The sequence below is a fragment of the Meriones unguiculatus genome, chromosome 3 (assembly GCF_030254825.1).
Source record: "Meriones unguiculatus strain TT.TT164.6M chromosome 3, Bangor_MerUng_6.1, whole genome shotgun sequence".
Taxonomy (NCBI): domain Eukaryota; kingdom Metazoa; phylum Chordata; class Mammalia; order Rodentia; family Muridae; genus Meriones; species Meriones unguiculatus.
Genome location: NC_083351.1, coordinates 18665010 through 18733985, shown reverse-complemented (window position 1 = coordinate 18733985; position 68976 = coordinate 18665010). Strand labels below are relative to the sequence as shown.

Sequence of the window (68976 nt, the reverse complement as noted above, 5' to 3'; positions counted from 1 at the left end):
CCCATCCATCTGAGTCCCTAGTGTCAGTTAAGCCCCTCCTTTTGGTACCCACTGGGTTGGAAACTCCCTGGCAACAGCTGATGGATGGGTTGGGGCCTTGACATTGGCCTGGGGCCACAGCACATCCCTGGAGGGACCAGGCTGGGACTGGGGGACTTGGAGGGGAATTTGAGGGAGAAGAATGAGGCTCATAAATCTTGGAGCCTTTGGTTCTCTTAGACCATATTCTCTTACCAGACCTGCTCTCCAGCTGCTCATCCCATGGTGCTGGGAACTGAGAGAGCCCACCTGCCCATTCTCTTCTCCCTCTGATGGAGGCGCACCCTCTGACCCTGCACCCGTGGGAAAGGCAGAGGTGCAGCACCGTCGATGGGCAGAATTAAGAGGCTAAGAGGCCTCTGGATGCCTCGTGACGGGTAAGCGTAGTAGAGGGCTTCATTTTCCTCAGTTTCCCCAGCTGCTACCTCTCAACTCAGACCAGAAGGAGAGCTGCTACCAAGAGGATTTCACAGATGCAAGACTCTTAAATAGGCTTGGCCTGAGGACTCTCCCCTCCGCCCCTCCCCCCCAGGCTGGAGAAGGAAGGGAAGCACACAACCCTCTCCTGTACGCCCTAAGACCTGGAGGTGAGCCTTAGGACCCAAGCAGGGTGTGTGCTGAGGTCAGGCTAAGGCGGTGCTTGGTTGCTGGCCTGGGAAAGCAGGCTTCAAGGAGGCCAGAGGAAGGGTGGTGGTTTGCCTGGGGTGGGGGGGGCGGGGTAGGGACTGGGGAGCCATCTTTGGTTGGAAGGCAGGGGTCTGGCTTTCTTTCCCACAGGCCCAGGCAACTGTAGGCTGGAGTGCTGGGGCCCTCCCAGCTCCCCAGGGAACCCACTGCTGCTGGGCCTTAGGGACCCAGGCGTCCTGGCGGGTGAGGGCGGGTCTCCAGCAGGCGCCCTGCCAAACCCCGAAGCCTGCTCACCAGGAATCTTGTTGCTGAGAGATGGAAAATCCCGGCTGGGCCTGCAGCTCATCCCTCCCCTCCGGGAGGAGGAGGGGCCCAAAGATTCCTTCCTGCACCCCCCTCTCCCATCTGGGGCAGAGCCCTCCTTGGCAGTGGGTGGGGCTGGGGGGCCCAGGACAGGCCTCTAAGGCCCAGTCACATGTCCTGGAGCCTTGCCCAGTCCACAGTGGGCACCAGGGCACTCTGGAGGCCGAATGAGCCTGTTGCAGCAGAGGAGGGGTGGGGGTAGGGTGCCAAGGGCCAGAAGGGGCCTGAGTGGGGGCTGGGGGCTAGCCCTGGCCCTACTGGCTCCCCCAGGGTGGAGGGTGAAGAGTTGGTTCTCTCCTTGGACAGGAAGACGAATGATCCCATTATGGGAGCGAGATTTTATTCCACGTGTCACGGAGTCTGAGATTAACTTGCTCACCAGTCTGTGACAAACCCCTCACACCCAACACACACACAGACACACACATGCAGAGGTACAGAGACACACACATCCACAGCGTCACAAACGCAGATAGCATTGCTGTGCTACATACGGTACACAGCATGGCTCACACAGAGACATACTGGCAAACACTCAGATTCACCAGAGCCCCAGACCCACAGCTTTAAAATAGTGTGTCCTCAGAGTAAGGCCACCCGGATCTGCAGGCGCAGACAAGCAGGCCAAGAGGTCTCTTGCATCCACCCTTTAAACACACACAGTCAAGGGCACACAGTATCCCATAGACACAGATAAACTTACATGCACAAAACCAGACACTGCCACCCAGACAGGCATAGACCAACAGCCATACTCTTAGACAAAGGCCCTAGATATGTGCAGACAAAGACAGGCGCAGACACACGGCTGGCAGGGCTCACACAAGCACAGGCGTGCACACCCGGACATAGACAAAGACAAATAAATGCCCAGAGGTTTTGCTGTGGACAGATGTGGAGGCACATGCACATCTGGGCCTCTTTCCCGGCCTCCCTGCCTAGGAACAGAGAGATCTGGCACCTGAGAGGCTCTGAGGAATCTCTGCTCCATGAGAGCCCCCAGCCCTGGGCCCCCCACCTCTGGCACCAAGCCTATGGCACAGGCCACACTAGCTATACCCTCAACACAGCCCTGACACCTCTTAACTTGGTGACGCTTATAGGGACACCATCTCCCCCTGTGTAGTTTCTCCCCCTCAGTCTTGAGCCCCCTCCCCTTGTCTTTCTCAGTCATTCCTTCTTTCTGCAGATATGTGCAACTTTAGCCAGGTACATAACATCATCCTCTGTGTGTGTGTGTGTGTGTGTGTGTGTGTGTGTGTGTGTGTGTGTTATATGCACACATGCATAGTTTTCCTCACTTAGACACCTATGCATTCCCACAGCCGTCATGGCTCTCTTGCACAGAGCAGCCCCCCCACCCCCAAATCCCCTTGCCGTGTAAGACACGGGTTAATTCACAAATGCAACACACATGTATCCTCACCTCTCATCCATGCATGCACGCACGCACACACACGCTTCCTGAGCCTCCCATCACTTTCCTTCCTCTGTCTCTCACAAACACTCCCGCTGCCAGGAGTGGACCTGAGCTGCAGATTAGGCCCTCGTGGCATTTGTCACTGCTCTTCACTATGTCCTTGGCCTTCCTAGCCTCAGCCTCTCCTCCACCTCCGGCCCTGCATATTGTGGCCTTGTATTCTTTTGTCTTTTTTTTTTTTTCTGTCTAGTCAACAAGTGCATACGGAACACTCATTCGCTTAAACACGTATTGCTTGAGCATTGTTTGTGGGTGAAGAAGTCCCAGGGAGGCTGATAACAAAGGCAGGCATAGGCTCTCTCCTCAATCCAAGTTTTGTGACCAACCTGGCTATCTGTTGCTTCTCTCTTTCTACTAGATTGGAAGGTAAGCCTTGATCTTGGGCTGTTGCGGGATATATGTATGAAGTCCTGACTGGAGAACTGTGGGAAGGGTGTTCTAGCCAGAGGGAACAACATGTACAAAGCCTGAAGGGAATCAAAACTCGGTGTGCTGAGAGAATGAGGTGCAGCTCAGAGGGCAGAGGAGACTTCCGCAGTGGGCAGAAGCCAGGCGCCACAGAATGGTGGCCCTGCTTGGAGGGTGGAATTTGGTCCAGTGAGCCACAAGACGACACGGGGAGTCTTTAGCCTCAGAATTTGGGTTAGGACAGAATGGAGACCAGTAGTTGGAGAAGTTTGGGTTGGTTTGATTTGTAGACAGGGTCTCGCTGTACAGTCCTGGCTGGTCTGGAACTCACAGAGCTCCTCCAACCTCTGCCTCTGGAGTGCTAGGATTAAAGGCCCTCCTGTTTTGACCAGGGTCTCCACCTGTCGTTCGGGCTAGCCTGGAATTCACAGTGTAGCTCAGGAGCTTGCTGTCCTGCTGCAGCCCCCTGGGTGCACAGGTGGCTTATTTGGGAGGTTTGAGTAGCACAGGCGGGAGGTGCTTTGGTCTCACCTGGAAGAAGCATGCAGCACGAAGGGGAGATACATGTACAGACGGGGAGCAGTGTGGTTCCAGGCCCAGCGCTGTGAGGTCTCTGTGAGCAAGTGCAGTCACGTGAGAATGGAACGGTGCAGGCGGTGCTGGGCTTGTAGATAGCCAGTAAACAGTGGCCGCCGTGGTCAGGTATCAGTTGGACATGGGGGAGGACATTCGAGGGGATCCACTCAGCAGCTACTGAGTGTTGGGTACCATGCCAGGCGGTTCGACTCATAGTACCATTTGATGACATTATCAGGCAGACAGGAGAAAGTGCCCTGGCAGGTGGAGCATCCTGAGTGCTTAAAGGAGGCAAGTGTCAGGACCCTGGGTGGCCTGTGGAGCTTGGGGTAAACTGGTAGAATCTGGGCAGGCCAAGGTTGGGGCAGGAGCTTTAGGGAGGGCCATTCATTATCTGTCATCAACAGGCGGAGGGCAGGAACTAAGGAGGGTGCCCTTCATCCACTGTTGAGTAGGCCACAAGACGATGGAGTTGTAGGTTGGGGTTGAGGACAGGGGTCGGTGTGTAGCTGGGTTTCACTCAAAACTCTAAGTGTTTGATGGTGACCTGAAATGTGACTCTTGAGATTCAGTTTCAGGCCCACCACATGCTTGCCTCAGTTTCCCCATCTGTGAAATAAGCTGTTGTCTTGTGTGGGAGGAAACTCTGGCATCATGTGAGGGTTGGGATAGCCAACTGGAGTGAACATCTTTGGCTTGGATCATGGGCCTCGGTAGAGCTTTCTTCACGGGTGGACTGTGAGAATGAGAGTGAGGGGTCTCCAGAGAGGGATTTAAGGCACCCTGAAGAGAGGACAGAGCCCAGCACAGAAGACAAAGGTCTTCTAGAAAGGACCCGAGAGAGGGGGCCTCTCTCCATCCTCCGTCCTGTCCTAACTTGTGTAGCAGTGGTTATGGGCCATGTGCCCAGGAGGACACGGTGTCTAATCTCTGACCTGGGCTGGGTGAGTGCCCTTCCTCCCATTGATGGAGGAGCAAGGTTCAGGAATATAGTTCATGAAGGGCCATGAGGCCAGTTGGGGTATCAGAGCCAGGTGAATGTCTTTGGGGAGGTGTGCTCTGCCATGATCTTCAGGATTGCTGGAGGTTATAGCGTCAGGCAAGTGACCTGCCACACCCCCTTCTCAGCTGCCCCAGATCTGGGCTGTGAGGGGCCCATTAAAGCATCCCACCTGTGAGGTGGGGCCGGGAGAATTAATTTCCTGGGCTATTTTAATTTTGCTGTATTTAATTTGCTGTTTATTTTAATTAATTAACAGAGTTAATCTCTCATTCTAACTTGCTGCCACTGGTTCCTCTTGCCTTTCAGAGGGGTAAAGGCCTGGGCAGGTGAAAAAAGGGAGAAAAAAAGGCCCCTGGGGAGAAGGACTTTACCTTTCCTATCACAGAGTTTTCTCCATGGCCCCTGATTCTTCCCTAAGTGTGCCCCTGTCTTCCCCCACCCCCACTTTCTCTCCCAGATTGGCTTCGGGGCTTCAGCTAGAGTGGTGTGCTCTTGAGAAGCCTAACTTGAACCCTGCCTGTTCTTCAATAAATGGTTTCAGTGTCATGAGGTTGTAAGAGGGAGCTTGCTCTGGGTGATACTTCGAGGCCATTGGAGAAGTTTTGAGGCAGGAGGATGCCAATTTTTGTACTCGTGCTTAGATAAGATGATCATTGTGTGGTCAGGCTTCTCGGTTACCAGCCCGACCAAGCACATATGACACATTCATGGACATGGCCTCAATTGTTACTGATATGGGACAGGATGGAGAAAGTGAGGCCTCTGAGAGGACAAGGGACTTGCCCGAGGTCACCCAACAGCTAAGAGACGAAAGGCCTGGACTCAGGAGGCCAGGACCACTGGCTTGGGAGGACCTGGGGCTGCGGAGTCACAGTGGCTTCCCTGAGGATAAGGTTTCTGCCTGCCTCCTCTCCACTTCCCTGAGCATCTTCACTAGATTGAAGCACTCTGTGGCCTAGCTTAGGAGGCTTTTCGTCTTCCACAGCAGGGTGGAGCCCTACTTTCATTAAGTCCTTTTTTTTCCCCCTCTGGTGCTGAGAATCGAACCCAGAGCCTCAAGCACACTAAGCACATTCTGTCCCGCTGAGCACCTCCCACACCCCGACTTTAAGCAGTTCCTAAGTTACAGGTACTTTTGCTACAGTTACTACATTGTAAGCATTCTGCTATACTCTTGTTAGTCTCTTAGGATGCAGTGATTTGTAAACTAACCCTGAAAACACAGTGTCTGTAGGGTTGGCATTGCTCACAGTCTCAGGCATTCACCTGGGCAAGTCTTGCTAACTTATCTCCCAGATCTGAGTTGGGGGAGGCACTGGACACAGGACAAGACAGGGACAATACCTCCTATATCAGAAGCAAGGCTTGTAAGAGCTTCAGGACATGCTCAAAGTCCTCCAAAGCCAAAACTTATAAACCTGGGATGCTGCGATCAAGGTCCTTATTTTGAACCACCACGTTATCCACTCCCTATCCCCCCAACACACGGTGCTTCAACCTAGGGGATGGAACGCACGGAGAGAAAAAAGATGTCTTTGGGAAACCTCCCATCTAGGCTAAAAGGCAGACTTCACCAACTCAAATATTTGAAAAGGCAGAGATAGCCCACAGATCAAGGCCCGGCAGGAGGACACAGGTACAGATAACACCAGGTGTCCCTGGCTGGCAATCTCCTTTGTGCAGCATGGTTGCGCCAATGTAGCGTTGACTGCCGGAAGTGGGCACCAGAGCGTGGGCTGCCCTCACAGAGTTCGTTGTCCCACTGGAAGAATCAAGTCACATGTGTGAATGGTTCTCAAGGGTGTGTCAGACGGAGAGAAAAAAATACCTCAAGTGTCATGATGAGGTTGAGAGTTTTGATCTGGAGCCTGTGTTACCTACGGTTGCTTCTGTTTGAGCCTCGGTTTCCTGGTCTGCCAAGAGGAAGATTACTGGAGGGATGCTTTAGGGTTTTATTATGCTCAATGAGGTAAAATATGAAGTGTTTGGGCTCCAAAGCAGAGGCCAGCGAGTATCCAATGTTCAGATCAAACACCTTGAAGAAGGAGAATCCCAGAGCACAGTAGGTGTGAACAGTGAGGGCAGATGGAGGGCTGTGGCGGGCCCAGTGCTGGGGTCAGAGAGCCTGGTTTAAATCAGATTCCTGTGGCTAGAGAGATGTCTTAGGGGTTAAGAGCACTTATTGCTCTTCCGGAGGACCCAAGTTCGGTTACCACTCCCCATACTGGACACAAGTTCGGTTACCACTCCCCATACTGGACACAGCTCACAGTCCTCCAGAGGATCCAATCTTCTGGCCTCTGAAGGTACACACACACACACACACACACACACACAAACACACACACAATCTTTAAGTCCTACTCATAGTGCATGGCCTTGACTATCAGTAAGATGAACATGGTAGTAGCTCTCTCCACCTTTTCGGGGTATGCTGAGGATTTAGTTAATAAATTAATTTAACAAGTAATATAGAGAGCCTGGTACCAGATAAGTTTCTAACCACTACAGATAGTAAGGGGCTGAACATTTTAGCTGTCTTCTTTCCATCACAATCTGGAAAGAAGTGTGTGTAGGGGGCTGTTGAGAAAGGAAGAATTGAGCAGGCTGCGGCTTGGATGGAGATGAGCAACACCAGAAATGTCACGATGTGGGCTGATGCTCACTGCGCGCTCAGTGCCAGGCACCGCGCTCAGGAGGCAGAGCTTGGAGCAGCCTCGTTCTGCAGGTAGGAAGTGGGTTCCGAGAGGCACAGTGACATCCCCAAGAAACACAGCTAATCAGGAAATCACACACGTGTACACACACATGACAAAAGTAAAGGAGAGAGAGAAAGCTACCTATGAGGTTACTGTCCCTTTCTTCTATCTATCTATCTGTCTGTCTGTCTGTCTGTCTATTCATCTATCTGTGGGTCAGGGGAGTCTCTCTACATAGCCCTGGCCATCCTAGAACTCTCTCTGTAGACCAGGCTGGCCTCAGATCAGCCTGCCTGGCTGGAACTACATTTCTTAATCACAAATATTCAGACTAGTTGGGGGCTGGGTGGGGACTGATCCAGCAGAGGAAGAAGGAAGCACTGGTCAGGAGAGACACAGGAACAGCAAAGAAGGGACAGAGGAATGTGTGTGTGAGTGTGTGTATATGTGTGTGCATGCATGCATGCGTACTCATGCTCAAACATCTGAGAGAAAAAGAGAGGGGAGAAGGGAAAGAGACAGACTAACCTGCATAGTCCAGGCTGGCTTCAATTTTGAACTTGCTGTGCAGTCTTTAGTTTGAGCCCCCCCAAAGGCCTTAAAGCCTTCAAATCTGGGAAGCTGGATGGGACAGAGTCTGAGTAGGCTCCCCTGCCATGTGAGCTCAAGTAAAGGGAAGTAGAGTCTGGCAGGGATGTGCCCAATGGGACAGGTAGGTCTTGAGATACAGGTGAGTTGAAAGAGAAGGGGCCCCAGAACTTTCTAGGCAGGGCCCAAGCACTAGCCTCAAGGAGAGGACGAGTAGTGTAGGCTGAGCTATGGGAGGAAATGTCCTACTGAAGTGCTGGTGGCCTCAGGGGCATGTGACGGGTGACAATAAGAGGCTTAGCTCATCTTCAGGAAAGGAAATACAGCACAGTGATTAACAGGGTAGGCTCTGGAGGTAGCCTAAACCAAGCTGCTTCCTGCCCACTGTGTTTAAGCTAAACCTGAACCTAGGAGACGACCTGAGCGGTAGAGTGCTGGGAACACAGGCCAGATGTGACTCAGTCCTCAGCTAATGAATGCGTATTTGGGGTTAGGCTCTTCTAGGGCACAAAGCAGTGAACAGAATTGATGTTTTTGTTTGTTTTTAAATCTCTACCTTTGGTGAATTCACAGAGGGTAAAATATTTCGCACAAAGGCAAGGTGGAATGTGTGATTTGTTAGATGGCTACGCATGATGGCATATATCTAAAATCCTAGCCCTTGGAAGGCTAAGGCAAGGACAGCCTGAGCTACATAGTGAGACCTTGTCTCCAAAACAAACAAGAAGGTGTGTGTGTAGTTTATTAGATGATTATTAGAAGTTCCAAGAAAGAAAAGGAAGCAGTGTGGAGCCTGGAGAGTACGAGATTACAAGCATGCCCTGGATGTAGGAGTTTTGGGGGGAGGTTGTTGGAGATAGGGTTTCTCTCTGTATAGCCTTGGCTGACCTGGAACAGTGTAGGACCAGGCTAACCTCCAACTCACAGAGATCCGCCTGCCTCTGCCTCCCCGAGTGCTGGGATTAAAGGCGTGAGGCACCACAGCCCAGTTGGATTTTGTTTTCTGAAATGAGGACCTTGCCGTGTTGGCCAGGCTGCTGTGGAACTCCTGGCCGCTCTGCTGCCTCAGCCTTCTGAGTCTCAGGAAGCCCAGGTGCACAACACCACTCTTGGTAAGGATAATTCAGAATAAACTTACAGAGGCAAATTTTAGTAGAGCACCCCCCCACCCACACACACACAGTTTTCAGGTGATTTATCCTTCATGAAGATAATGTGAGGTGTGGGTATTGCTGTCCCCATCTATAAGATGGGGACACTGAAGCTCAAAGGGAAACAGACTTAGTCAGGACTTTGAGGTAGTACTATGCCCTTGACTCCCTGAGAGTCCCTGTGGCAAGGGGACAGAATGAGAGTGGAGTTCAGAGGACAGGTGGAATAGTAAACCACTGTCCAGACATGGAGCCAAGCTGGATAGTTAGGGCACTGGCCTACTTCCTGGAGCCAGAAGTATGGTCAGTACACCTGCTCTGTTCAGGGTAAGCTGAGAGCAGCTGGACCAAGGCATAACCCCAAGGGCAGAGCAGGGGCAACCAGCTAGGCTTGAGGTACAGGGTGATGGACCTCATCTGTCCAGAACTGAGTAGCTCTGTAGGTGGTATTCAGATGGGTGGAGAGGAAGAAATCAGCCCACTGACCACATGAGGGGGAAGGGGGAGGTGACCAACAGGGCCCAGGCTGGCTGTGAGGGCCACCGAATGTCAAGCCAGAGACCTTAGCCTTGATGTCATCAGCTGTAAGGCCAAGATACAGAGTCACGAGGAGATTCCTTGGAGGTGATGGGGGTGAGAAGTCCACAGAGGAACCTTCACAGCTAAGCAGGTGAGGAGTGATGAGGTCAGGCAAGAGAGACTTTGAGATTGGCGGAAGGAGTGAGACCTGAGATTTCGTACTCTTGGACACTGGCCTAGGGTCCTCTAAGTGCTCACCCCTTCTTCTGTGTACCTTTGTTTTCTCATTTAGATTTTTTTTTTACTTTGGGGGCTTAGAACCCATTTTGAGAAGATGACAGAGCTAGGGCCTTTTCTCCAGATAAATATGAGAATAATTTGGTTAGGGGCTGGAGAGATGGCTCAGCAGTGAAGAGCAATGACTGCTCTTCCAGAGGACCTAGGTTTAATTCCAGCACCCACATAGATGCTCACTGCTGTCTGTAACTCCAGGATCCAACACCCTCACACAGACACACATGCAGGCAAAACATCAACGGCACATAAAATAAAAATAAATTATATATATATATATATATAAATATATATGCTTAGCATTTTGTGAGCCTATAAACCTGACAAAATTCATTCACAAATTAGGCTGGAGGGTCAGTGGAAGAAACAGCAGCCCCTAGCGCTGAGCGCTTGTTCTGGGCCAGGTGCTGTGGGCCGGTGAGGCGTTCTGCCCCACAGTCCTGCGAATGCTGCACACATCCACATGATTTGTAGATGAGGAAGCTGGGGAGGCCTAGAAAGGCTGAGTGACTGGCTCAGAGTCACAGCTGGAAATTTGTTGCCCGGACACTTAAGGTTAGCATTCTAGGATCAAGGCGGGGAAGAATGGTAGAAGCAGAAAGCCTTGGAGAAGTCAAAGCCAGAGGTAGGGAAAAGGGCAGTATTGATGGCAGCCTTGGCCCTGAGGTGTGAGAGGCATCAGGTGATCCAAGGTGAGGGTTGAGAATGATGATTTCACCTAGAGCTCCCTGGCCTGGCTTCCAGTCTGCCTTACAGGATCCCACAGCTAATGGAGTCTGCCGGGCAAGGGTGGTGTGCAGGCTACTCTAACTCCATGACCTGATTAAGCTCAGTTGGCTGGCAGAGAAGTCCTTATCCCTGACCCTTTGACTCAGCCTTCAGTTCAGTCTCTGGAATCTACCCTCCCTAACTGTCCCCAAGGCCACTGAGAAGATCCAGTGGGCCTTGAATTCTCCTGGGGAAGTAGAGAGACTCTTTCCATTCCAGAGAAGAGGCCTGGGGTCCATCTGATAAGAGACAGGAGACGCTGGAACCCAAGCTGCTTGGGATCCATGTTGGGTTCCCTTTAAGCTTCATCTAGAAGTATGCAAGAAGTGACGGATTCCGCTAGGCCACTGGCTCAGGCTGGAATCTAAATGTATGGTAGTTGGACTTGGTTGTCTAGAATAGGTCTTTTTGTAAAGAGTCAGACAGGAAAAGTTGTAAGGCCATGTAGGTCATCCATTCTCTGTCGTGATACCTTGAAAGTAGCCTTAGACGATACATAGACGATCTGGCTGTGTTCCAGTCAAACTTCGATTATGAAATAGACAGCAGGCTGGATATGACCCATGGGCTGTAATTTGCCAAACTCTTGGTGAAGAGCCTTAGTCTTTCTGAAGACTATGCAGACTTTGAGCTAATATTCGTGATCTCTAAGCAAATCTAACCATTTGGGATCGGTGAGTGTAAAATGGATGACAGCCAAGTGGGAGCACCTGATTGTAATCCCAGCACCAGGGAAGTTGAAGCAGGAAGACATTGAGTTTGAGGTCAGCCTGGGCTACATATTGAGTTCCATACCAGCCTGGGCTACAGAATATAGTCATGTCTCAAAAAGCAGCAGCAATAAAAACAAACAAACGAAAACTAGCGAGTGGCTGAAAATAGTTTAAAAATCTCTGGCTTTGCCCAAATTCACAGAAAGCTAGGGTGGGGAATATGGGACTTTGAGATTTAGACCCATGGGGTAAGGCTGTGGTCTGGATATGGGGAAGTGGGTGAGCGACAGCCACAGATATTGATCTGGACAGGCAGCATTTTGGTCGTAAGCCAGCAGGGCATCTGATCTACAACAGCATGGTGTAATAAAGCTCAACGGAAGGAATATATGTAATTAAAGATTTTCCTAATACCTACTATTTTTCTTCTTTGAGACAGGGTCTTCCTGCACAGCTCTGGCTGGCCTGGAACTCACAGAGATCCACCTGCCTCTGCCTCCCTGGTGCTGGGATTAAAGGCCTGGCATGCATGCCTAGCCCAATACTCACTGTAGCAAAGAGGGCTTGGAACACATTATGTAGCCCAAGCTTGCCTAATCTCAAACTCAAGACCCTTTCTTAGACTCCCACATGGTGGAATTAACAGGCGTGTGTCACCAGGCTGGGGCTTCTAGCAAAGAAGAAGCAAAAGTCCACTGAAAGACGTATCTTATCTAATTCAGCCTATCAAAGATAGGATCATCTCAGCATATAATCACTATAAGATTACTGAGATAACCCCCCTTTTTTTTTAATAGTAAGACTTCAGCATCTGCTGTGTATTTTACTCTTAATAGCCATTCTGCACTTCAGACTAACAGCATTGTCAGTACTCAGAAGCCACGTGTGGCAAGTGGCAGCCTTTTCTTCAAGAGTAGATGCAGGAGCCATGAGCCAGAATAGTCTGGAATAAATAGGGTTGAAGCGCTGGCTTACACCCTTAACCAACTTGCACTGGTGTGGACTGGCCCAGTGGGAGACAGCACCTGGGCTGTGGGTTGAGGAGAAAGGCTCCTCTTCTTCCGCAGTTTTGACCAGCTGGCCCCAGGTGGACCGTCCAGGTCTGGCTGTGGCTCCAGGTCTCCCAGGGTATCGGGCATCAGCTCTGAGCACCCTGTGCTTACTCCTTCCTCTCATCCCAATGTCACCTCTGCGGAGTCTGGTCTGGCCTGGCAGGTGGGGGAGGGCAGGGTGGCAGCTGGACCCTTGGAGCAGAAACTCTGCCTCTCTAAGCCAGCTGCTGCCAGCCTTCCTGGACCGACTCTATGGAAACAGGGGACCCGGAGACAGAAATAAACTGCCAGGTTTCCGGGGCGGAGGGGGGGTGGGGGGGTATGTGACTGCCAACCTTTGTGTTTCCTTGCTTGGGGGTGTGTGGAGGGAGCAGGAAGCGGCTCTGGGCTCTGTCACAGGATGCTTCCCCCCCACGTGTCATCCCCCTTCACATCTCTATACCCCTTACCTCTGAGGCAGGGTTGAGACTAGAGATTGCTAAATAGTGAACTGCAAGGGCCTAGGAGTCTGAGACGGGCATTTGACAGCAGGGTGCAATCTTTGGGCTCTTCCACATCCAGTTTGTCTACTCATTTTTAGACACTATCCTGGGGAACCCCTAGCTGGCCCACAGCAGGTGTTGAATGGACTCAAAGGGCCGCGTCTAGACTAAAGAGTTGGAAGCTTTGTATTGGGTGCCCACTCTGCTACCGGACAAAAACATCTCCGAGTGACACACTGGACCTTTAGTCTCCACCGATGTTTAAGGGTTTGTCTTGTGTCTGTAATTAATTCATATTCTGAAGCCAGTTTGTCGACTTTGGGCTGTGCCATTGTCTAAACGTACGCTGGGCTGGCAGGTCACTTCACTTTACTGAACCTCAGTTTCCTCCGGAGCAAAAGCACTGTCTTTTTTGGGACCTTGATGGAGTTAATGCTTTCTGATAATGCAGAGCCGTTGGCCACTAACGTTGAGTAGGCGCTAGATGCAAATGTACTGTATGGAAATGCACTGTTTTGGTGTACGGAACTTTTCCCCTGAAAAGAGGGGCTCTTTAATTCCTCTCGCTTTATAAATGGAAAAACTACCCTACCCCTGCCCCCCCCAAATAAAAAAAAAGTGAAGGTGTTTTGCTCAGGGAAAGGCGCACAGCAAAGTGAATTAAGCACCCTCCAAATAACGCCGGGTAGCTCATCCCAACTTACAGGTAAGGAAATCGAGGCCGGTGATTGGCCACTGGTGTTCGGTGGCGCTATCCAGTGAGGCCTGAGTCCGCCGCTGGGGAGGGAGTGCCCGGGCCGCGGGCGCTCCCCGGAGGAGGGGCGTGCAGGTAGCGGGCGCCCTGGAGCCACCGCCCGTGCAAGGCGGCTGCTAGCCGTCCCGCCGTTCGGCACGCAGAGCAAGCCAGTCGGGCCGGGTGTCTCCCGGGCCCTCCCCAGCCCGGAGCCGGATCGAGGCGGCCCTCCCCTCCCCTTCCACGTGTCCCTCCTCCGCGGGTAGCCGAGGGCCTGAGCTAGCGGGCCGGGGGCCAGGAAAAAAAAAAAAAAGCCGAAAACCCCGCGGCCGGGCAGCTTCCCGCCCCGCTCAAAATAGCCCCCGACCGGGGCTGCCACGCATTCCGCCGGCCCCGGGGCGCGGGAAGGGGCGGCCGGCCGGGCTACGTGGCCGCCCGGCCGAGGGGGACTGGGTGGGGGCGAGGGCGGGCCGCGCGCTCGGCCGGCCGGCATGTGGCCCTCCTCCGGGGAGCCTTGGCAGCCCGGGCCGCGCGCTGCGCCGGGATGATGGAGAGCTTCTGGAATTTCCTGCAGCTGGAGAGCGCGGCCGGCCGGGGGAGCCGGCCCAGCGCAGCTCGGGAAGGGGGCGCCGAGCCGCCGCGCGACCCCCGGCCACGCCGCTCCGGTGGTGGCGGAGACCTCCCCGCCCGGTCCCGGACCTCCCCCGGGGCGAGGCGGGAGGCTCCCCTCCCCCGCCGCTCCTCCGGGGCTGGCGGGGGTCCAGGCCCGCCCTTCCCGGCCTGGGCGGCGGACAGGGGCCAGGTGCAGGCGGCGCCCCTCCCCCAGCCGCCTGGTTTCCCTCTCGGCCCGTCACCTCGGCGAGAGTCAGGAGCCCTGCGGCCTCCTGGGGAGGGGGCGGGGGCGCAGGCGCAGGCACCGGGGCGGCCAGGTAGCTCGAGGGGCGGCGGCGGCGGCGGGAAAACTCGCGAGCGGATTCCTCCGGCCGCCAGACCCGCGCCTCCCGCTGGAGTGGAGGCGTCGGAGGGAGGCGAGGCGGTCCTCTGCCGGGCCCCCTCCTCTTGCAAGCTCCGAGCCAGTGGGCGACGGACCGCTGGAGAAACCCTGGATAATTTCCCCGACTCCGGCAGCAGCGTGCTTTTGGGGGACGACTCTGCACCTTGCAGGTCAGGGCGTCCAGGAAAGGGACCCGGGAGGGAGGGTCTCCCTTTTCCCGGAGCCCTGAGACCCAGGGGCAGTTGGTAAGTGACCTCACATGGCTCACTTTTTCTTTTCTTTTCTTTTCTTTTTTTGCACTGTTGGGTGGAGGTGTGTGTGTGTGTGTGTGTTCAGAGATTTGTTTCCCCACAACTTTGCCTAATTCCAGCACCGTTTGGTAGAGCGCTGCCGATGGAAACGGATGAACCGTTTGGCCACTCCCAGCCAAAAGTCTCGGTTCAGTTACAATTCCCGCCCCCACCGAGCTCACCGCCTTAAACCAAAGCTGTGGTAGTAGGTTCGCTTGGAACCCTTCTCGGTCCTGTACTGTTCAGTGACCTTGGGCAAGTCTCTTCGCTCCTGAGTTTTCCTCTCCCTTTTCTCTCTGAGAAACTAGATGATGGTAGGCAGGCAGGCCTGGGCCTTGAAGTTGCACTTGTAAAGCAATTAGTGTAGTGCCTAGCCATAGTAAGGACACCTGAGTAGCAAGCAGTCCGTTCAGGGGAATAGAGGCCACCTTTAAAGCATTAATCCCATCTACCTTGGCTTTCCAGGGTAATCAGTGCCTCTCGGGAAGGATGGAAAGGGAGAGCCATTGGCTTTATTGAGTGTTCATTTATTCATTAAGCCCACGCTTTACTGTTGATAGTTTCAGCTCTCTTACACTGGGGCAAGAGAGCTTTAAAGTGCTGGGAGCTGGGAACCGGTTCTGGTCACGATGCATTAAATTAAAGTCCTTCCTCCCGGGGCCTGCTCTTACGTGCGGACTGGAAACTGATGCCCAAGAGGGGGCTGGTCTCCTCCGGATGCTCCCACTGTTCCGCTGGGGGTGGGGCTGGCGGAGCACAAAGCTTGGCTCCTCCAGGTGTACGGCCCGGGCAGGCTTAAGGTCAGTAGGAGTCTTCCTTTGGGGCTCCTTGCTCACTTAGCACACTGCCACGGCCAGATGCGCAGATTCAAATTCAAATTCCCCTAGGCTCCGCTTCAGCCCAGGAAGCACACCTGGACCTGGGTTGTTCCCACCCTCTCCCCGCCCCCACCTTCCGAGGTTCTGTTTTCCGTTTCATTGGCCTTCCTTCTCCACTGAGAAAGACTAGTGTACCGGAAGGAGCTCAGGATTCGCTTCAGGAGGGCCAGACTTGCCTCCACTTTAATCCGAGCCCCGGAGAGGCGGAGGCGTGTGGACCTCTGGAAGGTTGAATCCACCCGGGGTGCCACAGTGAGAATGGAACTAGGGTTCCATTTGACTGTAAATTTGAGGTCTACTTCTCTGAGCCTCAGATTGCCTTTCGGCAGAATAGAAGTAACCTACGTAGGAAGGTCTAGAGATGGAAGGGCCTGTCGGGCCCAAGGCCTTGCTTGCATTTAATCCCAACACCACCAACTATTACATAAGGATATATAAAACTACCTTGAACACCTACCTCTTCCCAGAGGCATCCTGGCAGACATCTACTTAAATAATACAAGACAGGGATGGATGCCCAGGAACGAAAGGGATTTTTGCTTTGAAGGCTAGGTCTAGGGAATAGAAAAGAAGCTTTTTCTTTGGGTTCTGCTAGTGCTCTGGGGTCCTGGTTCCAGAGTTCAGGAGCTTGCCCCACGGCTGGACCAGGAAGTCCAGTGCAGCCCACTCTGAACCACCACACAGGAGCAGCCTGTTTTGCGGAAGCAGAAAGTGTCTCCCTGGTTATGAACTAGGCAGCAAGGTTGTAAAACAGGTCCTATCAGAAGTCAGCATGCCAGCCAGGTGGTGGTGGTGCGTGACTTTAGTTCCCAGCACTTGAGAGGCAGGCGGATCTCTGCGAGTTTGAGGCCAGCTTGCCCTGCACAGCAAGTTCCAGGACAGCCAGGACTACACGGAGAAACCCTGTCTCGGAAACCAAACCAAAGTCAACATTTAGCCATCTGGCTGGTTTCTCTGAGACCCATGGAGGGCCCACACTAATGGACTGAAAACCAGCCGCTAGGCTGTGTGGCTTTGAGGAGGCAGTCTCTCCTCTGTTCCCTTCTGCCTGATGCAAGATGGATTGGTGACTCCCTCAGGCACCTTCCAGCTCTGACAGGCTCCAAGCCCCTGTTGACTGATGTATCCTAGGAGATAGCACACGGAAAACCAAGTCGGCTGGGAGATCCCTGTCAAGGTGCCCCCTCCCCACCCCAGAAAGCTGGAGCGCCTTCCTTACTGAAACACACCCTTCAGGGATTCTGACGGAAATCATAGTGGGTGGAGGGGGCATGTCACCCAAGTGAGCAGCAGTGCTGACTCCCAGGGTTCCTAGGTTCCTGTTATCTGGAACAAGAGAGGGGCCTGTGCTCAAGAATAAGCGCTTGTGTCAGGCAGGGCTGTGAGGCTGTGTGCTTGTAGAGGAAAGGAATGTGGTGTGTGTGTGTGTGTCAGGGACCAGTCAGCCTCTAGGGATGGGGTGCTGGGCACGGGGCGTCTAACTTGTGGGGTGTGTTTCCAAAAGCGTCATCGTGGTGGCGGTAGATCAGGGCGTGCTCTAGACAGGGAGGCTGGCCTTGGGGAGGAAGAACATACATAAGCTAGAGGAGTTTGCTTTGGGTCTGGGCTGGACAGGCTGCAGCCTCGTGAGTAGGCAGTCTGGCCTCTGCCTAGGTTTGTCCACTTGGTGATGGGAGTTGAGCCGAAGGGCACTCTCTTCTGAATTCGAGGGTTTCCTGGATGGAAGGTGTGTCCCTGGAGGTGTGTGTTGTAAGATGGTGGGCGGCCCCTGGTCATTTGGGATCCTCTCTGATTGTATGGGCTATGGATTGATACTTTCTGGCCGCCAATCAATCCTGACCATGTTTTGGGTACCTCATCTCCTCTAGCCCCTATCCGGAGGGAGGCCTCAAAACTGGGTGAAGAGAGAGGAAAGTCTGTCCTTCTTAGTGACTGTAGTTAAGAGGCAGCCTCTAGGCTGCTCTTTCACGGTAATTTTACCACGGTGCCTAAGTCAGAAACAGGCGTGAATTGACCTTTTAACCCCTTCCCCACCACGGGATTAGATTCTGTTTCCTGTTCAATCTTCTCCAGAACCAGTTCCATCCCAACTCACCTCCTGCCCGAACAGTGGATAAGCAACCCCAACCATCGCTTTTTCTCTTCTCCACCCTTCTCAGGCCTTGAGGGGGACCTTAGGGCCAGGCTGGTGCAGGGTCTGGCAGGAGCTGAGGGCCCAGGCGGGAGTGATAAATATTGAAGAGGAGGGATTTCGGTGTGGGCTGGAGCAGCTGCAGTGGTTCGAGTGTCACACTATCTCTCCCCAGGTTTACTGACCCATTTCCATTCACGCGGCTGCCGGTTACCTAGCAACGGCAACAGTCCCCCCAGAACAGGCGGAGTGTGTGTCTGCCATTAGCGACTGCTGCAACTGTGTCAAGGTTACCCCGCTCCCTGCAAACCCACCCCGGCGGGTTTGTTTTCTGCCAGCGCCTGGCACACACCATGCCAGCCCAGGCAGGGGGAGAGAAGAGGGCTGGGGGCCAGCCATAGGGGCTTGGGTGGGGGCAGGGACGGGGACGAGGCTCTGTGGTTCCCAATCCAGTGGGAGCCAACTTGGATGGAGTCCGAGGCCCCCCCTCCCCCCATTTGCTGGTGGAATTCCTGAGCCTGAGGGGAGCAGGGGGTGGAGCTGTCCCTCAGCCCTGACCCCCGAGATTCCAGAGCCTGGGGGGAGGGGTGTAGGGCCAGGGGCCTCCGGGAAGCCTGCCTGTCTGACCCCACCTGGCTCGTTCTCCTGCCCTGGCTTCCTCCCACTTGTGTATCAGCTCAGAGCTCTCTGTTGCTCTCCGCTCTTTGTCCCAGCCTCTATGCCTGGTCTCTCCCATCAGGCTAGGGACTCCTGAGGTTGGGGTTCACAAAGCCTCCTCTCTGCCCTCAGTACCCAGTTCCTGGCTGTTTTCCCATATTATGATAGAGAAGATAAAACATTTAGGGTGGCAAGGGATTTCTTAATGAGGACTGGCCAGGCAGGCAGATGCCCCCATCCTATTGCTTGAACATGTCCTACCCTCCATGAAGCCATTATATGTGGGATTGGTTGAAGGAAGTAGAATGCCCATCACAGCTTCTTGTAAACCAGGCTGCAAAGGGTTAAGCTGCCCCCCACCTTGGTATGTGAGCTCCTGGGCTGGGGGGATGGGAGCGCGTGTGTGGAGGGGTCTATCACCTTATAACCACTCGTGGTCAGCTCAGACCTGACCAGTCACATTCCTTCCCAGGAGGGCTGGAGCTTAAGGCAGAGAGGGCAAGAGGTCTGGTTGATAGGAATGGAGGGGGGTTGGGAATGGGACACTCTACCAAGAAGCTGGGGCATGGAGCAGCTGGGCTGATGTCTGAATCCAACTCTCACTTTCCAGGCTTCAGTCTTTCTATCTTTTCTCCCACTTCATATACCCTCAAACCTTCCAGGTAGGGCCATGAGACTGTGGCATAGGTGTACAGGCCTGATACCGATTCTGAACAAAGAAGAGCACAGCAGAGGCAGTTTCTGACATGCAGAGTGGCCCGGGGACTTATGGGTAGCCTCCAATGTGACTTTCTGGTGCTTGCGGGAGGATGGCTGGGTCAGAGCCTCTGGCATCTAGGGTACAGAGCAGGCTGTGCTGAATAGTTTGAAAGAGACCTGGGCGGGAACCCAGGGAGCCTGGTCCTCTGCCCAGCCCCATGACTAGCTCCTCATGGCCTCAGTCATGAAGAGCTTAGGCCAGTTAAGAGTCCTTCTCTCCTGTTAGTCAGTGATTATGGGTGAGAGATGAGGGTGGGCAGTGATGGTCTGGAGAGGTGTGGGAAGCAGCCAGCTCAAGGGGGAGTTGCAACATGATCCTGTAGCGAAAATAGCCCAGGTCATTTTCAGCTGCTTGGGCTGAGGTATCTGATCCCAGCAGGGCAGCATGGGCAGGGGGCAGGGATGCGCCTTCTGTAAAGCTCCTCAGAAAACCTGATGCCTAAGGGCTAGAGGCTAGAGAGAGGTTGACATGTCTGGCTAGGCTTCTTCAGACCCACTAAGCCCTGGCAGGGGCCCAGGAATTGGATAAGGAATGCAGAGGGTTAACAGGAGGTGAGGCCTGGGCTCCCCCTTTGGGTCCAGGACTGGATGAGGTGAAAGGTCAGCTCCAAGGAGTCCAGGGCACAGCTAGGGAAAGAGAAACCCGATCCTTCTCCCTAGCTAGGCTCTAGGATCACAGCACGCCTCCCCCGGGAAAGGTGCTTTGACACCCCCAGGGAAGAGTTTGTTTGGACTTGTTCTCATCAGGGGCTGTGGGCTGGGGGAGGGTCCAGGCCAGTGGGGTCAGGCACCCCAACCTGTGTGGAGTGCTTTGTCATCTGGGGTGAGGGGAGTTAGAGGTGATCCTGCTGGAAACATGAAAGGTAACCTCTTCTGGTCCCACTTGTGCCCTGGTTCCAAGGGCCAGCCAGCGTGGGGTGGGGGGACAGCATAGGCACAGATGAGTTAGAATTGCCAGCTTGGTGCTAGACGGGCATTGAGATGTGTGTAGGATGGAAAATTACACCTCCATTCAGACATGTGTGCTGTCTGGTCATATGTGTGGTATAAGATGGTGTGATAGGAGGCAGAGGTAACACATTCAAGAACTCAGGCTCTTAAATCAAGCTTGGCTTTAGTTCAGATCTTTGCCTTTGTCTTAGTATTGAGATCAAGACTCATGACACGAAAACAGGCTTTTAAATTTTTATTTATTTATTTATTTATGGGTTTTTTGAGGCAAGGTTTCTCTATAGCCTTGGCTGTCCTAGAACTCGCTTTGTAGACGAGGCTGGCCTTGAACCCACAGGGATCCGCCTGCCACTGCCTCCCAAGCACTGGGATTGGTTACAGGCCACCACGCAAGGCTAAAAGAAAAAGCTTTTAACCTCAACATGTTTGCCTGTCTGCAGACTAATACAGAACAGGTATTCAGTGTGAAGAGTAATGTGAGCGGGCCTGGGGTAGAGCTCAGGGCTAGGGCGCTTAACATGCTTGAAGCTCTGGGTTCAATCCCAAGCACTACCAAAACTGAAAACAATACAGAGGAATGGTGTAACAAATCTCAGTAGCTGCCAAGCCAACTCTGGAGAGAAGTTGGTCAGCTATAGACATCAGAGGAGAGGGTAGCTTGGAGACTGGGACTGTCTATAACTAACTGACTTGGGTGGAGTGTGAGGTGAACGGGGTTGTCTGTGAGGCAACAGATGGTTCAGTTTAGGGTGGTTCCTATTGTTGACCTCTGGGGCTAGTGGCAGCAGCGCCTCCCCCCCCCCCAGCTCCACCCTGGCAGGCTTTGTACGACTCTGTGGGTGTAACTGTCCCCAGAGGGCTGCTGTAGGTATGTTTGAGAAGGCGCAGGCATCCTGAGAACAAGTAGCCTTTTGTCCGCTCTCAGCCCCCAGCTGGGCCAGGCTCTCTCTGGGGGATCCCCTGTTTCTGAGCCCAGATCCCAGCCCACAGACTGAGTCTCTGCCCGCAGGTATCCATCTGAGGGGTGTGGATGTTCTGAGTGCTCCATCCCCACCCCACCCCCCATCCTGGGCAGAGGATGCAAGGGGGAGACTTGCATTGAAGTCCCAGGAAAGGGGGTCCGAGGCTGGAGGCATGCCCAAAGCTCCACCTCCCCTACTTGAGAGTCCTCCAGGTGCTTCCATCCTCCTGGAAGTCTGCTCTCCTGAGTGGGTGGAGTCAGCAGATACTGGAGCAGGCCGGACTGACTGTGGGGTGGGGAGACCTCAAAGGGCTCCCCCTTCCTGAAGTGGGAGAGGCCCACCGTGGACCCTGAGACCACGCGCCCAGCTCCCCCTTTGATTTTTAACAAGACTTCTGGGGTCCTTTATTTATTTATTTTTTTCAGTTCCTGTCCACATTTTGCTAGATACTACTCTCTGCAGAAAACCCGAGAATCGATCCTCCCCTCCAGTAAACGCACTCCTCCCGTTACCTTCACTCTTGGCTTGCAGAGGGGGAGACGCTGAGGCACTAACCCCAGCTACCCACGAAGCGGTTTACTGTGTGCTCGACACGTCCCTTCCGCGTGTGATTTATCCCTTCACAACTGGGTTGGGAACTCCCGAACAGGGGTTACAGAGATGGTGTGAATCAGAAAGGCACCACTAAATGTTTAGGTTGGAAACATGGTTATGGAAGAAAAACTGGCCAGAGCCACACACAGCAAGCAAAACAGTCAGAGCTAGAAGCCAGGCCCCCACCCCACGCCCTTGACTATGGAGGTGTGACTAGGAGGGCAGAGCTACAGGGGGAATTGCTAGAGGGAGAGACAGTTCAGCACTATCTCTTCACACAAAGATCAGAAAGGCACTAGGTGTATCTCTCTTTGCCTTCCACACATCTGTACCAGACCCTCTGACTTAGAGGAAAAGGATTCCATATTGGCCGTGCTAAGAGAGCATTTGCAAGCCAAGGGAAGCAATTCTGGACTTGATGAAGTATTGTAAGCCCAGTGATTGGGGGTTACTGGTTCTGGGGACATAAAGATTTAGCTTGCAGGTGGGAGGTTCCAAGTTGGGCAAAGAGGAGTGTTGGGAGCCAAAGTATGTGGGGGTTCAGTGCAAGGGAGGCAGAGATTATGCTGGCCCAGCACTCTTCCCCCCCTACACACACCCACAGGCTGGCCTAGTGGAATGCTGGGAAGCCCCAGGGATGAGACCAAGCAGCCAAGGTGTCTCCGGTGGCACGGAAGCAGTTAAGAGCTGCCTCAGCCCGTTCCTTCAGACAATTAGTGACATCTCGCTTGACAACACCACACTGAGCTGATGCAGACCTCACCCCCCCACACGCAGCCCCCCCACGGCCGCTTCAGCTGTTTATTCTTGGGCTTTAACAATTGGGATTCTGACTTGGAGGAGCGGGCGCCCTGCACTGCCCTCTGACCCACCGTCGCCTTGGCAACTGGAGCCCGGTAGGCCTGGGCTCTGCGTTAGGATTACAGATCCTGAATTCACAATCTTGCTTCCCTGCAAGCAAAAGCAGCAGCAGCATGTGGCATCTTCAGCCAGACCGGGGGGGGGGGGGGCACGACAGAGGAGGAAGATTCCCCAGGAGACATTCTGAGACACAGGTGGAACCCTGGGATGGCACATGTGACCTGGGGAAGGGTGCCTCCCCTGGGGTTGGGCAAGGCCCAAGAGCCCTGTTCCACTCCAGCATCTTTCAGTTGCTCTCTGGAAACTTCCTTCCTGGTAGAGCCCTAAGGGCAGGGGTGAGGCTTCTTCATCACACACACACACCCCTTCCCCCTTAGTCAGCCCCCTACCATGCCCAGAGCTCCAAGTGCCAGCAGACTGTGCCCCTGCCGTGCCCGCCACCATGGCAACAGGCCCCCTTCCTCGACAGCCCTGCTCCCCCCCCAAAGCAGCCAACTGCCCCAGCTGAAACCAGAGCCGATGCATCTGTGAGCCTCATGCCCAGACCCACATTCCATTTCTGTCCTCTGTCCCATTCTCCCCCCCCCACCCCCCAGTTCTGGCGACATCTCCCCTCCTGCTCACGCCCCTCCTTCCACCCCTGCCTGCCCCTGCTGTTCCCCCACACGCACACTCTATCCATCACTTAGCGTCTCCCCCTTTCCACCCCATTCTGTGAGTGTATCTCTTGAGTGTCTCTGCTAGGCTCTGGGTGTGTCAGTCCCTCTGTCTCCTGCTCCCTGCGATGCTGTGCCTAGGCCTGTCTGTGGCAAGCCCCTCCATCTCACTCTGTGTGTGTCTTTGTCTCTTCAGCATCATCCTGCCTGTCTCTGTCTCTCTCTTCCTCCCTCTTTGTCTTTTTCTTTCTGTCTCTGCTGGCATGTTCTCCCTACTTCTTTCTCCCCAGCTCTGTTTCCCATCCTCTCCTTCCTTCCTTCCTTCCTTCCTTCCTTCCTCCCTCCCTCCCTCCCTCCCTCCCTCCCTCCTTCCCTCCCTCTTTCCTTCCTTCCCTCCTTCCCTCCCTCCCTTCCTAAGCTGTTTTTCTTGGCCCCATGCTCTCCTCTGACTCTCTGCCTTGATCTCTCCCTCCTCTTTCTGCCCTTAACTGGTTCTCTCTGTAAATTCAGATTTCTTTCAAGACTCTTCTGTTTCCTACTTGGCCATCTCCCTTGTAGCCAATGGCCAGGGAGCTGAGGGTAGCTTAAAAATGGCCCCTTTCTAGTAGGGATGGTATGCCCTGAGCACCCCACTGGGCCTATGTAATTGAGCTTGAAATGGGCAGAGTCTAAGATTAAAGAGCCTGCAGAAGACGGGTACCACACAAAGACTGTGAGCCTCCCTTGCAGGTACAGAGACTGGGCATTCCCTACTTGGCCACCCTTCTAGCAGCTCTAGTGGCACAAAGGAGCAGAGCTAGACAAGAGCCCTTCTTTCTACCTTGTAGGGTACCTAGACCACAGCAGTTCCTTTCCTCCTGATAGGATAGCTATCACAGGCTATGCCTCAGTTTCCCAACCTGATACTCCCCAACTCTGGCTCCCTTAAAATACTTGGCGTTCCTGAAACAAAGTTGGCCTTATGGGAACGAGAAAAGGCCCAAACAACTCAGTCACTGCTCACCAGCACCAGGAAGGCCACTGCCAGAACCAGAGTCTCGGAGAAGTCGGGGTCCTGTCTCCTTCGGTGCTGAGTGACCAAAGCCCACCTCTTCTCAAGGCTGGCAGCCCCTGTTGTCCTGCCTTTGCAGAGTCTACAGTGGCCTCTGGCCTGTTTCCTTCGATGAATGAGCTTAGAGTCCTGGGCAAATAGGCCCTAGGGTAGGGAGCTAGGTCTCCAGGATTCAGCCCTGGCCTCCGGGTGTGGTGAGGCCTAGTCTGGCAGACAGTTTTAGGACCCTGGGATCTGGACACTATTCACCAAGGGGGTCAGGTAGGGGGTAGGGGTGCCAGGGGAGGCGGGTTGCACGCAAGGCATGCTGGGCGCCCTTGGCGGGTGGGTGGGGGGAACAAAGCTGGCATCGAGGCCTCAGCTAAAATTAGCTGCTTCCCTGCGCGGGAGCAAGCATGCCTGCCAGCCGCCCAGATCGCCGCTGCCTCGGCAGGCCATCTGTCGCCACGTTTTTTGCTAAGTCCCCCAGGGCCCCCTAGCTCTAGCCACCCCCAGGGGCTAGAAGGACTCTGCTCTGAGAATGTCGCCGGGAAGAGTTCTGGCTTTTGCTGCAGTCTGGCTGTGTGACCTCGGGCCAGGTCTGGCCTTCTCTGGACTTCCTCTCTGGACAGTAGGGGGCCCTTGAACACTGCAGTCTCAGGTCCTTTAGTCCTGTGCAGCAGGTGCTCTTGTGGGTCGCAGCAGGGGGCTAGGGTGTGTTCTGCCCCCTCCCTTTGAGCTATTGCTCTAAACCGAGGTTCTAAGGTGGTCCAAGTGAGGTTGAGGGTAAATGTGAGGGGGGGAGGACAGACTTGTATCTAATTCCTTGATCTTAACTTAAGGCATTCTTGCTCTGTATCCAACAATACCTCAACCCTCACCCCCTACCCCGCATCTCCAGGCCCCCTTGAAGCCGGCGATGGAAGCAGGGTTCAGTTGACCCTGGTCTGGCCTGTGTCTTTAAAGGCGTCAGCTCCTTAGTTATTGCTCCCTCTCTTCCCATTCTGCTTACACCCCATGGTCTTACAAAGCCAGCTTTACAGGTGAGGAGATTGGGATGCAAGAAGCTGAGTGTCCTTAAGGGAGAAATGGAGCGGGGAGTGGAGCCCGCCACCCCCACTTCTCTACAGCTGCTTTCTGACCCCAGTACTTCCTTGGCCCCTTTCCTCTCCTCTAAGCCAAGGAGTCTGAGCTGCTGCTCCAAGGTCACACAGCTTGGCCTGGGAGGAGCATAGACTTGAACCCAGGCCTCTTGGCTCCTAGCCTCCCTCACCACTCTGGCCAGCAGGCTGGGCCTGTTCCCCAAGTGAGTCATGCTCCTGGACTTTGGCCTCCTTGTCCCTATCCCCAGCTCTGTGGCCTTAAGTGTGGAGAGGGGGCCTTTATAAGGAAGAGGGACAACCTGCCCAGTGAAGGGGGGCTTGGGCTGCTATCCTGCCCGCTCCTTGAGCTCATTAGAAACGCAATGGGACCTTGGGAAGGTGAACTGTCCAGGTTGTCTGTGTGCCGGGCCAGCTTCCCTCCCAATGCTCCTCTCTCTGTGCCTCGCTGCCTAGCTGCTGGGTTACCCAGGCAGGAGGCCACAGTGCCTTCCCTCCTGGTGTCCAGGGAGCAAGGTCACACCCAGAGCCTTGTGTGCCTCCTCCTGGGGCCAGCAGCGTTTGTCACCGGGGCAGCGTGTGGCTGGCTGTGCCGGGTTCTAGCATTGCTGGGGTGACATTCATGCCCTGTGAGCTGTGACGCTTCTGCAGGCAGAGGACAGACAGTACCACCCGGGCTGGCGACAATGCTGGAGGAGGGATGTGGGTGGGATGTCACCTGTCCAAAGCAGGAAGAGGTGGCCTGGCATGTCTAGATAGGGGGCCACGGAGAAGGACAAGGTTGGGTTCCCTCCCTGCCTCATACTCTGGTGGGTGGAGGAGACTGGTCCCGTGGCAGGGGCTATTTTGGTACACTGTGTGTGGCAGGTCTTTCTGTACATCCCACATCCTGTCAATGGGTAAGAGGTGCCTGGTTAGTTGTCACACGGTTGTGAGGGGTGACAACTGGAGAACCACCTTGTGCCATCTGGGTGTTTTGGATATGACCATCTCACATTTTCAGGGAAGCAACAGGTTGTGTGTTTAGCTGCTCCTGCTGGGTTGTCAGTGGCTGTATGCCTGTCTCTCTCTCTCTCTCTCTCTCTCTCTCTCTCTCTCTCTCTCTCTCTCTCTCTCTCTCTCTCTCTCTCTCTCTCGCCGCTGTGGGGCGTGGCACGCGCGATCAGCTCATGCTGTTGGGATGTTGTCAGTGAGTGAGGGGCTGGTCTCTCACCCTAAAGAGACAACCTACTACCCTGTGGTACGGGGCTGGCAGTTGGTAGGGCTGCCCCAGGCAGACTGAAGGGCCCCAAAAGGCTGGCCAGAGGAAACACTTGTGGCCCTAAGCACAGACAAGTAGGAGAGGGAGAGCCTTAGTGCCTCGTGACCTACCTTCTGACCCAAGTGCCAGCCCTCGGGGCTGTACCCTGGGAGAAAGGACCCAGTGTTTTTCAGATGGTGTGGGAAGGGGCCTCTGGGGCCTAGGCAGGTGTGACTGAGGATGTGGTGTGCCACACAGGGTTTGCGTGAGGACTGTGTCCCCACGGGCCTAGGGACCCTGTTGCCTGCCTCTTCTGCCCCTGAAACTGTTAAACTAATTAAGGCTGTGGAGCCGCAGGATTAATCGGGGCAGCTCACGCGGGCTGGGGCTCAGGTAGTCGATTAGTGCGCCGCGGAGGATATTGGATTTCTGAACCGCAAGTCAGCACTATTCGGGTGTGTTATCTCCAAGGCTTGAGGGTCAGCAGGCAGGAGGCTCAGGCACTGGCTGCCCCCTCCCGCCACCCGCCTGGGCATCCTCTTCCCTGCCCGTGAGGCCCTCACCTAACCTTCCCACCCACTATGTCCCTGCCATCCTCTCCAGGCTTGGGTGGATCAGCCTGATCTCTGGTCTTCCCTCTCTGCTACCGTCGGTGTCAGGCTGCCTTCCCCATGCTGCTGTCTTCGAAGCCTCCTGTCTCTCTCTGGGTCCTCCCTGACCTGAACTGATTCTCTATCTGGGGCCTTGCCCAGCCTGCCTCCTTGTCCCTGTCCCCCACTGTCTCTGTTCACCTTTCTCTTTACTGGCCTCTGTCCCTGGTCCTTGTCTCTCTCTCTCTCTCTCTCTCTCTCTCTCTCTCTCTCTCTCTCTCTCTCTCTCTTCCTCTGTGCCTCTGGTGCTTGCTAGAGAACCCCCCCTCTTCTCTCCTTCTCTCTCTTGTGTGGTCTCTGCTGGTGTCTGCAACCAGAACAAATCTCCCCCAGCCAACACCCCCGAACAAGGAGGCCAAAGCAGTTAATGGGAAACATGTGATTCTGCCTTGCGCCTGGAGCACGGTGAAGGGAGCCTTAGTCCCAGCCCAGCCCTGCTCCCCCTTGCCACATTCCCCCACCACACAGCCTGCCGCCCCAGCCTGAATGGGCACGGTTGCATGTTCCCTTGTTATTTATTGGGAGGATGGCACTTACAAACTGGGAACTATCAGGATATAGGGCTCTGAGGGCAGCTGCTCCTCAGTTCTCTTGAGCCCCCAGAGACTGGCAGACCCCATGCAGGTTGGTCCCTCACCCACCCACTGTATGTAGAGGAGGGCCAAGATTAGCTGAGCCATGGGGGTCAGTTAGTCACTGGGGTGGGGGGGTTCCAGGCCACCCAGATTCTCACCTTTTCCACCTCTCTGGGCCTCTGGGGAACTGTGGAGGTGGGGGTCTCCCTGAGGGCTTGGGAGCTGCCAGGCTGTGTTTCCATGCCCACTCAGCCACAGGGAAGGGGGGAACGGATCAGAGGGAGGCTCTGGCAGGTTGGAATTCTCCTTCTCTGCCTGTGGATAAATTGTCCCTAATCCAGGCTTGGGGAGTTGTCTGGCTCCTAGAGAGGGAGGGAGGGGGAAGAGGGAGAGAGAGACAGAGAGAGAGAGCACACGCAGGCACTCTGGAGATAAGGAGGGATGGAGGAGAGAAGGGCACATACGACCGCCAACACAGTGAGTGACACACACACAGCCTCACAAAGGCTGTCTCCATGTACTTGTGTACATGAGTTACACAAAGCTACCACACAAACACAGGCTCCATTGTGCTGACAGGCACATAGGCCCTCTCATACGTGTTGACACTGACACTCAGCTATACTGGCACAGACCTATAATGGGACAACACAAGGACCCTCCAACGCACATGCTATGCACAGACTCACAATGATAAGGTCATACAAATCCACACATGCAAAGACATACCCGCAAGCACATGCTGACCATGGCGAAACAAACCCACAGGGACACTGTGACCAGTCACGCCATCCACACCATGACCCTGAAAGCCACAGAAAGGAAAGGCAGAGGTAGGAGGTAGGCAATGCTGATCCACAGTGACACCAGCGCCTACAGTCACAGGCCTGGAGAATGGAAACCTGCAGGGACAGCAGGGCATCCACCCCCCCGCCCCCACCCTGCTGCCAAACTCGCATCCAGAGAGCTCTGAGGCAGGCAGGAGCTGGTCTGGCTCCTGACAGAGTGAGGTTCAGGGAGCCTCTACACACGCACACACGCACACGTGCACACTCCTAGCTGGGCACACCTGTCAGAGGCTCAGCAAATAGATACAGAGAGCTGAGCAGAGTAGAAATTTAGAAGGTGCACATATCCACAAGCATAACTGAAGACCCGTGATTCTGGCAAGACACAGAACATGGCCGGCCACTACTGATCAGACTCATGATCCCACACGTGCAGATTTTATTTATTTTTATGGTGCTGGGAGTGGAACCCAGGGTCTTATACTCCAGAAGTCCACTTCCTCTGAGCTCCACCTGAGCCCTCTCACAGGTACAGTCTTAATCGAACAGGTACCCTACCCTGACATACAGAGACACGTACTGGTAGGCAGGGTAGACCCAGCAACTCACCAATAGATGGGGCAGAGGCGCACACACATGCAACATTCCAGGCAAGCAGAATCTATGAGGTTTGGTTCTCAACCACCCCTCCTCCCACCTTCCACACCCTGACCCTACCCGGGCCTCAGTGCAGACAGCAGAAGGCCAGCCACTGAGTAGGAAATGGGGGAAGTAGTGGGGAAGGCCATGGTTAGTAAAGAAAACAAGCCAGGTGGTGGTAGCAGCACAGGCCTCTAATCCCAGCTCTCGGGAAGCAGAGGCAGGAAGATCTTGAGGCCAGCCCAGTCTACTGAGTGAGTTCCAGGACAGCCAGGGCTACACAGAGAAACCCTGTCTGGAGAAACCAAAAAGAAGACGAAAACAAGAGCTATATAACCAGTCACTGCTGGAGATGGGCATCCCTGGCACTCAGAGCAGCTACTTGCACCTACAGTCACTACCCTCCCACCCCCCAAACCCACCCCCCCTACACAGAGCTTTCCCGCTTTTCACTGGATGTGACTCCCTGATTTTAGGGATGAGACAATGGAGACTCAAAGGATACAGGATAAGGGAGTTGAGCCAAGTCCAAGTTGCCCCCATTCTCTCCTGTGTGCAGTTCGTGCACACACCTGAGTATCTAGACGTGCAAAAAACACCGCTTCCCAGCAGGAACCTTTTGGTTGCAAGAGACAGGGACTCAGGGCTAGAGATGGCTCAGAGGTTGGGAGCACTTGTTGCTCTTGCCAAGGACCTGGGTTCCATTTACAGCACCTATAGAATGGCTTACCGTCTGTAACTCCAATTCCATGGGGAGCTGACGCCCTCTCTCCGACCTGTGGGCACCAGGCATGCAAAACAGGTGCAATACAATAATCAAATCTTTTTAAAGTAACTTGTTGTTGTTACTATTGTTATTATTTTTTATTTCATGTACATTGGCAGTTTGCCTGCATGTATGTCTGTGTGAAAGTGTCAGACCCCCAGGACAGGAGTTACAGATAGTTGTGAGCTGCCATGTGGGTGCTAGGAATTGAACTCAGGTCGCGGGGAGGAGCAGCCAGTGTTCTTAACCACTCCGGCCCCAACAATTAAATATTTAAAGAATTAGTTGATAGGGGAAGGTGGGTGGGACCGAGTTTTGCAGGGGGGAAAGTCAGGGCTGGACTGGCATCTGTGTAGTGTGTCCTGGCCCGCCCTGCGTCCACGCTTACCTTCGGTGTGCTGTGTTTTCGTCCACAGATGGGAGCTTGCCTGCTTGTGTACTCACCGGCCTGGACCCCAGAGCCAGCCCAGCTGAGTGCGTGCAGAAGCTCCCAGGTGAGGGGCGCAGCTCCGGCCCCTGCAGAGACCACCCTGGAGAAGCTGATGCTGGTGAAGACAGACCGTTCCTGCTGAGCCAGGCCTCTGCAGAGCCTGCTCAGGTAACTGAGAAAGTTGGGCCAGTGTAACAGAGATCTCCTCTCAGCTTAGGCACAAAAAAAGAGAGACCCTTTAAGTTAAGAAACCTTAGTCTAGCTTCCTCGAACTCCCCACTACCCAGAAAGGGGAATGGAGGCTGGTGGATACACTGAGTCCCTTAGACTCTTGCCTCCTAGCCTGAGGACTCTTCCCTCTGCCTTGATGACCTGAGAGAACTGGGAGGAGAGATGGGTTGTGCCGGAGACCAGGATTCAGGGCAGAGGTGGTAGGCAGAGAGCCTGCTGTGTGCTGCCGGCCCCTCAGGACACCTCTCCACTGGCTTCAATGGAAGCACAGAGCTGGGAGGCCGAGGTGAGGTCCTGGGAGGTCTGGTAGTCCAGCAGCCGGCTAGGCGGCGGGGCCGCGGTAGAACCCATCTTTCTCATAGCCCAGGTTAGCCCACCCAGGCTCCCAGCAGAGGCCAGGTGGGGCTGCCCTGCCCTGTAGAGGCAACTCCCTGAACTGACACATGAAGCCTCAGGCTCCAGGAAGCTCCTTAGAGTTTAGCCTGCTGGGAACCCCACCCAACTTCCAAAGGAGCATTCCTGAGGTCTGTGTGGGGGTTGGGCCTCCAGGGATGGAAGGGTGGGGAGGCAGGGCTGTGGGAGGCTGTGGATGTATGTGCTGGGACTGGGTCTCTGTGCAGGCAGGTGTGTAAGGCTCTCTGTCCTTAGCGCGCGGCACTGGGTATGGGAGAGTTACGTAAGTGGCCGAGGCTGGGGTGAGAGCTAAGCACTTCACAAGTGTCTGCTGGGCCGCACATGTGGGTAGACTGTGCCCGGCCAGGGTCCTGTCAGGTGTGGATCGACTGGGCTGTTTCTACCACACAGGGTGCCGCTGGACCAAGACTCCATTACCCTTGAGTGGGTTTGGTGTGCGCTCAGGGTTCTTGGTGCAAGGTGCGGTGCCATGTGCACATGGCTCCCTCTGTGCTTTGGAGGTGGGCTGGGCAAGACTTGGGCTGAGCTGGGCTCAGCCGTGCCCAGCCTTGTGGCCAAATTGCTGAAGTCACTTCCTTTCCAACAGTGACTCTCCAGGGGGAGGAGTTCTTCCGACCTGGTCGGCAGCGAGGGGCGGGGCAGAGCTGGCTCTCTCTGGGGAGGGACATGGGCGGGGGCGGGAGAGAGGTGGGAGGAGGTGCTAGTGGTGCTGGAGGAGGGTGTCCTCTGGGAGACAGAAGGAAAGACAAGGACAGGAGTCTGGAAGGGCCAAGGGCAGGAGGGGATGGGGGTGGAGTGGGGCGGGAAGCAGTCCCTGGGTGACCTCGGAGGGAGGAAGGGAGGGCTGCCAATGGGGTGACCCTCGGGTCCAGTGAGAGCTGGCAGTGGCGCCTACACACCTGGCACCCAGGGCAAGGGGCTGGCAGGGGCGGTTCAGGAACAGACCTGCTTGCCAGGTGCCCCACTCTGGACAGGAAGAGGGTGGGCGGGGGCTGCACAAAGGAGCTCTGTGTGGCAGGGGATAGGGTGGGGTGGGGGATGCAGTGCTGCACTGTTCTGGGGTGGGGGGAGCTGGTGGCCCCGGGGGCGGGGCAGGACCAGCTCCCCTTGGGGCATCAGTGGCTCCAAGGGGACACCTAGTGGTCAGGGAAGGTAGTGCATCTCGATGACAGATGGAAGCTGGGGGCAAGATAGGTTAGAACTGATAAGATAGGGGAGGCAGGCTAGGCTGAATCTATGGATGGTGAAGCAGTTTGGTTTAGAGGACCCCAACAAAGCTGAATGTGCAGCAAAACTGAATGGCATAGCTGTGTGTCCTTAAGGGCATGGCTAAGCCTCTCTGTGCTCACATTAGTACAAAATAAGTGACTGGTTCCTTGTTTCGTTAGGATCTGGGTCTGGAATCAAATCTGCTTCCTAGAAGATCTACAGGTTGGGTGGGCACTAGGGGCTAAAAGGAAGGGAAGACCAAGAGAACGATACCAAGTTCCTCAGAGAGACGGGGCTGGCTGATCCTGGGAGGTAATGGCCTTAGTGGAGGTCCTGAATAGGCCTTCAGAACAGAAGCACTTCCCTCTGCTAGGAGGCCTGGGACATCCCTGGGCCTTCAGGCTGGCTGAGGGAAATGGGAGGAGGAGTGCATGCATGCTGGAGAGAGGGTCATGAGGCCGGAAGTGAGAGCTGGGGCTGGCAGCTTGGCTCCCCTGGGGAGGTTAAGGGTGGGTGAGGGGGGAGGAGGGCTGGGGAAGGGGTGGGGTGGTCACAGCCACAGCGGGAGAGGGTGGGGCTGGGGATCAAGGATGTGGGCTGGCGCTTCCCGGCACTGTGCGCGCTGCAGGTTGGGGCCCCCTCCTAGCCAGCTGGTGTCCCTGTGGGCAAGCTCAGACACTGACCCAGGAACAGACAGGCAGACAGAGGACCCTTTTGACTTTTCATTCACAGACTTGGGCTAGATGGTACCTTTGAGAAGAGGCCAAGAGAATGGCTGCCTGTTGGGGTGTGGTGGGGAAGGGAGCCAACCGCTTCCCTCAGATCCTGAAGGCTGCAAAAGAGCAGTGGACAGTCAGGAGGATGTGGCCAAAGGTCTTCATGGGTGGGTGGAGCAGAAGCAACCACTGGAGAGGAGGTTTGTCTCTTCTGCCAAGATCACACCCTCAGGCCCCAAGTGGGAGGTCTCTAGAGCAGGAAGGCCTGGCCAGCCCCACCCACAGCAAGGGAGGAGTGGAGCTTCTGGTAGGTGCCTCCAAAAGCCAGGTCAAGCCGACTACTGGAGTGTGAGCTATGAGGCGGGGTCCTACTATGTAGCCCTGACTGTAGACCAGGCTGGGCTGGACCTCGGAGATCGGCCTGTTTCCCGGTTGCCTCCACACTCCGAAGGTGTTCTCACTAGGCAGGGTGGTACTTGCTCTTGCTGTCGGCGCTGGCAGAGGCAGGAGGATAGCTGCAGGTTTGAGGTCCGCTTGGTCTACGTGGTCATTTCTAGGCCAGCCACAGCTACGAGTAAAACCTTGTCTCCCAAAAAGAAGGGGTGGGGCTGGAAAAGCAGCCAGGCCGGTAGAGTATTTGCCTACCATGCACAAAGCCCTGGGTTCAGTCTCTGGCACTGCAAAACCTGGGTGTGGTGGTGTACCCTGAGAGCTCACTGGGGAGGTGTAGTCGGGAGGATGAGAATGCAGGGTTATCCTTGGCTGCACAGCTGCCCCTCAGGCCAGCACGGTGCACACGAGGGTTCCAGATTACATGGAGAGATCTCGTGGGGGGTGCATGTGTGCATACGAATGAGTGTGTGGGGAGAGACAGAAGAGAGAAAGAGGCAGTGCTGGCTGGAAGGGGTACAGGTCCACAAGAGGCACAGGAGAGAGCAGAGCCTTGAGTTAGCAGGTGCGAGGGAGCCACGGGGACGAGGTCTGGCAGAGTGGACGGAAATGAAGACCGACCTGGAGGAACAGCAGAAGGTTCCTTCATGTGCTGTTTGTGGCCTCAAGTGAGGTCTAACCTCTTCCCATTTCAGTCTCCTGTTCTATAGAGTGGAACTAGAGCACAGGGTACCTACTGGGGGCAGGGCAGATTAGAACGACAGCTTCCCAGATGTCCCTCAGATATGTGAGTCAGGTCCTCCTGGACTAGGGCCTGGGTATCTGGAGTGTTACACAGCTCCTTCGCTCCCCCGAGCTCAGGGTTGGGAAGCCAGCAGCTTAGATAATTTCGGTGTTCCTCCCAGCCTTAAATTAGACCATAGCTCTAGAAGGAGCCTCTCCAGAAGAGGCTAAAGGACTGTGGCAGGAGCTGAGAGTGGAAAGAGGCTTTGGCCTTCAGAGAATTAGGAACTCTGCCTCTGAACAGCTGCGTGGCTGCGGGCGTGTTTCACCAGGAAGGGTTCTGGGCCCCTTTGCTCTGTAGCTCCAGGATAAGAAGCCATGCATGCCTCCTGGGTTGCTGTGAAGACTCAGTGGGTCATGTGTGTAGACTGCAAAGTTCTGCACATGCCCTGTGGGCTGCATTCCTTCCCGGATGCCGAGAGGTGGGCCCTGGCAGTGCTCAGGACTGACTGTGGGTTGCATGTTGCTGCTTTCTGTAGGGGCCGCAGAGTGTCCTTTCCCACAGTGTGTGGGCCAGCTAGGCAAGATGGCAGCCTGTCCACAGGGCAAAAGCCCTCATGATACAGCTCTAGGTCAGGACCGAACACTGGGCAGTCATCAGCGGCTGCTCTCTGAGATCCTTCGGCAGCAGGAGCTCATGCAGCTCGCTAAGGTCCTACTTCCTGCTCAGCTCTGAGTCTTTAGGTTCCTTTGGGAGTCAGACATGCCCAGATCTGAGTTCCAGCTCTGTCCTGACCATCTCAGAGTCACTCCGTAAATATTTACGCAGCGTCCACAGCCCAGGCTCTGGGGTCGCAGGACACAGCAGTAAACAAGACAGATGTGATCCCTGCCCCTGAAGAGCCCACAGTCTCAAGGGAGACACACTAAATGGCCAGTCACACTGTAATTGATTACAGTTGTGATAAATACTATGAAGGTGACATAGATAGGGCTCCGAGAGGACAGGCTGTGCTGCAGACTCGGAAGTCAGGTGGCCCTTCAGAGACGCTGATGAAGGTTGAAGGGGCAAGAGAACGTCCCTTTCTACATTCCTGTCACTGGTAGAGCCAGACATGTGCCACACGCCTGTACCATCCCCCCCCCATGCCCTGTCTTGAAAAACGGGGCTGATAAGATGGCTCAGTGGGTAAAAAGTGTCAAACCTGACCCAAAGTTAAACAACTTGAATTTAGTCCTTGGGACCCACATGGTGGAAAGAGAGAATTGATATATGCAGGTTGTGTTCTGACCTGCACACATACACACGCAATTAAAATGTAATAAAATAATAGCCGAAGAGATAGCTTAGCAGTAAAGAGTACTGGCTGCTCTTGCAGAGGATCAGGTTCTATTCCCAGCACCCACATGGTGGCTCACAACCACGCATAACTCCAGTTCCTGGGGGTCCAATGCCACCTCTGACCTCTGTGGGCTCCCAGGGATGCACGTGGTGTATATACGTGTGTGCAGGCAAAACACTCCTCACGTACGATAAAAATAAGCGTAGAAAAACTATAATAAACAAACTCCCGAGGCAAACAACACGTGCCTTTTTGGACACTTGTGTGGAGTGTGAGCTGTCGCAGGTGTGGGGAGCTTCATTCAGCGGGGGACGGGGCAGATAGGCCTTCATGGTACTTGGAACCTTTCCTGGATGGTTTCTTTAAAAGCGGGCAGGATAATTGATTTGATTATGGCAGGGAGGTTAGATGAGATAATCCATTAACGTCCTTAGCCCAGTGTTGCCAGTAAAGTGTCCCCACAGTTCAGGCTTTTGTTGTCAGTTTGGTTGTGGCTCCTGGACCCCGGATCCCAGGTACTCTCTTCGCTTTTCTTTGCAGCTCTTAGCCCACTGATCATTAGGTCACTCGGGGTTATCTGTTCAGTGTTGGACTTCCCAGGCCTCCTGCAAAGTAGACGTTCCATAAGTAATGAACGTACGAATGAATGCATGTCTGAGCCTCCATTTTTTTTCATCTGCAAAATGGGGTCATTAATAGCCCCTACCTCGCAGGATCGGTATGAAGAATTAAATGAAGCAATGCCTGGACAGCTTCCAGCCCAGTGCCTGGCGTGCAGTAGGTGCTCACTAAACCTGAGCTGCGGTGGTCCTTTCCAGGCGCTGTCCACACCCCAAGGCCTGGGCTCAGGCCGAAGTTGCTCCACAACACCCCCAGCTGACAGCCAGCGACTGGCAGAGCCCCCAAGCACGGGGCCCCTCTGTTTACCAGGTCAGATGGGAGGGAGCCTTGATGGAGCTGGGGTGGTGTCTGGAAAGGGGCGGGGCTGTGTGCGGGTAGCAGGGGTGGAGTGTGGACCCTGCATCGTGTGGAGAACTCAGCTCTGCTCTTGTCTTGCTGCCCACAGAGATACCCAGTGTGACAGCCCAGGCGGCAGAGCCGAGGGTGAGTGCAGCTTGGGGACAGGGCTGAGAAGGGAAGGGTAGCAGGTCTTCCTGGTCTTCTGCTTCACTTTAATGTGGAGTGGTCATCTTGCCCTGATCCTAGGCCTCCCAAGATGGGGATCCTCGCCTCTCTGTAGCCTGTAAAAGGGGGTCATTTGCCCCTGTGCTGCTGGGGCCCCATGTGGAGTTCGCTGTGTGTACACGTGACGGAAGACCTGCAGGCAATTTGGGTTGGGCCCTGGGCTAGAACATAGAGGGAAATAAGACTGTAGAGAAAGGGCCAAGGGGCTAATTCAGATCCAGGAAACTGAAGATACAGATGCTCAGTGAAGAACCTCCTTCCCCTGCAGGTTCTGGTCCCGGCTTCTCGCACCCTCATGTCAGCCCCGGCCCCGCCCGGTGGCCCGAGGAGGACAAGGTCAGGATGCGTGTGAAGCCTCAGGGCCTGGTGGTGACGTCCAGTGCCGTGTGCAGCTCTCCTGACTACCTCCGAGAGCCCAAGTACTACCCCGGTGGCCCCCCCACCCCCCGGCCCTTGCTTCCCACCCGGCCCCCTGCCAGCCCACCTGACAAGGCCTTTTCCACTCATACCTTCTCTGAGAACCCACGCCCGCCCCCACGTCGGGACCCCAGCACCCGGCGTCCACCGGTCCTTGCCAAGGGAGACGACCTGCTGCCCCCTCGGGCAGCCCGGCCTGTCTCTCAGGCCCGCTGTCCCACACCGGCCCCAGACAACAGCTCCCTCCGCCACTGGGACAACGGGCGTGTGAACCTGCATCCGGTGGTGCGGCTGATTGACATCATGAAGGACCTGACACGCCTCTCCCAGGACCTGCAGCACAGTGGTGTGCATCTGGACTGCGGTGGGCTGCGGCTGAGCCGCCCACCTGCCCCACCACCCGGAGACCTGCAGTACAGCTTCTTCTCCTCGCCCAGCCTGGCCAACAGCATCCGGAGCCCCGAGGAGCGTGCCACCCCTCACGCCAAGTCAGAGCGGCCCAGCCACCCCCTCTATGAACCTGAGCCGGAGCCCAGGGATAGTCCTCAGCCTGGCCAAGGCCATGGTCCTGGAGCCACAGCCACGGCCACTGGTCTGCCCCCAGAGCCCGAGCCAGATGGGCCCGATTACTCTGAGCTGGCGGATGCTGATATCCTCAGTGAGCTGGCTTCCCTTACTTGTCCTGAGGCCCAGCTCCTGGAGGCTCAAGCCCTTGAGCCTCCATCACCACACCCTGAACCGCAGCTCCTGGACCCCCAACCCCGCTTCCTAGACCCGCAGGCCCTGGAGCCTCTAGGGGAAGGTTTGGAGCTCCCGCCCTTGCAGCCCCTTGCTGACCCTCTGGGGCTGCCGAGCCTGACTCTGCAGGCCCTCGATACCTTACCTGACTCCTTGGAATCCCAGCTCCTTGACCCCCAGGCCCTCGACCCCCTGCCCAAGTTGCTGGATGTCCCCAGTCGACGTCTAGAGCCCCAGCCGTCCTTGGGGCACTGCCAACTTGCTGAGCCCTTACGCTTGGACTTGTGCTCATCCCACGGTCCCCCGGGGCCTGAGGGCCACCCCAAGTACGCCCTGAGGCGCACTGATAGGCCAAAGATCCTGTGTCGCAGGCGGAAAGCCGGAAGGGGGCGGAAGGCAGATTCGGGACCTGAGGGTCGCCTGCTTCCCCTGCCCATGCCTGCGGGGCTGGCAGCTGCCCTGGCTGAGCCCCCACCGCTGCCACCACCACCACCACCTCCTCCTGCTCTGTCAGGCCCAGGCCCACTTCCTGAGCTGGAGCCAGAATCTTCTCAGACCCCAATGGTCCCCACCCGCAAAGGCAAGTGCAGGGGCGTGCGGCGCATGGTGGTGAAAATGGCCAAGATCCCAGTGTCACTGGGGCGGAGGAACAAGACCACGTACAAAGTCTCCTCCTTGAGTAGCAGTCTGAGTGTGGAGGGCAAGGAGCTGGGCCTGCGGGTGTCGTCAGAGCCCACCCCGCTGCTGAAGATGAAGAACAATGGCCGCAACGTGGTGGTGGTCTTCCCTCCAGGTGAGCTGCCTATTATTCTCAAGCGTAAGCGTGGCCGACCTCCCAAGAACCTGCTGCTGGGTCCCGGCAAGCCCAAAGAGCCGGCGGTGGTAGCTGCTGAGGCTGCGACCGTGACAGCGGCCGCCATTGCCATGCCGGAGGTGAAGAAGCGGCGGCGGCGGAAACAGAAGCTGGCCTCTCCGCAGCCATCGTATGCGGCAGATGCCAATGACAGTAAGGCTGAGTACTCTGATGTCCTCGCCAAGCTGGCCTTTCTGAACCGCCAGAGCCAGTGTGCTGGGAGGTGCTCCCCACCCCGCTGCTGGACACCCAGTGAGCCTGAGTCCGTGCACCAGGCCCCAGACACCCAGAGCATCTCCCAATTCCTGCACCGCGTGCAGGGCTTCCGGAGGCGTGGAGGCAAAACCGGAGGCTTCGGAGGCAGGGGCGGAGGCCACGCAGCCAAAGCAGCCCGCTGTTCCTTTAGTGACTTCTTTGAGGGCATTGGCAAGAAAAAGAAGGTGGTGGCGGTGGCGGCTACTGGGGTTGTGGGTCCGGGTCTCACCGAGTTGGGTCACCCACGAAAAAGGGGCCGAGGAGAGATAGATGCTGTGACTGGGAAACCCAAGCGCAAGAGGCGGTCCCGAAAGAACGGGACTCTGTTCCCGGAGCAGGTGCCCAGTGGCCCAGGCTTTGGGGAGGCAGGTGCTGAGTGGGCTGGGGACAAGGGTGGTGGCTGGGCCCCTCACCATGGACACCCAGGGGCCCAGGCTGGCCGAAACTGTGGGTTCCAGGGGGCCGAGGGCAGGGCTTTCGCCTCCACTGGGCTGGAGAGTGGGGCTTCAGGCCGCGGCAGCTACTATGCGGGGGCACCCTCGGGCCAGACGGAACTCAGCCAGGAGCGCCAAAACCTCTTCACTGGCTATTTTCGCTCCCTGCTTGACTCGGATGACTCCTCTGACCTTTTGGACTTTGCCCTCTCAGCCTCTCGCCCAGAATCCAGGAAGGCATCGGGCACCTATGCAGGGCCTCCCTCCAATGCGCTGCCTGCTCAGCGGGGGCTTGCCACCTTCCCGAGCCGGGGAGCCAAGGCTAGCCCAGTGGCAGTGGGCAGCGGTGGAGCTGGAGCAGACCCCTCCTTCCAGCCTGTCCTGCCTTCCCGTCAGAGCTTTCCCCCAGGACGGGCAACAAGCTACGGGATAACCCCAGCCACGTCCGACTGCCGGGCCACTGAGACCTTCCCAAAGCTGGCCCCCCCTCCTTCCGCTGTGGCCCGCTCGCCGACAACCCACCCGCCTGCCAGCACCTACCCACCTCAGTACGGTGGCTACGGGGCAGGACAGAGTGTGTTTGCCCCAGCGAAGCCCTTTTCAGGCCAGGACTGTGCCAATAGCAAGGACTGCAGCTTTGCCTATGGAAGTGGCAACAGCCTTCCCGCCTCGCCCAGCAGCGCCCACAGTGCTGGCTACGCCCCACCACCTACTGGGGGTCCCTGCCTACCGCCCAGCAAGGCTTCCTTCTTCAACAGCTCCGAGGGGGGCCCCTTCTCTGGGTCAGCTCCCACACCCTTGCGCTGTGACAGTCGAGCTAGTACTGTCTCACCCGGTGGCTACATGGTACCCAAGGGCACCACAGCTTCTGCGGCCTCTGCGGCCTCCTCCTCTTCCTCCTCTTTTCAGCCCTCACCTGAGAACTGTCGGCAGTTTGTGGGGGCTTCTCAGTGGCCTTTCCGGCAGGGGTATGGAGGCCTGGACTGGGCCTCAGAGGCCTTCAGTCAGCTCTACAATCCCAACTTTGACTGCCACGTGAGCGAGCCCAACGTGATCTTGGACATCTCGAACTACACGCCGCAGAAAGTGAAGCAGCAGACCGCCGTGGCCGAGACCTTCTCCGAGTCGTCCTCCGACAGCACCCAGTTCAGTCAGCCTGTCGGGGGTGGCGGCGGTTTCAGGCGTGCCAATAGCGAGGCCTCGAGCAGCGAGGGCCAGTCGAGCCTGTCCAGCCTGGAGAAGCTCATGATGGACTGGAACGAAGCGTCGTCTGCTCCCGGCTACAACTGGAACCAGAGTGTCCTCTTTCAGAGTAGCTCCAAGCCCGGCCGCGGACGACGGAAGAAGGTGGACCTATTTGAGGCCTCCCATCTGGGCTTTTCCACCTCGGCCTCGGCCACTGCCTCTGGCTACCCATCCAAACGGAGCACCGGGCCCCGGCAGCCTCGGGGTGGCCGGGGTAGCGGAGCCTGCTCGGCCAAGAAAGAGCGAGGTGGTACAGCGGCCAAAGCCAAGTTCATCCCCAAGCCACAGCCAGTTAATCCGCTGTTCCAGGACAGCCCAGACCTTGGCCTGGACTACTATAGTGGGGACAGTAGCATGTCACCACTGCCTTCCCAGTCAAGAGCGTTTGGTGTGGGAGAACGAGATCCCTGTGACTTCATGGGACCCTACTCCATGAATCCGTCTACACCTTCTGACGGCACTTTTGGCCAAGGCTTCCACTGTGACTCTCCCAGCCTGGGTGCCCCTGAGCTCGACAGCAAGCATTTCCCACCACTGGCCCACCCACCCACAGTGTTTGATGCTGGCCTGCAGAAGGCATACTCGCCCACCTGTTCGCCCACACTTGGCTTCAAGGAAGAGCTGCGGCCACCACCTACAAAGCTGACTGCCTGTGAGCCCCTCAAGCATAGTCTTCAGGGGGCTAGCCTGAGCCATGCAGCTGCAGCCCAGGCCCACCTGAGCTGCCGGGACCTGCCCCTGGGCCAGCCTCACTACGATTCCCCTAGTTGCAAGGGTTCGTCCTATTGGTACCCGCCAGGCTCAGCCGCCCGTAGCCCACCCTATGAAGGCAAGGTGGGTTCAGGGCTGCTGGCTGACTTCCTGGGCAGGACGGAGGCTGTCTGCCTCAGCGCCCCTCACCTGGCTAGCCCCCCAGCCACGCCCAAGGCCGACAAGGAGCCACTAGAGATGGCCCGGCCGCCGGGTCCACCGCGTGGCCCTGCTGCAGCCACTGCTGGCTATGGCTGCCCTCTCCTTAGTGACTTAACCCTGTCCCCTGTGCCGAGGGACTCGCTGCTGCCCCTGCAGGACACTGCCTACAGGTATCCAGGCTTTATGCCACAGGCACATCCTGGCCTGGGCGGGGGCCCTAAGAGTGGCTTCCTGGGGCCCATGGCGGAACCTCACCCTGAGGACACATTCACCGTCACCTCCCTGTAGTACCAACTGAAGTGCCGACTGGACCACGAGGTTTTGTTCCTGGGTAAGTGTGGGGGGGGGTGTGTGTGTGCAGAGGACAGGAGCCTGAAGGGTGGTAGGGAGGTGAGGATGCTTAGCCATTGGTTAGAGGGAGAGCTGTAAGTGTGAGAAAGGGGGTCTGGTGTGGGGTGGTAGTCCCCCTCGCTCTTGTAAGATTTAAGGATGCGTTTAGGGGTTCACCATCAGGAAGGAAGGAGATTGTGACTAGTCCTAAAAGGATGACGTGCTTGTGCAAGGGCCCAATAGAACCATCAGAAGTCCCGGTCATTGGGAGTGGTAGAACCTTTCACCTTGTTCTTGCTAGGCCTGGACAAGAAATACCACTCATCGCCTATGAGGGAAGACGTTTGCTTCACCCTCGGGTGAACAGAAGAGTGGGTTCGTCACCCACTCAGGGTTCTACAGGCTCCCTTGCCTTGGTCATGTGCTTGGCAAGAACTTTACAAAATGGTCCATAGGATTCTCTCTTGGGCTTTTGCCCTCAAAGGCTTTCTGAAATTTTTTTAATTGTAACAGGGTCTTACTGTGTAGCCCTGGCTGTCCTCACTTGCCTGCCTTTGCCCCCTGAGTGCGGGATTAATCAAAGGTGTGTGCCACCGACCTATCCGGAGCCCCCTCAGTGCTTTCTAAAAACACCTGGCCTGATGGTGGTTCCGTGTGGTCAGGCCTATGTGGAGCAAAGATCCAGATGTGAAAACCATTGCCGTCTCAGCCCCAGGAAACTGCAGCCAATGGATCTGTCTAGTTAGAGAAACCAGTCCTTTTCCTGAAGCCAAGTGCTTCTCCGGAGTTCAGTCAAATATTCTGAGACGTTTTGCCATTATTTCTTTCAGATATAATACCTTCATGGCTGAAGCCTGCTTTAGTATTTTTCAGGAAAATAGAAGGCCAAAACTGAGCCAGGAGGTGGAGGCAGAGGCGGGCAGATCTCTTGAGTTCAGAGTCAGCCTGGTCAACGGAGTGAGTTCCAGCATGGCCAAAGCTACACAGAGAAACCAAATTCTGCCTTGAAAAACCTAAAAAGAAAAGTTAAAAAAAAAAAAAAAGTTCCCAAATAACTGAGGAGAATAGTTGGGCTGAAGAACAGTCTGTTTCAGAACTCAGCCACCGCTAGACTCACTCTGGGCAAGGGATCGCTCAGAGAATGGGCCCAATGTGACCGTTGGCAGTGGAATAACTGAGAGCTTGACTAAAAGCTTCAGTCATCAGTCCCGTGGCCCCAAAGCCTCCTGCGTGTTTAGCTTCCTGATGGGCTAGCCTGTCGTCCCTGCTCTGGAGAGGCCATTTAAGGCCAGGGTGACTCAGGGTCCTGAAGTAAAATCAGTGGAAACTTATGACCCCTACTTTGCCAGACCCCAGCTGCCCTGGTGCCTGAGGGTGGCAAAGAGCCATTCATGCGAGCCAGGAGGCCCTGGGGGACACCAGTCCCTATTTGGCCACTAGTTTGCTACATGCCTTTACGCTTTTGCCTTTCCTGGCCTCTGTTTCCCCATCTGTTTGAGAAAATTGACTTTGATCATATCTTAGGTTCTAACATATCTGCATGGCAGAGACAATGGCTCTTTTTTTTTTTTTTTTTTTTTTTTTTTGCTGAGGGGGAATGTTTTTTCTCCCTAATAAAGCCAGGCCAAGATCAAAATGGCCTTGCATTCCCCATGCATCTGTCTTCCTGCAAGCAGCAGATCTGAAGCAGGCCAGGGGGAGAAGCTGCTTAGGGTTTAAATGTCAAACTCTTGATCCTTCTCACCGGAGGGGAGATGTCTCATGGATAATCCAGAAATGTGAAATAATCCCAAAACCGTTCCTCCCAGACTCTGGGATGGAAAATGAATGGGCGTGGGGGCTGGGTGTTTGGGCAGGTCACAGCTCAGCACAGTGCATTAATGGAACCGCCCAGCTAGGCCTGAATGCAGGAGGAGCTGGGATGCCATCCAGCCCCACATTCTAGCCTGTTCCCCACCCAGCACTGGCAGTTAGCAGCCCTGTCCTCACAGGGACACATGTGGTCCCCGGGACATCTGTGCAGCCTCCCCACAGATCAGGCATGGAAGCACCACAGAGAAGGCGCTTGATCCTCAGAGGGCCTCCAGTTCAGAGGAAAGACAGTCAATGCGGAGTGGCGCAGAGCACCTGGTGGCTAGAGATGTGGGAAAGGAGGGGACAAGGCCAGCCAGGTGGTTGTGAGAGCCTGCAACAGGATGCCCAAACCTTACAACTGCTGCCAGCAAGATACAGGGGCTAGACGGTAGATGGCAAGGAGCATTCTGGGCCGAGGGAACAGCAAGCAGTGTGTACCGTCTCGAGGCAGGGAGGGATTTGGCTCTGAAGAAGTCTTGGATGAGAAGGCAGGGAAGCTAAGCAAGGGCTGGGCAGGCAGAGCCAGGTCCTGAAAGACACTGCAAGGAATTTGAACCATTCCAAGATGTGCAGGGAGCCATTGAAGACGATTTTGGTGGAACCGGGCAAGTGTTGGAAAGAAGGAAAGCAGACCAGCCAGCAGCGCTGGGGGCTTGCGCTAAGGTGCTCTGGGGTAGTCCCTCTTCCTTAGTTAGAATAACGCACAAGCGCCTCCGTGTCGGGCAATCATCTGGGGCCAAGGACTAGTTAAAATCATGGCGAGAGTGAGAGGTTGGAGGATACAGAGACGAGAGAGGCAGGGAATAAAATTAATAGAGTCTCGTTGTGAACAGAAGGCTTAGGCAGTGAAGACGACATGCTCGCTCACCAACAGGTAGTGAGAGGCTTTGATGGGTATTGGAGAGGCAGCAGTTCAGCTCAGCTGCTCGTCTTGAGCCCCCTCGGAGCTCATTCCATGGCAGGTTCTGGGGAGACAAAGCAGACATGGCTCCTTTGGGGAGCTCAGCATTTACTCCAGGAAGTTAGATGCTCCAGGCACAGAGAGCACCTGAAAAACACCTGGTAGGAGATGGCAGGAGCCCAGAGGCAGGGAGAAGCCAAGATTACACACCGGGCGCTGGGCGTTGTGCTCCGAAGTCATCCCGATGCACACGTATGTTGTCTTTCTGTGTGACGCGACCCCAGGAATCTGTAGTCTGCAAAACACGGAGCCATCCCTGCCCTTCACGGCTTGCCTCACGGCTGCTCTTCACCCACATCCCTGGCTGCCCATCTACAAGATGCTGGGTCTCCTTAGGTGAATCCTGTGCCTCTCTGGTGGCAGTGAGGGCCTGAGCTGTGTTTTGTTTTAGGGGATCAGGGATTGTTTTGTGACACAAGGCCTTGCTATGTTGTAGCCCTGGCTAACCTGGAACTCCCTCACTGTGTAGATCATGTCGACTTGAAACTTGCGTCCTCCTGCCTCAGCCTGCCGGGTGCTGGGGTTATGGGCATGTACCATTGTGTCCAGAAGGTTGAAATTCGTTTTAAATGAATTTTGTGGGTTTGTGGTAAAAATTTGCCCTTGAGCTTGAAGAAGAGGCAAGATTGTGGGGCTGGAAGGACACTGCAGGCCTTGGGAACTAAGGGCGAAGGCAAGTTCTATCCCAGAGAGAGCTGGGAGATGAAAGGTCAGAGGAGACAGTAGGGAATGTGTGTCCTGGCTTTGCTGAGTGCTGTAGCTGATAGGACAGTTAGGGGTGGGCCAAAGGAAGGCTCCATCTTCTCAGTCCCCTAAATGAAAAGCAGAGCCAGACAGACCAGCTCCCTATTGTGACCCTTGAACCAAAGATCAGCCACAGCAGCCCCCAGGAATAGAGGTGAGAAGGTGGAGAGGGCCAGATCTATTCAGGAATCTCTAATCCTTTTCCCCTCCCTACTAGCTCTTGGCTCTAGAACTGAGGCCAAGAGAAATGTCACAGGTCCTCCCAGGTTACACCAGCTGGGGCCTGACCGGAACAGGAGGCAGTTTCCAAGGCCACCATCCAGCCGGGGTCAGCAGGCATGCCCAGGCCTGGGCCAGGCCCGGCTGCTCTGGGCTTTGTCTCTCTGAGTCTTGAGTCCTTAAGAGGTCACTTGATCTTGCTTCTGGCTCTGAGCGAGAGGCCTCATGTCAGGGCTCAGCCAGCCCTGCCCTGCTTCCTCCAGGTCTTCTCCCTCTTCTGAGGTCATCCTCCAGTTCTACTGCTTGCCTTCCCTGTAGCCATATTTAGGCCAGGCCTTCTTGTTCAGGGCCCCCGCTTCTTGGAAATACCATCTCTCTATGAACATGCCTTCTGCTGCTGCTCCTCTCCCTGCACCCCACGTCCCTGGTAAAAGCAGACCTCTAAAACTGGCAGGCAGTGGCTCAGAGTGCACGCCTGTGGTTACACACGGGCCCCTGTGCGCAGCTTGGTCCCACCCCTTACCGGCTAGGTGATCTGGTGACTCACAGGACTCTGACTCACATTCTCTCTATCTCTTGTAAGAATTAAGGGGATTGACATGTAAAGCCCTTAGCCCCATCCTGGCCCACAGGAAATCACCTAGTCAGTAGCTGGTGGATGGGTGGATGAATACGTTCCCACAGTCTGAATTCTGGGTCCCCAGTTCAAGTAGTGTGAGTCACACATTTCCAACCCCTGTCCCTGACCATGGCTTGACCAAAGATAGCCCTCCTGCATCTGTCATCTGCTGCCCTTCTACAAGGGCCTTGTATTTCCTGGTGTGGGCCCGGAGCGTTGGGAAGCCTTGCTATTTCTCCTGGGGCTGGAGATGTAGCTGAGTGTTAGGGTGCTTGCCTATTATACACACATCAGACCCTGGATTCTGCCCCCCAGTCCTGGGGAAGTGGAGGATAGGCCAATCAGTGTTCTCTCTTTCTCCCTCTCCTTCTCTTTCCTTCCCCGCGTCTCTCTCAGTTTTTGGTTTTTTGAGGCAGGGTTTCTCAGTGTAGCCTTGGCTGTCCTGGACTCACTTCATAGACCAGGCTAGCCTTAAACTCACAGCAGTCCACCTGCCTCTGCCTCCCTGAGTGCTGGGATTAAAGGCGTGTGCCACCAGGCCCGGCTGATCATAGTGTTCTTATGTTAGACACTGGACCAAGTCCTCCTTGGGAGAGGAAGGGACATAAGGATCAGGTAAAGCCCGACTCCAAAGAACCTTCAAAAATCACCTGGGTCAGCTAGAACCCTGTCCACACAATTCCCACAGTCTTCTCCCCAACCGCACAGCATCTGAAAGCCTCCCTTATAACTTTATAGTGTGTTACAGTTTTCCCTGGGTAGCTCTGTCTGCTTCGTCACTGTCATGGCTGCCATGTGCCATGGTTGCCTGTGCTGGGGGCTGGGGAAGTAGACGAAGTCTGCGTCCAGTCCGCATGAACTAGCAGCCCACTCTGCACTGGCCAGTACCCATACCCTAGACACCGCCGACCACAAGCCTAATGGGTCTGTTTCAAACCCCTCTATGGATTCCCTCTCTAGGGAGGGGCCGCAGCTCCTGCAGCGGGAGGGAAGATCCTCCATGCCAGCCCTTCTGAGCTACAGGAGGAGGGCAGACAGCAGGGACTTCCTTGAGGCTGGAAATGGATCCTAACAAATTAGAGATTTCAGCAGCTAGAGCCCTACTCAGCCACCTGGGTCTCTGGCCCACCCCCACCCCAGCCCGCTCTGCCCGTGGTGGCCGCCAAAGTGCTTGTTGTTCAGCATTTTTAGATGCGCAGTGTCTGGAGCCCCTAAAATATTTATTGGATGAATTGATTAAAGCACATCTGCTCTTGCAACTCCATGCTTCACACCTTTTGATTGCATCCTTCCTCTCCAGCCTTCTTGTCTACAGAACACAAGCCTGACTGCCTAGCATGGTGCAGGGGATATTTGGGCTTCTGTCCTGGCATCCACCTCTTTTCCAGCCCCACCTCACATACGTTACAACCTTTCCCTACCAGGCAGAGTCAGGAAACTAATAGAGAGGCCTTTGCAGAATGTGCCCTTGTTTTTGCTATGCCCTGGCCTATTGCCCTCTTCTGCCCACTGTGCTCTCCCACCTGTCACTGCCAGTCTTTCACTCAGGCATCACCTCCTCCAAGAAGTGTTCCATGATCCTTCCCAGGCACAACTAATCTCCAGCTCTTTATGCATCCTTGATAGCCCTTTCCGGGAATGTCCCCAGCATGCCATGAGCTTATTTAGACTAGTCACTCATCTCTGCATTGTCACCCCCACTCCAGTGTCTCATCATTTTGGGGTTATTTCAAGGGTGTGTGTGTGTACATCAAGGTGTCAGAGGATAACTTTTGGGAGTCCTTTCTCTCCTTTGACTATGTGGGTTCTGGGGATCAAACTCAGGTCACCCAGCTTAGCAGTAAACCCTTTTCCTCACGTAAGTCGTCTTTCTAGTGTGTGTTTGTGAGTCTATCTGTCTGTCTGTGTTTGTCTGAGTCAAGAACAAGTAATCGACTGGAAGAGCTAAGAGAGGAAAAGCCAGCCGAGCATGGTCTCCTGAGTGCTGGTCTCTAACACCAGCACTCTGGAGGCAGAGAGCATGTGGAGTTCCAGACCAGCCAAGGCTACAATAGAGAGACCCTGTCTCGAAAAAAGAAAGGGAGGGGTAAAAGTTCAGTGCCCAGATCTCCCCGAAGTAATCCTAAACGCGGTACTTTAGAGGGGTATGTCAGGGAACCTGTTAACTCTCCAGACAAGGTGGCTTTCCGAGGGCAGCCTCCAAGTAGAACTCCTCCCAGGAGTCCCAGAAACGCTGAAAAATCAGAGTGACTATTGGGAGATCGCTCAACTCCATTGTCCTTGCCTTCAGCATCCGCTTCAGTTGCATGTTCACGTGTCCGTGATGCCTGTCCTTACATAGGACATTCCCAACATGGAGGGACACGTGCACACAGGTGTATAAACGTGTACAGGTGTGGGTGTGGGGATGAGGACTTGCTTGCTCAGGACAAGATGGAAGGGGAGGTGGGAGGCCTGGTCGCAGCACAGTGGTGGGTGTCTGCGGGTAAGGAGCCTGTCCAGTTCCACCGGCAAGTGTTGTAGGTCCCTCGTCCAGCAGCAAAAGGGAGGCTCGCCAAGCCATAGGTCAGGGCACAGATTCTGAAAAGTTGAGGGGCACCACGCCCCTGACCTCTTTGGTCCCAGCTGGGAACCTCTTGTGACCCTTCGCTGAACCCCTAGTGGTATTTCTCCTTGTCAGGTATAGTTAAACCCCACAGAAATTCCTTGCATGTTGAATTACCTCATTGGCCCGATAACCTGAAAATGCCAGAGAAGTAGCTCTGTCTTCAGGCAACTGGTCTGCCCTGGTGTCTGGAACACATAAAGATCTCTTTCCTTACCTGTTCACACCCTTTGCTTTGAAGGAAGAGAAGTGAAGCCCAGAGAGGGAAGGACCTCTCTCTTCCGGGCCTGCCATTGAAGTCCTCTTCTGGAGGCATAGACCAGGGGAGTGGAGGTCAAGGCAAACAGGCTGTAGGAGGAAGTGGGTGTGGTGCATGGCTGCTTAAAGGGAGAGTATGCGCTCCACTTACAGGGAGAATGGCTCTCTGGGCAGCCTGAGCATTGCCCAGACAAAGACCACTGAAGCTGCTAGAGCGTGAGGGCGCAGTAAATGGGACGCAGAGGTTCCTCGTGGAGGCACTAAGAGGTTAAGTCTTAGAAGCGGTTGGCGCCCCGGGGCCAGGTGCATACTGGAATTGGGGGTTCAGAGGTCTGGGAGAGCAGAGTGGAGAATGGCAAGAGCACCGGTCGCTATGGCAACAAGGCATCCTAGAGGTGTGTGAGAGCTGAGCTGGACACCCTGACATGCTGACCAGCCGTAGATCAGTCAGGGTGAGCTGTCATTAAGTCCGCACGCATGCGCCATCCCAGCATGCTGAGCTCTGAACTCAGCAGTGAGTTTTCCTCAGCAGCCTTCCTTCCCAGACTGCACCGAGTGTTCCTCCTCTCCCTGAGCCCCACAGGACTTTTGCTTGGCATGGCCATCTACCTACAGATCACATGATTAGGACCTGTCTGCTTTGCTCTCCTCCACTCCGGCAGGCTTTTAGGGTGGATCCAGGCCTATTCTGTTCTCTGCCTTGTTCCTATTCCCTCAGCTGGGCTGACTGGCACCTTAGTATTTGGTTCAGTTTTCTAGAGTTGAGCCTAGCTAGGTCTGTGTTCTACTCACCATAGCATTCTCCTTTCACCAAGAACAAACTCCCCCACCCACCCACCAAAGCCTTTGATTCTTCACCATCCTCCCCCAGATTCTGCCTGGGCCCCTGGCTGGCCAAGTGCTAGAAGCTGAGCGGGCAGTGGGAGGGAAGGTAAGATGCTCTGGGCAGCCTAGCTGAGGGTGAGAAAGCCTCCTGCTGCCTGGTCGCAGGCACCATGGGAAGGTTCTGGCAGGAACCGCCTGCTGGGCTGAGATCACCATGGAGACCTGGCTTGCAGAGGGTCACTGGCAGTGGCTAAGGGCTGGTGGGGGTGGGAGTGGAGGGGACTTACACGGGATTTGTGCTCTGGGCCCTTGGAGGAGCAGGCAAAGCTGGGGTTCATCACTGTCAGTGTGCCAAATGGTTTGCAGCAGCCCCCACCCCCCTCCGGTAGTTACCTAGAAGATTCTTCCTCTTGGCAACTGTCCTTCAACTGCAGTGAAGCCAGCTTCTGGATCGAGGCCCTCAGTGCTGGCTGAACCTGGCGCCCCCACATGTCATAGCCCTTCCCCTTCGTCTCTGCTATTGGCCGTGCTTGTCGCCCTAACCGCAGAAAGCTGACATTCACCCCTGCAGCTCCCCTGCTCCCAAGGGCGAGCCGCCCTCCTGCTCACTACCCCAATCATGCTACATCTGTCACCTTTGAGACGCGTTGGCTCGTCTTCCCCCAGTACCCCTTCCCATGGTACAGCTCTGGTGCCGTCGTCCTCAGCCCTGGCCCTCCCTGTGCTTCCCTCTGCCTAGCCTAGTCCAACTAAGATGGGGTGCTCCCCCTTCCCTGCAGGAACCCACCTGGTGTCCCTGGCCCTGTGGGGTGGGGGGAAGGTCCTGGCTAGTCCAACCAGAGGACAAAAGTCATCCCTGGGGCTGATTGCCCAGCAGACAGCAGCTGAGGCTGAGCGGAATGCCAATGTGGCCCTGTTGGAGAGGAAAGCTAAGAAAGGACAAGGGAGAGGCTTTCTGTCGCTGCCTGGCTCCTGCGGCTGTGGGGGAGGACAGGTGGCATGCAGAGGAGGCTGAGGAGGCAGTTTAGCACCCCAGCCTTGCTCCTGATTCTGGAGGAAATAGTCTCTCACTTGGGGGTGGGAAGCCAGAGTCCCAGACCTCTGAGAGACAGGCAGTCTAAGGGCCCAGGGTTCTAGGAATGACCCAAGCCAGCCCTGTCATGGCTATCTTGTCCTTTACAGCAGCAGAGCTGTAGATCTGGGCGGGGGGTTGGGCCGTGCTGGTGGTCTGGATAGAGAAGATAAGTTTCACACACGTGATTAGAACTGTCTTTTGAAAGGAGGTACTTTCGTGGTTGTGGGGACTAGGGAGTTTCCGAGCTTCAGGGAGGCTGTGTCTCCACCAACACAGATGGCATTGTGTCAGATGATTTCTTTATTCCTTCATTCACCTCATCTCTCCTAGGAGCAGAATGGGTGAGGGGTCCTGGGAAGAGGGTGGATTTAAAATAAATAGCGGGGATTCACACCTGTGTGGGGCTCTGCCGAGTGAGGCTCTGTCCTTGGCACTCTTTCCAATCTTGGAGGTTCTAGGCATTCCCCAACAAGCTCATTATTAACATTTGGAAACTGAGGCTTGGAGATCCCTATCAGGCACCAGGAAAACAATAAATGTGATAGTTATTTTAAATGTATTTCACATTTGTGTTCAATCTTTCTCTGATTTAAACCACTGGATCCAGCGACAAAACTTAGAAAAATAGGATGTCCTGTTTTCTGTCTCGGCTTCATAAATACTAGGATGGCAGGCTACAAGCAAACCATGTTGGGACTCAAATCCAGGGCTTTGTACATGTTAGGCTAGCGCTGTACTAGGTGAACTATTTCCCCAGCCCCGGTTGGTGGTTTGACAAAGTCTGGCTGCCCCTCAGGCTAACGATGAACTCAAGATTTTCCTGTCTTAGTCTCTTAAGCGTTGGCATTCTAGGTGTGGGCCACACTGTCCGGCTTTTTAGTATCCCCTTCTTGCTAATGAGTAAAGTAAGCCTGGGCGCTGTGGTGGCACCTTAAAGTCCCAGGACCTGGGAGGCAAGTGGGTCTCTAGGCTCAAGGCCAGCCAGGGTTCTGTGCTGAGGCCCTGTCTCACAACAGCAAAACTCACACAGCTTTTAAATGGTGGTGTGTGGACTTAGCTAGCTCCAACTCCAGAGTCTAGACTCTCGGTAAACCCAACTTTAGGACCCTGACACCCCATGCAACCTGTCATTCTTTTTTTTTTTTTTGGTAGGGGGGAGGGGTGTCTCTTGTTTTTCAAGACAGGGTTTCTCTGTGTAGCTCAGGCTGTCCTGACTGGCCTTGAACTCCAGAGAGCCACCAGCTTTTCGAAGTCTTTCAGCTCTTGGAATGATCTTGGGCATTTACAGATGGACAGATGGTGAGGCTGCACCTCTGACTGCAGTTCTCCAGAGTGAAGGAGAGCAAAGCTAGCCTCAGTATACATCGAGTTTGGGGCTAACCTGGACTACATGAGACTAAACGAAAGCAACCAAATTAGGAAACTGAGCTTGGAAAACACAGAACAGGCCCCAAATCCCTTAGTGGCCTGTCTGGAGAAGGCACGATGTTAGCTTCTCCAGAATTTTAGTAGGAACCGAGCCAGGCCTCTAAAGCTGCTCCCCCTCCCCCCCTGGAATTCAGTGTCTCTCTGCTGTTGACTTCTGCTTCTTCTCTTGTGTTTCTTTGCAGCTTTCAGAAAAACCAATGCCAAGACCCCTCCCAGCGTCCACATCGTCCTCTGGCAGGAGCACCTGCCCCTCTGCCTCCCACGTGCCCCTTTGCACTCCCTGCAGCCTCATGTCCCACCCCCCACCCCTCCCTGTCCATCTCCTCCACGCAGAAGCCGAAGGTGAGCCCTTTCTGCACAAAACCAGCAATTGTAAATACTTTTTAAAATGTATAAAACTTAAAAACAAAACACAGTTTTAGAAAAAGACAAAAAAAAGAGAGAGAGAGAGAGAGAGAGAGAGCGTGTGCAAGAGGTTGCAAGCGGGGGTTTCGAGGTGTCCAGAGCCCCTGCAAGTGTGCACTGAGAAATTTATCTACAGGTCGTTTGACAAAAATGAACAATATCCTATTTATTGTATATACTGTTTTATTATAAATTGTGGATTGTATATTGCATTCTGTAAACCTGCTGTGGTCCCGTGGTGTGCAAATTCGCATGGTGGGGGGAGGGAGAACCTCTTTTGGGAGCTTTCTTTTTTTCCTTTTTTTTTTTTTCACTCTTTTGGGTTTTCTCTTCTGTTGTTGTTGTTTTCTGTTGGCAGGACACACCCAAAGATCCAAGTTTGTATTAAAAAGAAATGAAAAAAGCAAAAAAAAAAAACAAAAAAAAACAAAAAAAAAAAAAAACAAAAAAACAACAAAAAAAAGAACACCTTGTGTCTTGTAAAACAGGGTATGTGTGATGGGGGATGGATGGAAAGGGGCAGCGGCCACAGGTCCTTTAGAAGGGCTGAAATGCCTACGTGTGTTCCTGTGCTCCCAACCCAAGTTCTCCCATCCCAAAAAGATACCTGCGTACCCACCCCCGCCCCCACTCCAGACTCTGTGTGTCTTCTACCTCTGAGTACCCATTCTACTCCCTAGAGCTTTAAAGACGTGTTTATTTGATTTCTGTGTATGAGTGTTTTGCCTGCATGTATGTCATGTGCACAGCATGTGTGCTTGGTGCCCTTGAAGGTCAGAAAAGGACATGGCGTCACCTGCAACTAGAGTCACAGAGAGTGATAAGCTGCCATTCGGATGCTGGGACTCAAATCCATGTCCTCTGCAAGAGCAGTAAGTGTTCCTAACTGCCGGGCCATTGCTTGACATTCCCCCCATTTCTGTCCTAAATCCTATGCCTTCCAAAACCGGGTTTCCTCTTGTTGAGGAGCCCCACAATAAACTTGGTCTCTATCTTCTAGATTCCCTCATTCCACCTCAGGTCCCAGGGCACTACCCCTAAAATCTCTTCATTGGTCCTGCCCCCCTGGCCATTAGGCCCCGGGGTTCTAGCATGCGTCCAAGATGCCAGTCTTTATTTTACTTTACTGAGACAGTGTCTCTAGGTAGCCCCAGCTGTCCTTGATATTACTATGTAGACCAGGCTGGCCTTGAGCTCAGAGATCTACCTTACCTGCCTTCACCTTCCAAGAGCTGGGATTACAGGTGTGCAATGCCACACCCAGCAGCACCAATCTTTGAAACACTCCATAGTAAGTCCACAAACCTTTTGGGGTTGGAGTTACGTGACTCCCTCCTGCGTGACTGCAGGAGCCCCTACTATGAATCTTCTGTTCACCCCAGGTCCTAAGTCTCCCCTATCTCCAGCCCCCATGGTCTCATTTGTTGTGACATACCCAGTGTCCCTTCATGTTCCCTGGAATTCTACCCCTGCCTCCTCCCAGCTTTGTAGCAGAACTAACCCCATGCCTCCTGGCTGGAAAGGCTGATTACTTCTCCCTGACCATGGCAAGCCTGGCTCTCCATTTCCTTCACTCCAGTGTCCACTCGGGCCTGGCCTTGAGGGTCTTCAGGAGCGTGTTCTCCCATGACCCACATGACGTTGACACTCTGCTGAGTGTGACTTACCTGTTCCTCTTCCTCGGTGACAGTCCAGAGTGATGCCAGGCCATGTTCCATGTGCCTCCCTGCCCCTAGCAGCAAGGCCCAGGTGTTGGGGTTGTCAGGGGAGCCCAGTGAGAGGCAAACATGCCCCCACCTTCTGGATACCCCTGCCTGGATGAGGCAGAAGGATTCACAGGTCACAGTTCCTGAAAACTGCATCCTCCGATGGATGTGAAAGCCATCTGCTACACAGCCCCCTCCACACATCCTCAAGATGCAGACCTTGGCCTACCCTTCCTGCCTGCTGTGGGGAGACAACACTACTCTCAAGCTGACAGTCCCCTGCGGAGCTGGAAGTGGGGACAGGAAGCAGTAAGACCCGCTGAGAGGTTAGGTCAGGGAAGGGGCTTTCCAGAGGAGAAAGCTTTTTAAAAGCCACACCTAGGGTGGAAACAGAAAAATGAGTGATTTCTGAAGTAGGAAAGACTTGGTGCAAAGGCCAGGGGCGGGAAGAGAATGGCAGGAGGCGGAAGCTCTGGGGAAGAGCTAACTTCACTAGGCGAGACGTGCTTAGGAGAGTGGAGTGGACCCATTCTGGCAAGGTCACGCTGGAGTGGAGACAGAAATGGTAGAAAGAGATTGGGCGTCAGAAAATCCAGTGGGGAGGTAGGGTAGGTGAGCTGGTTTAAGTAGCTCAGCGACAGAATGCTTGCCTAGCAGGCACAGGCCCTGGGTTCAGCTGCCCACACCAAAACAAAATACAAAACCAGGAAGGCTGGGGTAGATCAACCCAGAAGTCTATTTGCCGTCTGTGAAGAGAGAAAGTGCATCTGTCTAGTGGCTGCTGAGGGGCAGGAAAGGGAGTCTAGCCAGGTGGAGCTGGCAGATGAGAGGGTCTGGGCTGGCATCTCTTGTCAGGTGGGATTCAGTTAGAGGTAAGCTGGGGGTCCCTGAGGACCCAGGGGAGGTGCTGTGGAGGGGTTATGCAATGGAAGGGTTTGCAGCTCAGCACATGTGGATCTTAAGGGGAGGAAGGGTAGTAAGGGGCTGTGTGTGCCGAGCAGAGCAGAGGTGGAGAGAGAAGCTCAGGGAGGTAGTAACAGCACAGGCCTGGAAAGCAGTACTGGGGAGGGCATTGGTGAGAACCTGGTGCTCCATGAGGTAACAAGAGGTTGAGAGTGTAGGTCAGTGAGCTCTTGCCTAGTTTGTGCAAGCCCTGATTCTTAATGTGACGAAAGGAGTGCCTGGGAGGAAGGAGAGTCCATGTGGGTAGGGGTGAGGGCTCCAAGTTGTATTTCTGAGAGCAGGCTTTGGAGCTTTGGAGACAGAAAGGTTTTCAGGCCCTAGAATCCCTGAGAAAAGAGAGAGCTGCAAGAGCCCCTGCCCAGGTAAGTGACTCAGTGATGGAGGTCACCCTGCTTTGTTCTGTTTTCAGAGGTTGGGGCTTCACCATAGCCAAGGTATCATAGCTGGGCCTGGTGGTGTGGGCCTTTCATTCCAGCTGCTTGGCAGGCTGAGGCAGGAGGATCTCAGGACTAAGGTCTAGGCTATAAAGTAAATCCAAAGCCTGCTGGACAGTTTAGCAATAGTGTCTTTAAAAAGCAAAAAGCTGGGCAGTAATGGCGCACACCTTCAGTCCCAACAATTAGGAGGCAGAGGCAGGCGGATCTCTGAGTTAAAGGCCAGCTCAGTCTACAGCAAATTCCAGGACAACCAGAGCTACACAGAGAAATCCTGTCTTGAAAAAAAAAACAACGAAACTGAAAGGAACTTCTACAAACACACCATGATATAGATATATACAAAGGAAATAACTCAAGTCTAAAGTGCTTGTCATATAAGCATAAAGACTGAGTTTCATCCCCAAAACACATGGGGAGGGGGATGACAGCACATTTTTGTCATCCTAACACTGGGGAGATGGAGGCAGGGACCATCCTTGGGGCTTCCTGGCCAGCCAATAAAGCCTACTTGTTGGGTTACAGGCCAGTAAGAAGTGCTGGCTCTAAAACAGAACGGGTAGGTAGCATCTGAGGAAAACCACCTGATGGTGCTGTCTGGCCTCTAGAAGCACAAACACAAAGTAAAAGGGGGGTTGAGGATGTAATGTAGGTAGGGGCCCTGGCAAGATGGCCTACGTTCAGTCACTAGCACCAAATAAAACAATAAAGATGCTGCCTGGATGATTTGGATTTGGCTACCGTTACTAACACTTCTCTGGGGTGTCCATTCTCCAAGAGAATCTGAAATCAAGAACGATCCTCCCATCTGTAGATGACAAGACAGGTTCTCAGTGGCTGGGGTGACTTGTCCAAAGAATGGAAGACGCAGTAGACTAGCCTGGAGACTGCTGCCTAAGCTGCTGCTGTTTGTGCAGACGTGAAGAAACGAATCTGCTTAGCACTGGGGACAAGGAGACACGGCGCCTTGGGGGTTGGCCTGCGTGAGATGGGGCCAGAGTCTGATTCACAGCATGGGCGGGGGAGCTGCTTATGAAAGCTGCAAATGGGTCCGTCCTATAACAAAAGCTCGGCGATGAGAGCGTGCCTGGTAAGCTTGAGGCCCTGGGTTCGTTCTCCAGCACCACAAAATAATGAAGAAAATTTGAGTGTCGTGTGTGTGTGTTTACCAGCTATCCTGAGCATATTACATAAACAGTATCCCATCTTACATATGGGAAATTCAAGTACAGGGAGGGGATATTCCTCAGCGGCAGAACACTTGTTGGTAGAAGCCCTGGATTCAGTAAATCTCTTTTGAAAAACAATTGGGGGTCAGCACTGTGCTCCCCTAGCAAGCATGAAGCCATAGTATCATAAATCCCCCAACACCACATAAGCATGGTGCTGAGGCACTTGCCTGAAATCTCAGCTCTCAGGAGGTTGAGGCAGTAGGATCGAAAATTCGAAGTGATCCTCAGCTTGTATAAGGGAGTTCAAGGTCAGCCTTGGCAATGTGGTCATGAAAATGAACCTGGAAGAGAAAAGAGGAACCTGGGCCTAGGAGGTGTCTCAGTGGGTAAAGGCTTCTGCCCTCAAGCCTGACGGCCTACGCGTGATCCCCAGGGCCCACACGGTAGGAGGCAATAGTGTATGGACACAAGAAACCCTCAAGTGCAGAGACTCAGCAGTTTGCAAAGACCAGCCAGTAAAATGGTGAGGCCAGAATTGAGCAATCTGGTTCGGGAGCTACAGTTCGCTCTAGTGTTGAAAGTGGAAACCCAGAAGCCAGGGTCTTACTCATTAGAAGAGTGCTTACCTAGCATAGGCAAGGCTCAGAGTTCAATCTCCAGCACAAAGGGGGCCCTGATGCCTGTACTCCATGACATAGGAGCTAGCCTGTGATACCAGCACTCAAGAGGTCAGAGGCAGGATGATATCAAGTTCAGCCTGGGCAGTATATGAGACCCTGGTTTTCTGTATTGTTTTTTCAAGACAAGGTTTCTCTGTGTAGCCTTGGCTGTCCTGGACTCATTCTGTAGACTAGGCTGATCTGGAACTCACAGCTATCCACCTGCCTCTGCCTCCCAAGTGCTGGGATTACAGGCTTGCGCCAAAACAACAAAAAGATGCTGCTCGTGGTCAAAACTAAGGCAAATAGATTCATTTGCCTGGTATAGGGTCTGGCCGTGGGTTTTTCTTTCTTCCCTTTTTTTTTTTTTTTTTTTTTTTTAGCTCCTTGGGTGTTGTTTGCAGTGCGCAGCCAGAGTTGGTCTCCTCGAGGCTAGCTGTTGTACTGAGCATTTGCTCAAGCATCCGCCTTTTTACACTCACCCATATTATATTTAGTATGCCATCCTAGGTATGTCTGTGTGTACACCGTGCTGCCCAAGACCATCCTCACCCTGGAGTTTCCAGACACCAGCCCAGGCACTTGAGGACAACAGTGAAGAAGACAAATGTATTGTTTTCCTTCACACATACGGTCTGATGGCATTGTTATATTTGGTGTTGTCTCCACTGAATGGCGGGGTTTGGAACCCCGTAAGGACTGCCTGGCAGAGCTTTGGACAGGAGAGACTTGCTCTTGTAGCTGTGTTCTGACCCACTGGACAGAGATGAAGAGCAGGATGTTATGGTGTAGAGGCAGGCGGATCAGTCTCTGAGTTCGAGGCCAGCCTGGTCTTCATGCCAAGCTCCAGGCCAGCCAACTCTTCCTGTCACAAAGGAAACAAACAGCTGTGAAGAGAGACTCTCATAGTGCGCACCCGGTTTTGAGTGACTGGCTGTGTCGTGCATGTGTGTGACAGTGTGTGTAACCTGGACCCTTTAAAATGTGGATAGTAAGGAGGGGTGCACAAGGTAGGCAACGGCCCAGAGCCGGCAGATCACACACACAGAGCCAGCTGGGAGGAGGCTGGGTTCCAGTACGAGCCAGGAGGGCATGTGGGGGAGGCACAGCTGGGGCTGGAAACTGCAGAGTGGGAGGGAGGCTGGGGAGCCGCATCCTTGATCTCTGTTCTGTTTCAGTAGTTCCGGACTTGGTGCTCTGGGTCTCTGTGTGGCTCTGGGTGTCCCTCTCTGTAATGTCAGGATCTTGGCATCTGTTTCTCTTCTGGGTTTGGGGCTAGGAGGCTGATCACGTGGCTCTGGGTCTCCACCTCTCCAGCCTGCTTGGCTCTGTGTCCCCCTCTATGTCTCTGTCTCTGCCTCCATGTCTGCCTCTGTCCTTCCTTGTCCTTGCCAGGTGGGGGGAAGGGCCCAGTACTCAGAGAGCAGGTGTGGGCTCACTCAGGCAGCAGGGAGTGAAGCCCGGGAGGGCCAGGAGCCAGCAGCCCCTGGACACGAGCACACTCCAGGATACACATTCCAAGTGCTCACAGGAACACACAATGAACTGTAAGCACATGGATGGATTCTGAAGACTTTCACAGGAACACACACAGGTACAAAACTAAACTAACGTACAGTCACTCTCAGAAGATACACAGGGATGCCGGACTGGATTCGGTGGCTCACATGCAGATATCTACAGCTCACGCGCACACAGGCTTCAGGAAAAACCCTCAGACAAATCCTCATCCAGACACAGAGAAAACCCCAGATATGCACAGGGACACAAACACACATCTTCAGGCACAGACGCAAGACAAAAAGCACAGGCAGGCACACGGGGCCACTCGGCACACTGGAAACCACACTCGGGCGTAAGGAGGGCAAAGCACACAGAAGCATAAACCCACAAGGGCAATCAGAGACAGAGGGACCCACGAGGGGCCTAGGCAGAACAGCCTCAGGTACACACTCCTCCCTCGGGGCTCACTTAGGGACACGCCCATAGGTGACAGGGGGTGACTGGGGCTCTAGCGCACCTGGCGCCCTGGGCGCGCCCCCAGGCGCCAGGCGGCCCAGCTGAGCGTGCCCGTGCGCGCGGGCGCGGGCGTGTGTGCCCGCCTGTGCGCGCCACCACCTGTGGGAGGAGAAGCGCGCACTGCGCCCCCGGGCTGCGGGCTGCGCGGTAGGGGGAGCGGTTGCCATGGCGCGCCGAGCGCGGCCGCATACTAATGGGCAGCCACGGGCACTGCCCCCACAGCTGCCCCCCCACTGGCCGCTCTCTCCTCCCACTCCTTCCTCCAGCTTCCGCTGTCACTCGGGCGCGCTCCCTCGGCCCACGCGCTCCGCTCAGATCCTGAGTCCTTTGGTCCTGGGACACTATCGCCTCATCTGTCCCCACTTGAGGTCCAGCCGTGCCCAACGGCGCCGGGCTGGCCCTGCGGGACTACCTGCCTGGGCAGGCGCAGGCAGCAATCGGGCTTTGCAACAGGAAGCACAAGTCAACCTTGGAAATAAGGCGACCACCCCTAAGGCAGGACAGGGCCGAAGAAAGGGACACCCAGACCCTGCATTCTTGTCTTCCCCGCGACCTGATCAAAGGCCAACACAGTGGCACCTCTCTCCTGCTTCCAGCTCCTCTCCAAGCCTCCTGTGACATTGGGGTTGGGGTATTTAGTTACCACCCCAGCTAAGTAGGCCTTCCATCTCTAGGACCTGCCCCTGGGCCCTCAAGTTTAGCCCTAACGGGGTGAAGTGGGAACTGAAGAGTGCCGAGGCCTGGGTAGAGCGCCCACTGGAAAGATTCACACCTCCTGCCGGATTCCAGTCCCAAAGCTGCCCTGACTCTCTACCCCACTGTAATCACTGCCTTGGGGGTGACCCGAGGCTCTGTGGGGTGGGGGCGCCAGCAGAGGGTTTGCAGGTAAAGGCAGTGAGAGGGGAGCCCAATGGGGGGGGGGGGAAGAGACAGGCGGTTGCCTAGCAACCCCACAGCTGTCTGTTGACCTAGAAGAAGCTGCGCTGTCTTGACACAGCTGGTGTTTACATGTAACCGAGGCTCTGGCTTAGTGCTTGCTTGGAGCAAAGCTGAGGCAGGGCCCTCGTGGCAGCCTGGCCCCAACCTCGCCTATTGTGGGCTCCACGCCTGCCTGCCCTGTTTACTTCTCTCCCATCTTAAGTCTCAAGTCCCACAGAGGAAGAGCAGAAATCTCAGGGCTGGAGGCTTTGCGCATGCGCACATGCGCACATGCGCGCACACACACACACACACACACACACACACACACATGCCTGAAGCCTTCAACACAGGATTGGGAGAGACTAAGGAAAGCACACTGGGGCTTGAGGGGTGGCTCAGCAGTGAAGAGTACCGTCCCGAGGCTATTCCAGGGGCCACAGGAGGTACCGTTCTCAGCACCCATACGACAGCTCACAACTGCCTGTAGTTTCAGTTCCGGGAGATCTGACGCCCTCTTCTGGCTTTTGTGAGCCAAGAAGTGCACGAGCACACACACACTACATACGCACGGTACAGGTACGAACATGGCACACATAAGCACAAGCAGGCAACACACAGACATTTAAAAACACGTGTCTTTAGAAAAGAGAAACAGAAGGCTACAACATGCCAGTGCCACAGAGAATGCCAACATACAGGGACACCTGGTCACAGGTCAAAGAGATATAGGCACATGCCAAAAGGTCACGCCTGTAAGTCCTGGCATTTAAGAGGGGGAGGCTGTAAGATCAGGAGTCCATGGTGAGTCTTTGGTTCATGAAGGATTTCAGGCTAGCCTGGACTACATGAGACCCTGGCACAAAACAAAATGAAAATAATAATAATAATAATAATAATGTGACATAGAGCCAGGCATGGTGGCGCACGTCTTTAATCCCAACACTTAGAAGGTGGAGGAAGGCAGATCTCTGAGTTCAAGGCCAACCTGCTCTACAAAGCAAGACAGCCAGGGCTCTGTTACATACACAGAGAAACCCAAAAGAAAAAGGAAAGACATAGGAATACAAGGCACAGCAATGCCTATAGGCAGAATCTCTCTCTCTCTCTCTCTCTCTCTCTCTCACACACACACACACACACTACAGAAACATAGTCACCAAATGATTGAGACCTGAACACTGATATACTTGCAGATACATTGACATCAAAGACAGTCACCGACCATCCAGCAGACACGTTCAAGCCCGGGGACACACGGGACACACAAATTGAAGCTACCCGCTGATAACACCAGCAACTCCCCTGTGCACACGGCCCATGGTGTCTGCAGGTCTGTGTGATGAAAGGCGAAAGCCACACAGTCACCCACACGCACACACCAGCACACAGGGAAACCCCTGACCCGTTAGACTTTAATCACTGCCCACCGTGCCGGAGACAGACAATGCCAGACAGACAGCACACCAGCACAGGAAGACACACCTGACCAACCCAGGAGCCCGACACACGAAAAGACGTGGTCCCCAAAGGACCACAGGCCCCGACCTGTTCCACCTGCACCCACACAAGTACTCAAGGCACAAACATGTGTCAGCATAGGTGTGGACAGAGCCAAGGCTCCTCCTTGCCCACGAGCTCTCCGTAAGGGAGACAGCTGCCTTGAAGTCAGAAGGTCCTGCTCCCAGGAACAGGGCTGAATGGACCCATGTGTTGCCTGCTGCACCCCTAATCCTCAGCCCTAGGGAGAACGGTGCCATGAGTTCCCTTGGGGGGCCCCTATCTTTATGAGGACACACATAAAGCCTCTGAAGTCCCTGGACTGACAAAGGTGGCAAGGTCCTGCCCAAGAAGCCTGGAGTCTAATGGGTCCATAGCTCCCACAGGACAGCTTTGGATACTTCAGACACGCACGTGTGAGCATATTGCCCTGCTGGGGGGCGAGGGGGGGGCTGGAAGTCTTCCTGAAAGAAGTGAACCTGAGGTCTGGCTTTGGAGCCTAGGAAGAAGAGGAAGGAGGAGGACACTGCTGGAAAGGGCCTCCTTTCCTTCCCTGCCCCAACCCCTCATCCAGAAGTTCCTCCTCCCCCAGGGCCCGAGGGGCCGGCTGGGGCCCCACAGTCCCGTCAGCCCCAGCCGTGAGCAGAAGGAGGAGAGAGGATATTTTTAGCTTCTCTGCCACTGACATTTCACAGCAGGCGACCTGGGGTGAAGCTGAGTGAGTGCTGAAGGCTGGGAGAAGCCGACAGCGCCTTCCCGCCCCCACACACAGGCACACAGAACTGTGCACACTCAGCCGTGTTCCCAACACCAGCAATGCTCACGTCATGGCACAGCTCCAGGTATACAGTTGCACGCTGAGACACACGCGGGCTCTTGAGTGCGTATTTGGGTCACGTGTCACATGGGACAGAAACCTCACCTATCTGGACATAAGGTAAGTGTCCATTCACACACCCAGAACACACAGAGGGCACATATACTTCTCACAAATAGCCAAGACACAGTCCGTCACCATCCATTCAAGTATGTACTCAGTGCCTGCTATGAATTGGATACTATTTCTTCTACTCATTCAAGCCACTGAGTGAAACATTTAAAATTGTAGTCCTCCCAGTCTGACTCTATGACAAGGATAGGTTGACGACAACAACAAAACAAACAAACAAACAAATAAATAAGCCTTTAAAGCCGTACATTAACCCAATGCTCAGGAGGCAGAGGCAGGTGGATCTCTGTGAGTTCAAAGCCAGCCTGGTCTGCAGAATGAGTTCCAGGACAGCCAGGGCTACACAGAGAAACCTTATCTTGAAAAACAGAACATCAGACAAACGAGCCATACATTAAAACAGAACATACATATGCTGGACTCTCTGTAAGTTCGAGGCCAGCCTGGTCTACAGAGTTCCAGGACAGCCAGGGCTACACAGGGAAATCCAGTCTCGAAAAAACAAAACAAACAGAAAAACCATGCATACATCTGCCGTGGCAATGCAGACCCATAATCCCAGCCTCTTGGGCAGCCGAGGCGGGAAGACTGCAAGCTGAAGGCCTGCCTCGGCTCCACAGATTATGTTTCCCACCAGTCTAGGCAATTTAGTGAGACCAAAGAAAGAGTTAATGAGTGCCGGGGAGTAGTGAGGTGACTCAGCAGGTAAAGGCATTTACCACCACATCTGATGACTTGAGTTTGGATCCCCAGAACCCACACAGTGAAAGAAGAGAACTGACTCTCCTGAGCTGTCCCCTCACCTCCCGGGATGGTGATGTCTGAGCGCACACTCGCTACATGAAATGTACCTATCCTTTTTCGTGTATTTGTTTGTTTCTGAGACATGGTCTTTCTATGTGGTCCCGGTTGGCCTGGAACTTGCTACGTAGACCAGGCTGGTCCACGTAGGACTCAAACCTCCCAAGCATATAGCCACGTGTGCGAGCAACTCCTTGCTATTCGGCACCCCACAAATAGGTCTGAACTACAATCACAATCACGACCCACAGTCAGGGATTCTAGAGGGGCCGGCGAGGTGGCTCGTGGGTAAAAGCGCTTGTGGGAAAGTCTGAGTGCCTGAGTTGGATCATCACCGCAGGCCATGGAAAGAGGAGAGGGCCAGCCCCCGAGGTTATCCTCTGACCCCCATACGGTATGCAGTGGCACAGGCACACGCCCAGCACACACGGTAACGAATGACATACTTGGAAAACAATGTAATGACTCACACAGACAACACACATGTGTGCCCCGACTCATGTGCACCACAATACACACACACACGGAGTTGCGTGCTCCGCATGTACTCACGCAGTTCGGGAGACATGCAGACCCAGCCAAGCACGCGCTTTTGTAGATGGCTCTCCAAATGATCTGTCTGCACACACGAAACACAGCGCGCAAACAGACTCACAGCCCTCACAGCCCTCCGCACGCAACCATCCCTGCCTGTCACAAACACTCCCAAAGTCTGGCTCCCCCCTCGGCAGCCCCAGCCTGTTTGCCACAGGCTCACTCACGTACACAGAGGCCTTGCAAACTCACAACCTCACAACCACCTACCCGCCACCAGGTGATCAGGTCCCTAATCAGCACAGACTCAATTCTCACCTGTGCTGCCCACCTCGGCTCCTTCCCAGGCTCATGGCAAGTGTAGAATGCTGCCCTAAGATTCCATCCCGCCTGGCCCTAGGACTTAGGGATTGGGCCCAGGGAGAAGCCAACACACACACACACACACACACACACACACACACACACACACGATGCTCTGGAAACAGTGTGACCTGGTGCCTGATGGTGGAGTGGGCCCTCAACCCCCTGTTTCTTCCCTGTTCCACCCTCCTCCCTCTCTTCTTGAATTCCTCCATCTTCCCTATTCCACCCTCCCTCTCTAGCAGGTAGCCTTCGGTACAGAACCAAGCTCTCTGTTAGAAAGCATTACAGCCCTTGTGATCAGCAGATGGACTAACAGCAGATAGACACGTCACTTGTGACAACGGTAACAACAAAGCCATTGTCACAGCCTGAAGACTGACTGGCATGCGGACCAGCGCGCCACAGTTCCTTGGGAGGAGGAGCCCTAGGTTCCAATCCTGGTCCTCTCCTCTGACCCTGGGATCACTTGCTGGCCTTCCTAGGCCTTCTCTGCCTCAGGAAAACACAGTGCCAGAAAATGATCCCTGAGGCGATGGCGTTGTCAGACACTGCAGCGGTTGTATAAGCAGCAGGGCTGGGAGCCTGGCTTGAGCCATAAAAGCCCCCTCCCCAGAGGCTTTCCCTAGCAGCCACTCCCCCCCCCCCCAGGCCTGCTGGTTTAGGTTTAAGCACCAGAGGCCAACAGCAACCCCTGTTCCCCGATGCTCATAAACACATACACTCTTCCAAGATGTGGCCACTTCCTCTGCCCTCTCCGGACCTCTGTATCCAGGCTTGTGTATTTAGGGGCTCGGGTTTGGGCTCTGTGCCACGGAGCCAGTCTATGAGTGCACTGTCTGTCTGTCTGTCCCTCTGCCAACAGCCTTCAGGCGCCAGGAGGGGAGGCGGCAGCTAGGAGGTGGGGGCAGGGAAGGAGGTAGCGTTGACAAGTTCCAATGTCTGGCTTTCCCTCCTGGAAACCCCAAGCTGGGCTGCCCCCCCTTCCCTTCCTGTCTCTCTCGCTCAAGCACGTCCCTTCTAAGCCCCTCTCTGCAGACACCCCCAGTGGAATCAAGCCCAGATCTGCTGCCAAGAAGGCCGACATTTCTTAGACTTGCCACGTTAAAGGGGCCCACACAGGCATGCACTCCAGTCCTCCCAACACGTCCTCCCCCTGTGCACATTCAGGCAGCCTGAAACACACAAAGACACGGTTGGACACAGCAGCCACCTGTGCGTGCAGAAGGTAGGAGCGCATCCGACCTCCGGCGCACAGGCAAACACAAACCCAGGCCTGGACTCCCTCCCCTCCCAAGCTCAGCTCACCACAGACCCACGTGGTTTCCATCACGCAGCGCACACAGCCTCACACACACAGGCAGGCACACACAGGCCCCACCATGCAGAGGAACAAGTGCAAGCCCCTAGCAGTGCGGCCTGGCTCGGCACCCCCACCCGTCATTCCCGCCACCACCAGGGCTACAGTCCTGCCTCCTAATCCCTCATACACACAGCCAGATAGAGACGGATACATGCTGTTCCCCTGTGCCACCATCGATGGCCACAGCGACGCTGCCTGCCTAACCCCCGGACGTTTGGTCCGGCCTACCCAGCTACACTGCAGATTACCACACCTCAGCCTCACGGGCATCTCTCGATGCAGACGTCCCCGCTGGGCCTTGTTCGTGATTACCTCATTATTCTCTTGTTGACTGGAACACGTCATGGCCTGCCTGACACCCCCTGACATGGCATACACAGAGTCAGGCGCATGCGCTGACCCTGTGTATGTACCCGATTCCTTCTCAGAGATGTGGTACACACTGGTTTTGAGGTACCCACACTGCTAGACACGGCATTCCTGTGTACTTCGTCTGGACTCGAACTCAGGACCGACACAACTTTCTCTTGTGCTTTTACAGTGGCTCTCTGAGCAGCACAAATGCACACACAGCAAAACTTGCCCACTTGAACCAGGCGGGCACGCCTTTCATCCCAGCACTCAGCACTCGAGTCAGAAGCAGGTGGATCTCTGAGTTCAAGGCCAGCCTGGTCTACAGAGTGAGTTCCAGGGCAGCCAGGGCTACATGGAGAACCCTGTCTCACAAAAAAGAAAAAAGAAGGAGGAGGAGAAGTTGCACACTTAAAACAGATAGATTCCCCCCAGTATGCTTTTTCCAGGCATGAGTGTGTGTGTGTGTGTGTGTGTGTGTGTGTGTGTGTGTGTGTGTGGTACATGCTCCTGAGGAGATAGACCAGATGACTGAACTTCTTGGTCTGATACTGCAGCCTCCTAGCCCCCAACTGCAGCCTTCCACCTCCCTCCCTTGGCTGGTGAGAGCGGAGAAGGAGAAGGACTCAGCTCTTGTTCCCTCCCTCCGCTGGCTGCCTCTCTCCCTCCCATCTGGCAGAATCAGCCAGCCCTGCCCCAGCTCAGACTCAGGCAGCCCTGGCTGCTCTGGGCAAACTCGGCTGGTTGGTCTCTGCTGATGCCGCATCAGCAGCGGCGGCAGCGGCAGCAGCAGCAGGGGCGAGAAGGCTTCAGGCGTCTGCCAACGTGGCAGACGGCGGGCAGGGCGGCAGGAAGGAAGCTGGGCCCGTTTCTGCGCCCACTCGCTGGGGGAGACAAAACCGAGGGGGCTGAATGAGCAAGCAAGGCAGCTGGGCAGGGGACCTTGTGCACAGCTTGGGCTCTGGGCCCACATTGGCCTCACCATGGCTGTGTGACCTTGGGCAGCTTCTTCCCCATCTCTGGTCTCGTTTCCCCCTTTAGCAAAAGAACAGTCCGGGCTGGGCGAATCTTTGTCCCCGACTCAGCAAAGGCAACTGGGGAGAGAAACAAGCTCACTCCATGGACTCCAGATCTCTCAGCCCCCAGATAAAAATGCCTCACCTTTGTAGAGCTGCCTTCATTGGCAAATCCTTTTCATTCTGCATTGGAAATGCCATTTCATTAATAAGAAAACAGAGCTGGGGGAAGGTGGCGCATGACTGTGATCCCAGCACTCTGGGAGGCAGAGGCAGGCAGATCTATCTCTGTGAGTTCCAGGCCAGCCTGGTCTACAAAATGAGTCTAGGGCAGCCAAGGCTACACAGAGAGGCCCTGTCTCGAAAAACCAAAATAATAATAAAGAAAGAAAGTAAGTTGGCACGGTGACTCTGTCCTGCTTGTAATCCCAGGATTTAGAAGGTTGAGGGAGGAGGATCACCATGAGTTCAAGGCCTGCTTATGTGGGTCTTAAGAAGGAAAAGGGGGGTGCTGGAGAGATGGCTCAGAGGCTAAAGTACCTTTTGTTCTCCTAGTGGACAGGGATTCAATTCCTATCACTGATATAGCTCACAATTAACTGTAACTCCAGTTCTCCTAACCTCTGCAGACACAAGACATGCATGTGGTGTACAGACATACATGTAGGAAAACACTCATACGTGTAAAATAAATCTACAGTTTAAAGTTTGAAAGACAAAAAAAGAAAAATTAAAAAAAAAAAAAAGGAAGAAAAACCAGGCTCACTCAGCCAGTGCAGGGCAGAGCTGAGGTAGGATCAGAGCTCCTGAGTGAGTCTGTAGGATCAACACTGCCTTCCTTATCTTCTAGCTATCCCATGCCCTAACTGCTCACTCACAGTTATCCTCTTACCCCGCACCTTCACCCTGAGTCCTGTCAGGGCCACCTGGTTCTGCCCTGGGGAGTCAGGGCTCAAAGGCCAGACAGGCCTCCCACCGGCATTCCAGCTGCCATTGAGGACACAGCTGCCAGCAGGGTCCAGAGAACCAAAAGCCACCTCCTAAGCAGGCCCACATTGTCAGCCCCAAAACAGAGCTGCCTTGGGATCCTGGGTCACCCCAAGCCTCTGTTTTTTCCATCCTGATGGCTGCTGTGGAATGGACCCGATGAGTTCCCAGGACCATTTCAGCTTGCAGCATTGCCTAGGGAGGGAGGGAGGGAGGGAGGGAGCGAGGAAAAACATCGGTGTGGGGAGGTGGCTGTATCTAGGCCCCGAGCCAACTGTGGGATGCCTGCTATCTGGGAACCTGGCTCCTGCATTATCTACAAGCTAAGGTGATATTTGCAGCTCTGAGGACCCATGTGAAAGAGGGAGGGGCTCAGTTCCTGTTTGTGAAAGGGATGGATAGACAGA

The 68976-nt window shown here is 54.7% G+C and overlaps 1 protein-coding gene and 1 long non-coding RNA gene across 3 annotated transcripts; one reads left to right on the top strand and one right to left on the bottom strand.

The window, feature by feature from the left end:
• The first annotated feature begins 36302 nt into the window (after window positions 1-36302).
• On the top strand, window positions 36303-53055 carry Ahdc1 (AT-hook DNA binding motif containing 1). The gene is made up of 4 exons (XM_021643930.2): window positions 36303-36402; window positions 36539-36576; window positions 36926-41842; window positions 52612-53055. The coding sequence occupies exon 3, from the start codon at window positions 37000-37002 to the stop codon at window positions 41797-41799; it is 4800 nt and encodes a 1599-aa protein (XP_021499605.1). The 5' UTR covers window positions 36303-36402; window positions 36539-36576; window positions 36926-36999; the 3' UTR covers window positions 41800-41842; window positions 52612-53055.
• LOC132652982 (uncharacterized) lies at window positions 44501-49181 on the bottom strand. 2 transcript variants are annotated; one of them, XR_009590573.1, is made up of 3 exons: window positions 49061-49181; window positions 44807-44891; window positions 44501-44660 (listed from the first exon to the last, which is right to left on the bottom strand). It is a non-coding gene; the product is annotated as an uncharacterized LOC132652982 (long non-coding RNA). The 2 variants fall into 2 exon arrangements; XR_009590574.1 differs by having other exon boundaries at window positions 44501-44891.
• Window positions 53056-68976: the final 15921 nt, after the last annotated feature.

Coding starts and splice junctions, on each gene's coding strand:
- Ahdc1 (XM_021643930.2), top strand. CDS start 37,000: ATGCGTGTGAAGCCTCAGGGCCTGGTGGTGACGTCCAGTGCCGTGTGC.